Source organism: Vitis vinifera, chromosome 18, assembly GCF_030704535.1.
Source record: "Vitis vinifera cultivar Pinot Noir 40024 chromosome 18, ASM3070453v1".
In the NCBI taxonomy this organism is placed as follows: Eukaryota; Viridiplantae; Streptophyta; class Magnoliopsida; order Vitales; family Vitaceae; genus Vitis; species Vitis vinifera.
This window is the reverse complement of record NC_081822.1, coordinates 19,265,752-19,337,840: the sequence shown is the minus strand read 5'-3', so window position 1 is coordinate 19,337,840 and position 72,089 is coordinate 19,265,752. Positions and strand designations below refer to the sequence as shown.

General features: G+C 30.6%; 1 protein-coding gene across 1 annotated transcript; it reads right to left on the bottom strand.

Moving 5' to 3' along the window:
* Positions 1–52,432: 52,432 nt before the first annotated feature.
* Positions 52,433–52,849, bottom strand: LOC132253132 (secreted RxLR effector protein 161-like). The gene has a single exon (XM_059734534.1). The coding sequence runs from the start codon at positions 52,847–52,849 to the stop codon at positions 52,433–52,435; it is 417 nt and encodes a 138-aa protein (XP_059590517.1).
* Between the last annotated feature and the right edge of the window lie 19,240 nt (positions 52,850–72,089).

Sequence of the window (72,089 nt, the reverse complement as noted above, 5' to 3'; positions counted from 1 at the left end):
GTAGTGGGTATGATAGATGGGGATATGAATGTTTAGGATGGGAAATCGGTGAATAAGAAAAAGAGAATAAGTTGAAGATGGTGGGAAAATAAGAAGTGGACGATGACTCGAATGTATAGAGAGCTTGGCGGCAAGCTAGAAAATTGGAAATCAATTGGCCACGTGTTCATACATGATGACCACATGCACATGGAGTTCAAGGGTGGACAGAGATTTGAGACTTTGATGGAGGATCGACTTCACTATTTCTTCTACTTTAGGCTCACTTCCCATAGAATAGGCAAGTCTACCATCATAAAGGTGTTGGGTAAGTGCTTGTCTCAAATTCTCTGCATGGCCTACTTCAACTATAACATGAACCACATGCAATCTTCCTGAAGCAGTTCACTTTATTCATGACTTTTGAGTTGGAAGGCTATATGAGGGTGAGTCTTCAAGGCATGATACATCTTGAAGTAAAAACTCTATTCCCACTGGACGCTTTATGGATTTCAACCCTATATTGAAGTTCGCGTGTGATGCATGCATAGCAAGCCATTTATGCTCCATCAACTTGAAGACGATGCGATGAAAGAGATCAAATACAAACTTGCTTGTTGAAAGAAACTTTAAGAAAATTGCTACTACCATTGCTCGTGATTTGACTGCTTCCAAACCAAATATCTTAATAAGCATGAACGTGACATTAACACTAGCTCCAGCAAAAGGATATGTTCCTATAACTCAGATGACTTCCAGAGAACAAAACAAAACCCATAAGTCGATATTCGAAAGCTGTGTTCAGGGAACGAAGGCCCCAAGGTGTTTTCACATGATCGATAATGCCTACGAGCACCATATGAGTTTCAATAATTGTTACTACCTTAATCTTCATGCATGATCAAAGAATGCTCACTGATTAAATTGTTGGGAAGCTTGGATTTTACCCTAAGTGACAGTAAGTGGTTACGCATCTCAACTCTGTCCCATAGGCAATCCTTTGGGCTCAATTCCTTGCTTTCTTATTTGATTTTAGACTCTCTAATTCCATATTACAGGATTCAAGTTGGTTTGTAAGCTTGACAAAATTCCCACTCTATAACTTCTAAGTTCCACTTGATCCTATGATTAATATCCACAAGTTTGGACCACACTTTTGTATAAACTGTAAGTCATCGAATTAATTGCATGTGCAAACCAGTAGGGCAATCAACTTTGGGGTTCCGGTTAAGTTGTTGAGAGCCATCATCTCCAACTCCAACTATTATGCCACTAAACCTTCTTTCTGGAGCCTCATCACCATTAAATCCTCTAAGTCGTCTGTCAGTCGCGGTTACCATGGTTTGGGTTTGACTAAAGTGGAGTTGAATCAATAACAACTAGGGCAGGCTCACAGGGTTTTATAGCAACATAAAGCTCCTTCAAGTATACCCACTCAGGTTGACTTAGAAGACTATAGTCATCGATGACATCGGCCATGAATATAACCTCATGACCCTCTTATTTGATGAGTGGAACCCAACGAAGAAAGGAGTAGAAGGCATGTGCTAGTAGAGCTGAGTGATGTTGAATCTCGAAGACCATGGTGCATTACAAATGCCTTCCACAACTAAATCTATTGAATTAACCTGACATTAATGGCCATCATCTTTTCCACCTTCCAAATCTATCTCCATTGTAGTGGTTCACATAGTTTTACAAGCATCCTGAAATTTCCAACTATATGCAAAGTGGCTCGCATGGGGCTCTCTCAAAAGCACTCCAAACAAGATGGTAATCCCAAATGAGATACTCAACACCCCCAAGAACGCCAAAACAAAAATAGAGAAGAGAGTAAAAATAGAAACAGAGCATGTACAAATGAAAAAAAAAAGGTTAAACTTATCTCTATTTCATAAGTGTCAATGGGCTAGATACAGGTGGAATCAAAAGGAAGTAAGAACATGATCTTTAATAATCAGATTCACTGATGGATCCCTATTCAAGTTGTTTGTGAATAGAGAAATGCACAAGTTATTCATAAACAGAGCTAAAAAAACCAGACTAGAATCATACATAAATGCATAAAAATAGGTCTTAGATTTTACAAATATGCACAATATCTGATGTCCACATTCAAGCATCAAGATGAACCTAGAATCAGCAAGAAGCAAGAAAGAATAGTTTGAAATGGGAAAATGTAAAATATGTTGTAATCATACCTGGATAAGAAAAAGAATGGTGAGTTACTTCTCTACTTCTTCTCTCTTGCTACTCTCTTTCTCTTCTCATCTTTGCTGCTCCAGACGCCTCATTTTTTATCTCTAGCTTTATCTAAAATAGCCCTCACTAAAGCTGAAATCGTCTCTCTACCGATTCACTCTTTCTATTCCACATATTTTCTCAGCTCTCACTCAAACCCCTCAATCTCATAAAAATCCCCTCAACTCCTCTATAAAACAACTTTCTTTCTCTTCCTCCCTCACCTACAACCCTTCCTTCTCTTGCAAGCCTTCACCAGTGCTATTGCTCCCTGTTCAGCAAAAAAAGTCTCTCTCTTAACCACCACCGTGGCAAGGTGGTCATCTCTTTGCCACACATCCCATGCAGCTCTAAACACTTGTGGAGGTCATCCCCCACTCCTCCAAATGAAAAAAAAAAAAACCAACTCCTCCTAGTCCAAAGTGGGGTCTACACTAATAAAGTGTAATTAATGATAATAAAAAAGGAACATCGAAATAATACAAGTAAATACTAAAAATTCATTCCAAGCAATAACAAAAGGAAAAAAAATTCAAGCCAAATACTCACTTAAACTCATAATCATGTAATCACAACTCAAAAAACAAACCTAAGTGCACCAAGCCTAAAGAATCTATCTAAGCGAACCTAAGTAGGTTTTAGTGAATCTAATTGGGCCTAGGTGAAGTGAAAAGTGACCTAAGGTGATAAAAAAGTGTCTAAGTGACCTAGGGTGAGTTTGTGTAAGCTTAAAAGTGCCTAGGTAAACCTAAACGGGCCTATGTGAACTAGAGTGGGTCTAGGTGAACCTAAGTGAGATCTAACCTAAGGACGAAGGGCAGGCAATATCATAATATGGTCTGAATGAGTCCTTCAACAAAGGGTTCCTAAAGGTGACTCATAAAAGGAAGCTATATAAGTGTCAATGAGCCACTAAGAGATGACTACGAGTCAAGAGAGGTGTATAAGAAGACACCTAGTGTCACATGTGCTAAGAGGATAAAATCGATGTGAATCCTTGATCTCTTTACTTTTCATATATATATTATTAGTTATTAAAATATGAATTTTTTATTTTCTTAAAAAATTTTGAGGCAAAAGACTCTTGAAAAAATGATTTGGGTAAGCAAACTTCAAGAAGAAAATATTTTTTCAAAGGATGATTTTAGGTAAGAAAACGTTTCTTTGTAAAATTTATTTTTTAAATTGTCTTGTTTTAAATTATTTGAATAAGACACCATATCGAAGTAAAAATTATGCGACCAAAACTAGGGTAGTATTATAATTTTTTTTAAAAGGGTATTTTACCAATTATTTTTTTCAACACCTGTACAAGTATAAAGAACTAGTAAAAAGGGGGTTGAATAAGATCTGAATAAGTTGCCCAGTATTCATCCTCTTTAAATTCTAACCTATCTATTACTTTCTCTCAAGAGACGTTTGCATCTTAATTTCCTATCAATATTAATATGTGTTAGTCAAGACTTTTTTATTAGGTTGCGGTATGTTTTCTACTTCAAGACTTTTTCTTCTTGTCCTTACTAATTGGATAAAAATTCACTATCATTCTAACAATGATAAAGTAGTAGTTAAGAAACAACAAAGTGGGAATCAATTTTCATGTCAACATTGACAGGTCTGTTTTAAAGCACCATGAAATTAAATATAGATATAAAGCAAACTAGTGGAAATTTTGGGTGGGATTTTGTATGAACTAATCTTAATTTTTCCCTAAATAAAAGACTAATAGATGAAAAAGGTAACTCTAGTGATATATAAATAAATAATCATTGTCAATCTTGCCATTATGAAGGAATTGCCCCTAGGTAATCAAAATTCCAAATCAAGGAGTTGGTCAAGTGAAATTAAAATTCTTTAAAGTTAGTCAAGGTTAACTTTATTAAGTGATCACTTGGTTAACTTTTAAAAGCCTCTAAACTTTGTTTCTGTAATAGTTACAATTTTAGATAAGAAGTTTGTCTTTAATTAATGTCTAATTAATATTCTCTATCAAATATATATTTAGTGCAAAACTTTTATATTTTTAACTTCATAAAATTATTTATTAGATTGATGATATGTTGTAGAATAAATTGTTCTCATTATTGTTTTGGCAGATCTCAAAAAAGAAGGCATTAAAATTTCGGGTTGCTAAAGCAAGTGAAATTAGTGAAATGGAAAGGTATTATGTCCTAGTGAAAGCAACAATTATTTTTGTGTGATCCTATATTATATTTTAATTATAAATTGAATGTTAAATCTTAGTATGCTATGTAAATTTTTTCTTTCTTTTTAATTTTTATTTTTTTATTTACACAAAATTCTAGTTGATTGTATCTTAGTGAAGGCATGTCAAATGGTTATGGCTAATTTTAATTATACACTGTAACTAATATCTTCAAAAATAACATCTTATCTTCAAACTATTCAATCATTTTTTTCTATTTTTATGGTGTCAAGACTTTTTTTTTTATTATTATTATTACCCATAGGAAAGAAACAACAAACTCAAATTTGTAAGTATTATGCTAAATTAGCTAAATTATTAGTCTTCATACTTTGTTTTAGTATTTATGAATACATACTAAATGAAGTTATGCATCTATTTAATTCATGCTGAATAAAGTAATATATAGTGTTTAAGATTAAAAATATGCAATTGGTTGCATATGATATAATATAGATACATGATGTTATTTTATTTTTTAATACTTTATTTACTAGTTGTGTATCTCAATTTATATCTTTTTTTGTTTAAGAATTAAGAATTAATAAATTATGCAACTTGTGTTATATAGGAATTAAGTTGAATCAACCTAGAAATGGATTGATCTTAGATGTCTAAAGATAAAAGATCTCAAGAGTATGAACAAGGGGTTGAAAGCTTTATTCAATTTATAACTCTAAATGCTAGAGATTTGAACTATATTAGATGTCCATGCCTATAATGTGACAACTTAGTGAACCATACTCCTCAAGTGATTAGAGAATACTTATATTTCAATGGGATTGATCAAAGTTATTGCACATGGTATTGCCATGGAGAGGTAGTTTCTACTAAGGAAGTAACAATATCGTTATGATCAACTTAATTGTGAAGATTTAAACAATACCATTAAGATAGTCCATGCTACACAAGATGACTATATGAAGGATCCCCAATCATTTGGAGGACTACTTGAAGATGTTGAAAAACCTTTTTATCTTGGTAGCTTAAAGTTTACAAAGTTATTTGCATTGATAAAATTATAAAACTTGAAAGCAAGATATGGGGACAAATTTTTTTTCAAATTTACCTCAAATGTTAGGTAATGTGCTCCTAATGAACAATGAAATGTTCTCGTCCATGTATGAGGCAAAAAAAACTTCAAACACATTGGGAATGAAATATGAGAAAATGCATGCTTGTCTTATGTATATTTTTGTATATAAGTAATTTATATATCATATATGAATGTTATTTTATAAACATTTTTATTTTTATTTTTTTAACCATAAATTTAATTTATAATAAATAAATAAAATTATTTTACAAAATGAGTATATAAAAAAATTTTAAATTTGATAAAAATAAATTTATGATACATGAGATATGCTTATCTCATATGTTAGTATTAGATTAACACGTCCAATGTAGAAAGGATAAATAAATAAATAAATAAGGTGAATAATATATCCAACCATTTATCATGTCCCATGTTTGGTTGAATATAGAATAAGATAAGTGATGAGATGAATTATCCTATATCATCACCAAACAAATATAGGATAAAATATAACATCATCTCTCTTATCCTATCCCATATTATATATTGTCAACCAAACATGGCCTATTGCCAAAAACCATAAGAGTTGGATAAGGTTTTCTTGTGACCATATTGGTCTTTTGCAACTGATCATAAATGTATTTATATTGAGTAAGATAAAGTCATTCTTCATTTTGAAAAGCTTGAAAACCAAGAAAATAATTGAGAGAACCTAGAATTTTCAAAGCAAACTTTTTTTGTTACTACTTTATCAATTTGACATCATCATCATCGGTTACTAATCTATCATCAATATATACAAACATAAAAATAGACTTTCCATTTACTTTATGGATGATTGTAGATGAATAAACTTGCATCTGAAATGGGATGTTAAACCATAAAAACAATTTCTTACAGTCACCATTTAGAAAAGCATTATTCATATTCAAACAAATTTTATAATATATAGATTTGGGGATTATGTTGTCCTCTTAAACCAAACATTAGATAGAAAATTATATAGGCTAAAGATGATTCCATAAAATAGTACATTAATATGATGTTTAACAAGGATAACTTGGCTAATCATTAGTTTATAATATTACCCTTTTTTTGGCAAACATTTTGTAACTTTAAATTGATTTCTTTGATTTTAATCCAATAGATTTTTGAGAATGAGAATATTCAAATGAAGAAAAAGAGAGTGACAATAGTGTGTTTCCACATATCATATAAATAATAATAAAAAAACTTGAACAAAAAACATTACTCAAAGATTAATATAATCATAGTTATTATTCATAAAATTAATTGATATTATAGATCGATATTATTCTTATTATACCCATATAGAGCATATGATCAACAATAACAATGACAAACATGACGACCGCTAGATAATTTTTTACACCGGCCACCCTTTGGACAATTTGTGATACAGTATGTCCAACATTTTCCACCATTTGGATCATCATCTTTGCCGGGAATACAATGTCCAAGTTCTAAGTGATCTTTGCAACACCTTCCATCTTGTTGACTAACCACTTCCATGCAAACTGAAAACATGAATAGCCAAACTCATCAATATGACATGCATTATAATCAATTAGCTTATTAGTATCTATCCTAAAGTTTGTTACATAATTTCTAGAACCCCTTTTCTACAAATGCACATATATATGTATATATTATGTCATGATCAAAGATTGAAAAATGTTTATTTCAATACAATTTTGTTTACTACATGTTTTCTAGGTAAAATTAATATGAAATATATCTTCATTGAATAACTATATCTAATGAAAATCATATGAAAATTATTCAATAAATAGATTCTACAATTTTGAAATCAAATATTTAAAAAATTATTCTATTATAATATGCTTTGTACAATTTGTAATAAAAAAGAAAATATTAACAAGCCTAAACCTACAATTAAAATAATGGATGTTTGAAAGATGGACAAATGGACAATTATTAATATAAGTGGTATAGATAAAACCAACCTATGGACAATATGACAACCATAACAAGGACAAATGACCCAAAACTCTTGATTTGGCCATTTCTTTCGATTCAAAATTTTGGTTGTAGTTTTTCAATAAAATTGGAGTGTGAAATCACTGAGAGAAGTTTCTTGAAAATTATTCTTATATCTCTTTTTGTATGAGAGGTGATTCTCTATCTATATGTATTGAAATGGTACAACCTTTTAATAATATCAAAACTATCTAATAATTAATTACAGTTGTATATGGCTTAATATGGTGAAAAATCTCAATTATAACGAGATTTCATGGGTATAGGAAGATTTCCAATAAGTAAAGAATACCAACAAAAGGAAATAGAAAACTAACTAAAATAAATTCAATCCTAATAAATATTAATTACAATTAGCTTTGTAAAGTCAATGTATCTCATAAAAATAAAAAATAAAAATAAAATAAAAAAATTCAAAAGAGAATTAATTTCAATATTGAAAAAGGAAATTGTGGACCCCTTTTGGCTGGCCACCCTAGGGAGTAAAACATCTTTATTTTTTAGAGAAGTAGGGGATGGCTTCCATGCTCAGCTACTTGAGAAGCGTAGCCTTGGACGCGACGACCTCACCATGATGGTGGTTGGAGTTTTAGAGAAAATGATGATCTGAGCAAGTAGAGAAGCTGGTAGTAACTGGTGAGAGAAGAAAAACTGGATGGAAAAGACATGAAGGAAAAAAGGAGGATGGGTCGGCTGATTTAGGGGGACTGAGATGTGAGAAAGTAGGAAGGCAGGTGAGGTTGGACTCAAAAGAGGATTTAGGAGAATGGAGACGTAGTGGATTTTTTTTTTTTTTTTAGAGTAGGGAGGATGGAGAGCTAAAGGAGAGGAGTCAAGAAGGAGCTTCACTGGAGGAGCTCAAGTATGGTCGTTATAGGTACCTTAGCTTTAGGATTTCTTTATTTTCCTTCCTTGTTATTGTTAATCTTGAACACCATTTGTTGTGGATTGGATCTTGTTAAATCTAAGCTCGCTTCACACTTGCTCTATTTTGTTTTGTTTTTTTTTTTAATTTCTTTGATTTCTCTTATAAATGAATGAGATATTAGATTGTTTTCTCAGAATTTGATATTGGTTTAATCGCATAAGTGCTCACTGTTCATCCCACCCTCTTATATCCATTTGGCACAGCATGAAAATGAGTTTAGCATAATTTTAGAGGATGCTCTATTTCTTAAAATTCCTCCAAAGCTTCCATCAAAATACCAAATTCATGCCTACCCGTGAACCCCATGTGCATGTGATCTACATGCATGGGTGCGACCAATCCCTTCCTAGTTGAATGATAAATCTCTTCATACCCACCATGTCCCTGACTTTCACGCTTACCTAGCTCACCACCCTCTAATCTTTCATACCCATTGAAATTGTCTTCATACCCACATTTCCGTCCTTCTCACTCCTCAAACTCATCCCCACGCCCTCTATCCTCGGCTTATTCCCAAGACCGACCTCCTCCTCCACATCGTTGCCGCCCATTCCATGCTAGTCACCCTCGTTCATTTCAACCGTAACAGATCTATTCTAGGTCCAAAGATATCTTGACTTATATGATAACCAAGTCCATCACCACCTCCAACCCATCTTCCATTATCGAGCCACCTAAGGTTGTTAGGGTTGTTGCTACAATGCACCGAATGCATCACCATGGACAATCTAAATGACACGAGTGATCTTTTACCAGAGATTCTAGCAATGTCACCGCTGTTCAGGACATCACCTGAGCGAGTTGCAACGTACTTCGTGGACGTGCTTCAGGTACTTATAACCAGCTCGTGCCTTGGTACCTACTCACTTCTCACCACCTCTAGTTGGCTTTCACAGCACCCCCACGTTCTTGGACAGTAGGTGAAATACATCACCATTATTGACATAAAAGAAACTCTGCCAAGAATCTCATGTTAAACCATACAAAGAAATCATGCCTTGAAGGTTTTGCGGAATGCTACCATATAGAATCCGAACTAACCTAAGTCCATTATGCGTTTGATGAAGACGGTATGGATCTTCTAAGAGCAACGGAGGGCACCACCTCTTTCACTGTATTCTCTCAGGCAATGGGAGTGGGAGAGAGAGGTTCTGTTCTTTTCAAAAAGGATGTGATAGATTCAAAAGACACAAGCCTAAGCCTTTTATACCCTCCTGCCTTAGGGACCATACCCATTGGTTATTAGGCCTCACGGGCCTTAGGTCCATCATCTAAAGCCCATGATGGCATTGGGCTCTACACATTAGGTGGCCCATACTCAAGATTAAATCAGAAATTACATGTTAAAAGATAGCTTAATCCTGGACAATGTTTAATATATTGTCGGTCCACATTCATTCTATCAATCTCCCACTTGGACCACATATATATTACAAACAATGTTCATGATAGTACTTTATTGAGCTCATCTTTGCTATCTTATTCAAAATATCCTTAAACAATCTGGTCTACTAATTATGTTAACATAGGATCAAAGCGACTTTCGTTAATCAAAATTTAACTAGACCCATCAATGATCACAACATTAACAAAATTAGCAACATGGATCAAGTATGGATGTGTAGCATGGAAATTATATAGAATGTGAACTTTAATATGTCTATTTCCAATTGGTCCTACTTTATGACTAAAAATAGTCAAATTCCACTTTCAACACTTGATGCTAAACTGCTTTTGAAAGTCATCATTTTAATTCAGAGAATTCAAATACAATAGTCTTTAAAATCAAGATCTGTACAGATAACACAACATAATATCACATCAAGAAAATAAACACAAAGTCTGAATACAAACTCCCACTATACTGGCACATCATCAATGTGTACAACACCCATATGTGTGATGTGCTCATGATATACTTTGGGTGGCAAACCCTTAGTGAGCGGATCCGCAATCATGGAGTTTGTGCTTATGTGTTCAATCGATACTTGAAGACTCTAAACTCTTTCTTTCACAACCAAGAACTTGATGTCAATGTGTTTGGACTTTGACGAACTTCGGTTGTTCTTAGAATATAATTCTGCGGCCTTATTATCATAGTTGATTCTCAATGGTTTCTCAATCTCATCAATGATTCGTAACTGAGTGACAAAATTCCGCAGCCATATCCCATGGTTTGATACTTCGTAGCAGGCTATGAATTCTGCCTCCATGGTGGAAGAAGCAATAAGTGTTTGTTTAACACTTTTCCATGAAATTGCTCCTCTAGCTAACATGAAGATGTAGCCTGAAGTGGATCTCCTACTGTCAAGACATCCTGCGAAATCGGAGTCCAAATATCCCACGATCTCTAAGTGACTTGATCTACGGTATGTGAGCATGTAATCTTTAGTTCTTTGTAAATACCGCATAACCCGTTTTACCTTTTTCCAATGATCCATACCTGGGTTACTTAAATATCTGCCTAACATTCCAACAATGTACGCAATATCCGGACGCGTACAAACTTGTGCATACATGAGACTTCCTACTACCGAGGCATAGGGAAATCTCTCCATATCTTTCTTCTCAAGTTCATTTTTCGGACATTGGTGCAAACTAAACTTATCACCTTTTGCTACAAGCGTGTCTCCTGGTGCATAATTGCTCATGCCAAATCTACTCAACACCTTATCGATGTAGGCCTTTTGTGATAATCCAAGTATACCTCTTGAACGATCCCTATGGATCTATATACCTAGCACAAAAGATGCATTACCAAGATCCTTCATGTCAAATTTACTAGACAGAAATCGCTTGGTTTCATGCAAAAGTCCCACATCACTACTTGCAAGTAGAATATCATCAACATATAACACCAAGATAATAAATTTGCTCCCACTGAACTTGAGGTATATGCATTGATCAACGGTGTTCTCCTTAAAACCAAATGAAGTAATCACCTGATCAAACTTTCGGTACCATTGTCGGGATACTTGCTTTAAACCAGATATGGACATTTTTAATCTGCATACAAGTTGCTTTGAATCATTAGACTCAAAGTTCTCCGGTTGCACCATGTATATTGTTTCATCAATGTTGCCATTAAGAAACGCAGTCTTAACGTCCATTTGATGTAGCTCTAAATCATAATGAGCTACAAGTGCCATGATGATTCTAAAGGAGTCCTTTGATGAAACTGGTGAAAAGGTCTCCTTATAATCAATGCCTTCCTTTTGAGTGAAACCTTTTGCAACTAGGCGTGCCTTATACCTAACAATATTGCCTTTTGAATCCCGTTTGGTCTTAAAAATCCATTTACAACCAATCGGTTTTACACCTTCAGGCAACTCTACTAGGTCCCAAACACCATTGTCTTTCATTGATTTCATCTCATATTTCATGGCTTCTATCCACTTTTCAGAATCAGAACTTTGTTTTACTTGACTTACTGAAATTGGATCGTCTTCCAAACCCATGTCAAACTCATGTTCTTAGAGATATACAACATAATCATCTGAAATTGTACTTCTCCTTTCTCTAGTGGATCTCCTTAGTGGCACTTGTACTTGAGGTTCTTGAGGTTGTTGAGTTACCTCTTGATGAACTTGAATCGGTTCCATAACTTGAGCAGGAGGAATATCAGGTGTGTCTTGAATCCCTGTTATCGACTGTACATTCTGAATAGTGTCATCAACCATAATATGACCATGTCCAGTCGTAATAATAGGAATATTAACAGATTCCTCTTCAAAGACCACCTTTCTTAATGACTCTCTCCCACTTAACTCAACATCCTCAATAAACTTAGCATTGCCCGTTTCAAAGAAGGATCTAGTTAAGGGATCATAAAATTTGAAACCTCTCGACCTTTCAAAATACCTTACAAAGTAGCAGCTGACCATTCTGGAGTCCAATTTCTTTTCATTTGGCTTGTAAGGCCTAGCTTTAGCTGGACAACCCTAGACATGCAAGTGCCTAATACTAGGTTTCTTGCTAGTCCATAACTCATATGGGGTTTTGGCTACTGCTTTGCTTGGTACTCTATTCAAAATGTAAACTGCAGTTTTTATGGCTTCGCCCCAAAGTGATTCTGGTAAGGTAGAATGACTAATCATACTTCTTACCATATCCTTAAGAGTACGGTTTCGTCTCTCTACTACACCATTTTGGCTTGGAGTCCCTGGCATGGTGTACTGAGGAACGATACCACACTCCATAAAATATTTGGCGAATGGCCTTGGACGTTGTTCACCTGATCCGTCATATCTACCATAGTATTCACCTCCACGGTCAGATCTGACAGCTTTTATTTTCTTACTTAGTTGGTTCTCAACTTCAGCTTTGAAATTCTTGAAAACATCCAATGACTGAGACTTTTCATGAATCAAATAAAGATAGCCATAACACGAGTAATCGTCAATGAAAGTGATAAAATATTGTTGTCCATTCCAAGAAGGGGTAGGAAATGGACCACAAATGTCTGTATGTATCAATTCCAAGACGTCACTACACCTATTGGCATTCTTTTTCCTCATATTTGTTTGTTTTCCCTTAATGCACTCTATACAGACTTGAAAGTCTGAGAAATCAAGTGGATCAAGAATTCCTTCTGACACAAGCCTTTGAATTCGTTGATTTGAAATATGACCCAAACGCTTGTGCCATAACATTGATGAATTCTCATACATTAATTTTCGCTTAATGCCATAATTACTTGAATGCAACGTTTCATTTCCATTAGTGGCCTTTATGTTTAATTTATATAGTTTGTCTGTTAGACTACTTGTACCAATAATATTTGAATTTAGATAAAGACTAACCATTCCATTTCCAAATGAACAACAATATCCAAATTTGTCCAAACATGAAACAGAAATTAAATTCCGTCTAAATGACGGTACTACAAAAGTCTCTTCCAAATCCAATGTACATCCAGAGTCTAATTGTAATCTGAAAAGACCAATAGCCTTGACTGTAGCCTTGTTTCCATTTCCCACATAGATGTATCTTTCACCATCAATTGGCATTCAGCTTCTTAGGCAACCCTGCATAGTGACACTTATGTGAGTAGTTGCACCCGTATCTATCCACCAAGTGTCAGTAGGCACTACAACTAAATTAATTTCTGAACAAACAAAGTTGAGAAGTGTACCTTTCTTTTCACGCCAAGCAGCGTATTTGGTACATGTCTTCTTCATATGACCAGCCTTTTTGCAAAAGAAACAAGTGATCTCCTTATCTTGTTTCTTTTGCTCTTTTTGCTTTGATGTCCCAGAAACTGCAGTTTGTTTTCCTTTATTGTCCCTCTTTCTTTTCTTGTTGGTATCAAATCCCTGAGATGTGGAAGCCAAGTGAGCACTTTCTATCTTTTCTTGCTTCAATCTCTCCTCCTCTTGCACACATTGAGCAATAAGCTCATTCAAAGTCCATTTTTCCTTTTGTGTATTATAACTGATTTTGAATGGACTGAATTGTGTAGGCAGAGAGATCAAGACCAAGCGTAAGAGTATGTCTTCCGACAACTCTAACTTTAGTGCCTTGAGTCTCGTCACAAGATTAGACATTTCCATAATGTACTCCCTGATATTCTCTTTCCCTTTGTACCGCATAGAGACAAGCTTACTAAGAATAGTGCTTGTCTCAACCTTTTCGTTTGCAGCGAATCGGTTTGCTATCTGGTCCAAGAATGCCTTGGCTTGGGTTTCCTCAAGTATTGCACCCCTTATTGCTTCTGGAATTGAGTGCTTCATAATCATTAGACTCATGCGATTGGATCGCTCCCATTTTTCCATAGTAGATCTTTGTTCAGTAGTGCTGGTACTAGTAAGATCTGAAGGGTGATCCTCCCTTAATGCAAAGTCTAAATCCATGCACCCAAGCACAATTATAACATGCTCTTTCCATTTCTTGAAATTTGTGCCGTTAAGCACAGGAATGTTATTAACATTTGCAGATATAGAAGATGTTGAATTCATAATAATAAAGCTCACAATCAGTCACATAAGCATCATACATACATGAGTAAATAAACATCACATAAGATACCTAGCACAAACATTAATATTCAGTCTTTGGACAAAAATATTAACTTGTAATTGGCATCCTTATACAAAATTAATTCATAAATATTGACAAAAAAATGAAAACAATATGTCTATCTTTGGACTAACATATCGAATGCAAAATAAACATTATATGTCACATATTTATGACTACTTTATATCTTTGGACTAACATATGTATATATCCATACCAATTGAAGTATAAAAGCATGTATATATATATCAATTAAAGCATAAATACAAGAATATATATATATATATATATATGCATATATACCCATTAATGCATAAAAATAGAGACTTAGTGTGGTGGTTCAACTGTGGCCTTGAAAATAAAGGGGAGCAACCCATGTCATGGGTTCAAGCTCCCTTGGTGGCCTTTCCTCCACTTTCCACCTTTTTCTTTTTTTTTTTTTTAAAAAAAAATGTCATTCATGGCATTGGCAGCCTGCAATAGCACGACGCCTAAAGTGCGCCCTAAACGGTGTTGCAAATGGCACCGAAAGTGGCGCCTAGAAGCCCGCCTCAACGACGCTGTAGATGGCGCCTCAAAGGCACCTAGAAGCAGACCTGAAGGCGCTGCAGTGGCACGCCTCAACGGTGCTGCAGTGGCGCCATTAACGCGCCCTAATGACGCCCGGAGATGTTGCCTCACAGCGCCTGGAGAGGCGTCTTAAAGGCGCCCCAACGGCGCACCAACACCGCACGGAAGGCGCACCAATGCCTCACAGACAGTGCACCAGCGCCGCACGGAAGGCGCACCGGCGCACCAGCGCCGCACGGACGCCTGAAACTCTCCTGAACCGCACCTCAATTCCATACTCTCCGAAAACCCAAATCACCACCCTCCCTAATGCCCTCCATGGTGTTTCAAGGGCACGAAAGGAGGCCAACTGAGGGTTTTGGTGAAGGAAAGTGAGAGCATTTCGATATTTTTATTTTAAAAATGGTAATTTCTAAATGATTTAAAATGTTGCTCTGATACCAATTGAAATACATCACCATTATTGACATAAAAGAAACTCTGCCAAGAATCTCATGTTAAACCATACAAAGAAATCATGCCTTGAAGGTTTTGCGGAATGCTACCATATAGAATCCGAACTAACCTAAGTCTATTGTGCGTTTGATGAAGACGGTATGGATCTTCTAAGAGCAACGGAGGGCACCACCTCTTTCACTGTATTCTCTCAGGCAATGGGAGCGGGAGAGAGAGGTTCTGTTCTTTTCAAAAGGATGTGATAGATCCAAAAGACACAAGCCTAAGCCTTTTATACCCTCCTGCCTTAGGGACCATACCCATTGGTTATTGGGCCTCATGGGCCTTAGGCCCATCATCTAAAGCCCGTGATGGCATTGGGCTCTACACATTAGGTGGCCCATACTCAAGATTAAATCAGAAATTGCATGTTAAAAGATAGCTTAATCCTGGACAATGTTTAATATATTGTCGGTCCACATTCATTCTATCAGTACGACGAATTGGTTCATTTTTAAATAGAAGAAGAAATGGCCGACTACAATGGCGACTTCAAGTTTGTCAGTAGGGAAAGTGCCACCGGGTGGAGGCGAAACCTATAGCCGAGATGACCAAGAGAACAAGCCCCATTCCTATCGACAGCCTCTCCAACATCAGGATCCATGCCGACACCAGCACCTATTGGTGTAACTAGGCCAAGTTCGAAAACAAAGAAGAAGAGATAGAAGTGGTGACCATGGGCATCTTCACCGCTTAGCAAAAATGAGAATTCCTCGTGATTCCATGCACGAGAGACACGTCACTGGTGGTGAGAGGAAGGCTTAGAGGAAACAGAAGGTAGGGAGTTAGAGATATGAAAGAGCACAAGGGAATGACCTGCAAAATGCATTTGGTGAGTTTGGAGAGGTTAAGGATTTGCATTTAAATTTTTGAGTGTTGTATTGGGCTTGTAAAAAGGAATACATTGTTTGAATATGTGAATCTTGAGGGAGCATGGGCTGTGATGAATGGGACTAAATTTCTCACGCAAACAATTAGTGTTGACTGGCCTTCAACAATGGGTCGTTCCAAAAGAGAGGATACTAATGTGGACGAGTTGTGAATCCTATATTAAGAGTGTCCTTTTCGTTTTGATATGCTGCCTCGGGCCCATACTTTGCATGGCCACCTTTGGGCTTGCAATGCAAACCACTGCACCTTATTTATTTATTTATTTGTTTATTTATTTATTCTATTTATCATTCCTTCATATTTTGATATCCAAATTCAATTTCTAAAATTCCAATTTTCACATTTATTCATTTAATCTTTATTATTTTTGTTATTATTATTATTTTATTTACTTATTTATTTGTTTATTGTTAAAATTCTATCTTTAAACATTTCTTCAAAATTCCGATTTCCAAATTTAATTCCTCGTTTCCAAAATTCCAATTTTCACATTTATTTATTTAATCATTACATTTTCGTTATTATTAATACTCTTTTTATTTATTTATTTATTTCTTTTCAAAATTCCTTCTTTAAATGATTTTCAAAATTCCAAATTTCAAATTTAATTTCCAATTTCTAAAACCCCAATTTTCATATTTGTTTATTATTATTATTATTATTATTATTATTATTTTATTTATTTTTAAAATTTCATCTTTAAATAATTTCCAAGATTCCAATTTTCATAATTTAATTTTCAAAACTCCAATTTCTTTCAAATTTAATTTCCAAAACTCCAATTCATAATTTAATTTTCAAAACTCCAATTCTTAAATGATTTTCAAAATTCCAAATTCTTTCAAATTTAATTCCCAAAATTCCAATTCTTGAATTTAATTTTCAAATAATTTTCGAGCTATCAATTTTTAAATAAATTTCAAAACTTTAGTTTTCTTTCAAATAATTTTAATTTCACTCCAGTTTTCAAATATTTCTTTAATTCTACCACTTTTCATATTTTCTTAAGGCATAGGGTCACCAAAAATCCCGTTTTTAATAAACCTGTTGCCTTTTTCTTTCAGCCAAGCACCTTCATACATTTTTCTTTGATTTCAAAATAATTTTTCTATTTCTCTTTATTTTAAATAAGCAAGAATGAATTTTTCATGATTCCAAAATGATGGAATTTGTGAGACTAATTCATGCAAGATAAATTGAGCTTTGGTGGGGGCTCCACATATGAGAGTTTTCTCTTCTAATTATCAATTGTTATACTTAATGAATATTGTTGGATCTTTGTCTTGCTCTTTGATATGCATGTGATAATTTTATACTTGAGCTAACCTTGTTTCTATGATAGCACACTATTACTTGCTGCTAAGGTACGTTCTCACTCCTACTTCATTTATTTATTCATTCTCATGCTCGATTTGTTTTATTATTCTATCTTTTCATTGGTATCCATTGATTTCCTTATTAGTTGCCATACTTACCTCACCTTATTTAGTAGAGACCCATTTTTAGGGGCTTAGAGGGGTGCTAGGGTCTTTATCGTACCTTCTCAATAAGTAACCTGACCCTCAAACCCAGACTCGATTTTTCATAGACCTATCTTTTCCCAATAAGTCACACTTAGGGTTTTCTTTCTTATTTTGTTTTCCACTTAAAAAAAATAATAAAACAAAAATAGTGGCAACTCAAAGTCTTTTTCTAAAAATCATATTTTTCAACAAAATAAATAAAAAGTGAGTTGTGCCATCGAGTGGGAACGCATCGAGCAAAATACCGGGTCCACAAAAATACTTTATGTGTCAATATTCAAATGGTTACAACCTTCTATTAATATCAAAACTAACTATCTAATAATTAATTACAATAGTATATGGCTTAATATGATGAAAATTTTCAATTATAACGAGATTTCACCGATATAGGAAGACTTACAATAAGTAAAGAATACCAACAAAAGAAATAGAAAACCAACTAAAAAATTCAATATTTAAAAATATTAATTACAATCAACTTTGTAAAGTCAACGTATCTCGTAAAAAAAAAATTTCCATAAGAAGATAATCGATTTCAATATTGAAAAAAAAAATACTTTAGGTGTCAATATTGACAACCTTCTATTAATATCTAAACTAACTATCTAATAATTAATTAGATATATGGCTTAATATGATGAAAAATCTCACTTAAAGGAAGATTTCACTAGGAAGACTTACAATAAGTAAAGAATACCAATAGAAGGAAATAGAAAGCTAACTAAAAGAAATTCAATCCTAATAAATATTTTTGTAAAGTCAATGTATCTCATAATAAAATATTTCAATAAGAAGATAATTCATTTCAATATTGAAAAAGGAAATACTTTGTGTTAAACAACACTTCCCTCCCTTGAGTTGATGTGAAAATATGCTTTTCATTACCTAGGGACAATCCATCCAATAAAGTCTCTAGGTTTGTATTTATTTATTTTTTGTGAACCTTGTATCAATATAGAAAGTAAGTGTATGGAGAAATAAGTGATAGAGTATATTACAAACTCATTTACATACTAAATACACCCATTAATTTTTTTGTTTTAACATTTCACATAATATTTCTATAATGGTAATTTTAAATAAATATCAAAATCATTTTTTTTTTCTTTGGTAAAAATCAATGGTAATATTAGAATATTTTAATAACAAAATATAATATTTAAAAATTGACATAAACCTTAATTTATTTTAAATAAATATTAAATTATTGGTTAGAGACACACAATGTGTAACACCCCAAAATAAACTTTAAGGGCAAAAAAGTAAATTAAAAATTAATTAATTAATTAATTAAACTCATTAAAGGTAAAAGAGTCCTTTTACAATTAATAACCCTTGGTATAAATTAGATTTTCCTTATCTTTTTTATTCAGAAAACTCTATTAACCAAAAATCAGAGAATTGGAGAATGTAGCCTAAAGGTTTGAAGGTCTAAAGTTTGAAATTCAAATTTTTCCAAGTAAGATTCTAAACCTAAATTAATATATTATATTTGTTAGCTAGTTTTGAACACATTACATATTCTTTAGAAAATTTTAATATAGATTAGGGTTAGTTTAGTTAATTTATTTTAAGATCAAAAAATTGAAATTATGAATATAGGTTGTTTCATTGATGAAAATAGGGAAATTCGAAATTTTTTTAGATGAATAGATCTAAACAATGAAATTTTAAAAATTAAACGAGCAAATAAATATATGATTATATGTGGCTTAATGGATTGGAAAATAATAAGAAGAAGAATTGCATGTTTTTTCGATTTTAGATTTGAGGCATTGTGTTGGGGTGGAAAAAAAAATAATATGTAAATCATGAGAGGCAAAGGGTGGTAGTGGAATAAATTAAAATAATAATAATGAGTAGAGTTGGTAGGGTTGTTGGAGTTATTAAAAGTACATGGGGCATTTTGTTAAGTAAGAGGGACATTGGGATTAATAAGAATAATGATAATAATAATTATAATTATAGTTATTATAATAATAATAATAATAGTAAGAATTATGTGATTTGGATGCTTGTAAGTGATGTAAGAATAATAATAATAATAATAATAATAATAATAATAATAATGATGATGATGATGGTTGTTTGGATGTTGCGGGGTATCGAAAAAAATATAGTAATAATAATAGTAATTATTTAGTTTAAGTATACAAAAGAAATAAATGGTTAGAATAAGATTTAGAAGAAATACGAGTTTATAAAAAATTTGAAAATTCATTAAATTATATTATTATTGTTTAAGAAGTTGAGAATAATATTGGGTGGTAATAATATTAGCATGAGAAATTAATTAGGATCCCTAATACTAAATAAAACATTTTTAGGATTGTCAAATTTTTACCTTTAGATAATTGTGTATGATATTATGTTAGCTGAGGAGTAAATTCGTCAAGCTAAATACTTCAAGTTTTTGAGTGCTACTTCAAGGTAAGGGAAATTAATGTAGATTTTTATAAAAGAAAATAATTTCCCTTTTTATTGTATTTTGAAATGTGTAGAAATATTATTTTTATCTTTTCGCATAGATCAAATATGTGTTTTGTATGGAAAGTATATTTGAGAATTTTCTTTGTTTATGAAAAATGAAAAATTTTGGAGATATGATATTTTTTTTGCAAGTTTGAATGAATGAAATAAAGTGTTTGATTTTAGTTTTCAAGACCCTAGTCAACGGGTTATAATAGTTGATATTATATGGCCCTAGTCAACGAGTTATAATAGTTGACCTTATGGCCCTAGTCAACGGGTTATAATAATTGACCTTATGGTCTTAGTCAACGGGTTATAATTGTTAACATTTGGTTTTGTTCACCTTTAATGGAACAAATTTGAAACTAGCCACTCATTTGTAAAGTCCCACTTAATTGGGCACCATTTGTTATTTGATTACCAGAGTAAAGATATTTTGAATGAATTTGATTTGGTTTTGATGAGAAATTGTTTTGAAATGGATATGAGAAAGTTTTGTTGAAAAGTTTGAATGTATTAGTATTTTGAACTCAAAAGTTTTTATAAAAATAAATATATGTTATATCTCCTATTTGAATTGAAAATGTTTGATCCATGAAACTATATTAATATTCCTTATTGAGCTTTGAGCTTATCCCATTTGTTGATAATCTTTCAAGTAACCTCAGTTCAAGCGAGGAGTGACTGTTAGGAGGGAAATTTGGCTTTATTAGGACATTTGTTTAAACTCTTTTTATTTTGGAGATTGTTTAAATGTTAAAACTTAATTCTAGTAGGAATTATTTTTGAGTTTGAAGTTATTTGGACAATAACACTTTGGTTGATGTATTAGTTTCTTTTAAAGTTGATACTTTGAGATTTTAGAATTTTGTCCTACTACTCTATATAGGAATTTGGTAATTGGTAAATTTTCAGTTACAATACGAATGTTTGTATCATTTCCACTTTGAGCCTTTGAACTTGAGGTGTGAAATAATCATCATGTCTTGGAGTGGGCTTTGGGACGTGACATAATGCGTGTGCATTACACGAAAATTCAAAATTATTAGTATGATAGTTAAATGTCAACTAATATGAATATTAAATTAAAATATATATTTAATATCATAAAATCATAATCTTTACTAGTTTAAAGAAATAAATAAATTTTAGGTAGAGAAAAGAATCATATGATTACCATCAAGAAACACAACAACAAATATGCACTAGTTAAGATCCAAGATGTTAGACAACTGAGAAGTCTCAAATTGAAAAGTTGTTAGTAGAAGAAACTGTTACCATAAGCTGTTAGGAACTATCAGCAACTTCATCTGTATATAAACCTAAAAGATCAATAACAGAAAGTAATGTGGATTTTCTTGTTCAAACTACTCCATCAAGATTTCTCCCATCATAGAAGAAACAAGAACTTTTTTTATTATTCTTAACTAATAGGAGTTTTTCATGAAAAAGTTATAATATTTTAATTAACATTTTTAAAACTTATAAGACTATCATTAATTCCAACTCAAAATATATTCAATAAAAAAGCTAAATTTTAAAAATAAGGGAAAAGAAAAAAAATGAAAAATAAGGACAAATAGAAACTAAGTTAAAACGTTATTAATTTTTAATCCAATAAAACTTTACATTTCTTTTTTTAAAAAAAGAAAAAATTGAAACCCATTTTCAAGGAGGTAACATTTTTTCTTTTAAAATTCTGAAATATTAGTTCAAATATCACAATTTGTTTATTATAACAATGTTTGAATATAAGAAACATAAAAATAAAAATAAAAGAAATAAAAGTGGTGTTATAGAGAAATACATAAATTAGAAAAGAAAATTCTCTTTTTAATAAAACAGATAGATATAGAAATATCAATTTTTTTACTCTCTAAATTGTGTACATTCATACATCTTTTCATTTTTCTATTGGGCATAACTCTCAACATTCCTGAAAAGAAATTAAGAGTTAAAAAAAAATGTATAAATAAGTTTCTAATTTGAAGAATAATTACACATAAATATTTAAGATTATGAGGATTTAAAGAAAAGCAAAATAAATTATTAAAAAATTCAATAAATAAATTAACAAATAAAATTTTAAATAATGAAAATTTAATGTGAATTGAGAAGAAAAATTATTAGTCTCTCAAACAAAACTATTTAAATTTTTTTTAAAAAAAAATAGGTTTAATTGAAGAAAGTTGGGATGAGGAAAGTTATTTTTTTTCTAATTTGAAATTTAAACATGTACCATACCCATATCTATATCTATGCTACTCCATATCTATTACCAATAATCTAAACTTGATAGAAAATTTTGAAAAATCAAGTGTGTGTAGGATTTTTCTTCTCTAAAATAACTTTATCAAATATTAAAAATTGTTGGTATGTCCTATATATAAAAAATATTTTTGTAAATTTTTCCTTCCTTAACATACTCTTTCTCATATTAAAAAATATTTTCATGCATTATATATTTCTTTGATATTTTTAATATATATATATATATATATTTTTCCTTATTAATTATCCTAAACTCTAAACCATCTATTTTTCTCTCAACATTCCTTTTCCATATTTCTTTAATATATAACATTCTTTATATATATATAAAGAATTCTAAATAATTTATTTATTTATTAATTACTTTGGAACTTTATTTACCTTTTTTAAAATCTAAACTTTCTCTTTTCATATTTCATTAATACATTATTCTTTTTAATTCTAATAAAATTTCAATTCAATGTAAATTTTATAATATTATAAAAAAAGTTAGAATTCTTTTAGTGGTGATTCCGAGAAATGTTTTTAACCTAAAAAGTTTTTTGGAAAAAAAAATCAAGGCCTATTTGGCAACTATTTTCGAAAATGGTTTTTAAAAAACAGTTTTTAAGAATGTTTTTGGAGAAAAAAAATTTGTTTGAAAACCTGAAATATTTTTAATCTACTTTTAATATTATTAATATGTTTTAAAAATAATTTTATATCTAATATTTTATTTTAAATCATTCAACATATTTCTATAGTTATTTTTTAAAACAACCCCCATAAAATAGGTGAAAACTAACATAAAACAACTAGAAGATGTTATCTGACAACACCTTATTCTATATTATTCTAAAAGAACACAAAATAAAAAATCTCAAAACAAAGTGTTTATAATATATAGATTTGTGCATTATGTTGTCCTCTTAAACGAAACATTAGATAGAAAATTGTAAAGGTCGAAGTTGAATAGGTAAAATAGTACATCAATAAGATGTTTAGTAATAATAACTTGGTTAATTATTAGTTTATAATGTACTATTCTTTTTCTTTCTTTCTTTCGTTTTTTTTTTTTTTTTGGCAAACAATTTGTAACTTTGAATTGAATTTCTTAAATTTTAATCCAATAGACTTTGGAGAATGAAAAGATTTAAATGAAGAAGAAGAGGGTAACAATAGTGTGTTTTCATATATTAATAATAACAACAACAAAATTAAACAAAAGACATCCACTAAAAGAATAATATAATCAAAGTTATTATTTATAAACTTTATTGATATTATAGATCGATATTATTAATATTATACTCATATGCAGCATATGATCAACAATAACAATGACAAACATGACGACCACCAGATAATTTTTTGCACAAGCCACCCTTTGAACATTCTGTGATACAGTATGTCCAACATTTTCCACCATTTGGATCATCATCTTTGCCAGGAGCACAGTGTCCAAGTTTTGGGTGATCTTTGCAACACCTTCCATCTTGTTGACTAACCACTTCCTTGCAAACTGAAAACATGAATAGCAAAACTCATTAATATGACATGCATTATGATCAATTGACTTATTAGTGTCATTATTAAAATTTGTTACATAATTTCTAGAACTTCTTTTCTACAAATGCGTATACATATATACATCATCAATTATTAAAAAATATTTATTTTAATAAAATTTTGTTTTCTACATGTTTTCTAGGTAAAATTAATATGAAATATATCTTCATTGAATAATCATATCTAATGGAAATCATATGAAAAATATTCAATAAACAGAATCTACAATTTTGAAATCAAAGACTTAAAAATCATTATATTATAATATTAAAAAGTCTAAACTTACAATTAAAATAATGGAAGTTTGAAAGATGGATAAAAGAAAAATTATTTATATAAGTGGTATATATAAAAACCAACCTAGGGACAATATGACAACCATTGCAAGGAAAAATGACCCGAAACTCCTTGATTTGGCCATCTCTTTCTCCTCAAAAATTTGGTTGTAGTTTTTCACTAAAATTTGAGTGTGAAACCACTGAAAAACTTGAAAGAAAAATGAAGAGAAAGCAACCGAAAAGAAAAGTTTAAAAAAAAAAAAAATTATTCTCACATCTATTTTTTTCTTATAGGTGATTCTCTATTTATATGTATTGAACGTTAGCTAATAATATCAAAACTAACTATAATTAATTACAACTGTATATGGTTTAATATGTTGAAAAATCTCTATTATAGGAAGACTTAACGGGAACGGGTGGAAGCTTATAGGGGAAGAAAGAAAAGCTGGAAAGGGGGGAAGGAACAGACGAGACTTTTTGGGGAGAGCTTGAGAAAGGGAGTTGGAAGCTGGGCTCGAGGGGATACTTGTCAGGTATGGCCACATCGTTTTTCTTGTTTCCGATTCTCTTCACTAATTTGCTCCATTTTCTATTGATTGTTTTTTTTAGCATTTTCGTGTTGACTGAGAGTGGGCGTTGAGGATTACATGTTTGTTCCGACTGATCTCTAAGTTGTTTTGATTGTGTTACAGTGTGTTCACTCTTTTTATTTGGTTTGGTTGGGATTGGTTTGGCTTTGTATTGGTTTCTCTGTAAGATGCTTGCAACTATGTTTTCGGTTTATATTTAAATTCCATTTTTGCTTAATCCCACCATCACTAGTTTATCACCCATCACCATACCCATCCTATATCCATTTGGAGATCATTTCAGCTAGACGCGCAAGAATCCGAGGAAGTCCAGTTGTCTCAGGCAATAAAATGGCTCTCCATCTGCCGGTCCCATGCATGGCTTGATATAAAATTTGAAAATCCGGATTATCATTTACAGAGGTAGTTTGCAGGATCTATTGGGATGGTATTATGAAATATATGAAAGAGGATGAGCCCAACTATGATCGGGTTGTTGAACTCATGCTGGAAGTGAGGGATAAAATCTGCAATGTAGCTCCTCGGAGCTGGAAACCAGAGATTGTTGAAGCTAGTAAGCGGGATATCTGGTATAGCACTGGAATCTTTACCTGAAACACTTAAGCTTAACCTCAATAGGCTGAGAGCTGTTCAAGCCCAGATTCAGAAGATCCTTGTGATTTCCACCAGCATTCTTGTTTGTCGACAAATCCTCATGAGTGAGGTAGCACTAGCCAACCTTGTGGAGATCGAAAACATGGTAGTTAGGTGTGGAGAAGAAGCCTCAGAGTTGTTGGGCCATTCCAAAGAGGCCCAACGTCTGAACCACTCTGTCAAGTAATGTTTCGTGTAGGTGATCTGGAAAGGTCTATCAAGTTCTATGAAGAGGCCTCGGGGATGAATAAAATAAATTAGTAAATATGATTATAAGGAAATATATATGAAAAACCAAATAAATAAAAAATTCTCACATCAAGGTCCACAAAAAGATTTGCAAATTTTCAAAATTGAAACCAAATAGCACCTACTTAAGAAAATTATTTAACAAAATTTCAAATATAAAATAAAAATTCCGTTCTATTAGAAACATTTCATACTAAAACAAAAACTTTTACATATATTGAGATAATGAAAAATAAATTAGGATAATAATTATATGAAAAAAAATGAAGGGAAAAAAGTAAGAAAAAAGGAAAAAGGAAGTTCAAATATTAAATAGGTCTCAACGAAGATTTTATTTTATTTTTCTATTTTATGGAAATATTAATATATTATAATATAGTTTTCCTTTATTATAATAAATATATATATTATAATAATTTAATTCAACGTTAATATTTCTTATATTAAAATAAAAATATGGTAAATTCAATTTGATGGTAATTTTTTATTTTTCCCAGATTTTATGTTAACACGTCCTAGTAACAAAGACAAATAGGATAAGAATAGAATGACTTTGTGTCTTTTTTGTCTGCCACCTAATGATTTTTTCTATTCAAATTGAAGATTTCTTTACTTGAAATTATTATTTTTAAAATAACACATAATTTTAAAATAGAATAATAAATATATTCTTTAGTGAATAAAGATTTTAAGGTGAATCGTCCAATTAAGGAATTTTAGGTCAAATTAATCATTTGAGCAAATAAAATATAAGTTATTAAAATTATTGTTTAAACCAAACTATTTTATTTTTAAAAATCAATTTAAAATTATATTTTAAAAAATAAAAAATAAAAACCTTAGTTTTAAATTTAAATTAGAACCAAAACTCCTTATTGAGACTTTTTCCAAACTAAATAATTTTTCATTTATATTTACATTTTGAGTTTGATAGTATTTGTTATATCTTATATTAGATAGAGGAAAATATCCAAATTCATATACATGTATAAGCTCCTTAACTATGTAGACATATTTTAAAATTGTGAGGGTATAAACTTTAGTTTCCATATTTGCTAACAAAATTAGATATTACATTTTTTTTAGTAAGTTTTTTTATATCTTCCTTATAGTTACTAAATATAAGGAAAAACAAAATTGAAAATAAAATTATGAATATTGTTAAATAAAAATAATTATGCATAAATTATATGGATCATCACTTTATGATTAAATATGTTTGAAAAATTTTACAAATTATTATGAAAGGTAAAAAATATTATCATGCATATCAATTTTCATCCCATTGTTTTTTTTTTTTCCTCAAATTTCCATATTAGGTAGGTGAAAAACTCTAGAACAATTACGTTTATGGCATACAGAAATATTTTTCCCATCACCCATTTTACCCAAAATCCTTTTATACCACACTCAACATCAAACATTGAGTTTGTTGACAAATCCATAAAATCATGTGAGATTTGATCCATTGAATTAGTCTAGTAACTTGTAAAAATAATTTAGAATTCAAAATTTTCTTGGAATGCATTTGTTTCTCCTTTGCATATAATTATTTTTAAAAAACAATTAATTTAATTCACCTCACAAAGATAAATAAATAATAAAATTGAGAGAAAGTAGGATGGCAACTTTACATGGATGAATTTTATAAAACAAAAAATTATAGGGATTAAATGAATGAGAGAGAAAAGAAAATTCCATGGATTTGAGAATTCTGTTGTCCTTTTAAACCAAACATGCAAAGATAAGTCAAGTTAACCAATGCTTAATTATATTTTATTTATTATTTTCTACAAACAACTCATATCTTTGAATTAAATTCCTAATACTTTAGTTCGATAGATAATAATATCTAAATAAAAAAGAGACTAAATAATAATGATAACAACAATACCAACTAGAACAAAAAACATCCTTCAATACAAAGAAGGTGGTAATTATTAATTAATCATAAATTTTATTGATATTATAGATGTATTATTGATATTATTTAAAGATAGAGCATATGCATCATCAATAATAACAATGATAAATAGGACCTTATATAATTTTTTGCAAATGCCTCCTTTTGAACATTTCGTTGTACAAAATGTCCAACATTTTTCACCATTTGAATCATCATTTTTTCCAATAACACAATGACCAAGTTCAGGATGATCTTTGCAATATCTTTCATCTTGTTAGCTAACAACTTCCTTACAAACTAAAAACATGAATAACGAAACCCATCAATATGTTAATGTGTATAGGAACCAATTTATAATTGCATTTGTGTTGAAGTTTGTTTTCTTGTATTTTAGGCAAAAGATTTTAGAAATTATGAAACATTACAAAACTAACTTCATCATATACATATATATATATAATCTTGTTCTTTTATGGTATCAGTCATAAAAAGCTTCAATAAGCAAACACAAAATCTAGTATTATTCTTTTTATATTTTTTTTCAATAATGGTTGAACCTCAAAACAACCCTATTATCATCAATGTTTTTCCACTCACTCAAAACCTGATCACCATTGTAATAATAGAGTCAAATTAGAATTTATTCGAGTCATTATGTTTAACTTTTTAACCTGACTTGTTTATGATTTAATTGGTCTTTTAAACAAGTCAAATATGATTCAACAAATTATGCTTATAAACAAGTTAATCAACATGATTATTATATAGGTCAATTTGTGTTATATAAGTCGATTGGAAAAGAATTTATTTATTAAATAGGTTATATAAATACAAATTTAATTCAAATATGATTAATCAATCAATGAAAAATGTGTTGAATTCTAATTATATCAATCTTTTCCTGCCCTAATAATTTCCAAAATCAATCCCTTTAATCTAGCATTAATGTGTAGATTTGTGTGGAAGTTGGAGAGAAGAGGGAAGAAAAAACACATGAAGAATGGGTGGAATGTTTGGTTGCTTAAGGCTAGATGTGATAGGACTTTGGGGGAGAGGAGAACCAAGTAGGTCATATGTGACCCCCCATTTGGGTTTTCTACTAACAAAAGGGCACCACTACAATGACCACTTTCCTACCCTAATTTGTGTTCCATACTTAGGTACGTTATTAATTCTCCATTAGGCTTACGGCTTTATTATCAATAATTTCATTTTTTTCTTCAATTTTCTTAGGAAACCACATGGACCATAAATTACCATGTGGGCCTAAACCATGACTATAAATGGGTTGACTTGGTGGTAGCAAAGTTGGGCCCTACCAACATTGTATTATTATAATCTGTGTGGCCTATTACATGGTGAAAAAATATGGGTATTGCTATGAATACCCCTTGAATAATTGAAAGTCCAATAAAGAACATCGAGAAGGGGTAAATGAGTGATTTAAAATTTTTTTAAAAAAAAAATATTTGTAAATTATGATCACTTTTTTATCCAAAATGTTATAAGGAGAACTCAGATATTCAAATATGATTTACCCCAATAAAAAACTTCTTTTTATGGTAATTGATATCCAAAATTAATAATATATGTTGAAATACGTTAGAAATAATAATGATAACCACCATAATAACCAAACTAACAAACTCAACAACAATCCCAACAAATCTATCAAAGATATCCTAAGAGAAGTTAAGGATAACAATACTTGGTTATAGTTATAACAACCATAACCACCAATATAACCAACCCAATAACCTCAATAATAAATTAACCAACCAATTCAATATCTTCCAATTTTGAATGCATTTGATTTGGTTTTGATGAGAAATTGTTTTGAAATGGATATGAGAAAGTTTTGTTGAAAAGTTTGAATATATTAGTATTTTGAACTCAAAAGTTTTTATGAAAATAAGTATATGTTATATCTCCTATTTGAACGCATGATTGAAAATGTTTGATCGATGAAACTATATTAATATTCCTTATTGGGCTTTGAGCTTATCCCATTTGTTGATGATCTTTCAAGTAACCTCAGTTCAAGCGAGGAGTGACTGTTAGGAGGGAAATTTGGCTTTATTAGGACATTTGTTTAAGCTCTTTTTATTTTGGAGATTGTTTAAATGTTAAAACTTAATTCAAAGATTTAAAAATCATTCTATTATAATATTAAAAAACCTAAACTTACAATTAAAAATTATGGAAGTTTGAAACATGGATAATAGAAAAATTATTTATATAAGTGGTACAAATAAAAACCAACCTAGGGACAATATGACAACCATTGCAAGGAAAAATGACCCGAAACTCCTTGATTTGGCCATCTCTTTCGCCTTAAAATTTTGGTTGTAGTTTTTCACTAAAATTTGAGTGTGAAACCACTGAAAAACTTGAAAGAAAGATGAAGAGAAAGCAATCGAAAAGAGAGAACTTTTTTTTAAAAAAATTATTCTCACATCTCTTTTTTTTCTTATAGGTGATTCTCTATTTATATGTATTGAACGTTAGCTAATAATATCCAAACTAACTATAATTAATTATTATATGGTTTAATATGGTGAAAAATCTCAATTATAGGAAGACTTACAATAAGTAAAGAATATCAATAAAAGGAAAGAGAAGACTAACCAAAAGAAATTCAATCTTGAAAAAAATATTAATTCCAATCAACTTTGTAAAGTCAATCTATCTCCTAATAAAATATTTGAATAAAAAGAGAATTAATTTTAATATTGAAAAAGGAAATACTTTACATGCTTAGACGTGGTTTCTCTTAATTGCCTATTTTAAATTCTAAAGTTTCTCTTTTTATGTTTCATTAATACATTATATTTTAAAATATAATATAATTTTAATTCAATTTAAATTTTATAATATTGTCAAAATTTATAATAAGTCAGCTTAAATAATAAAGTCTCTCAACGTAAATAGTTAGAGAAAACTATATTTTATCCAAAAAAAAATATTAAACAATATATAATTTGGTATAAAGATAAAAGGTTTTCAAATTTTCAAAATTGAAACCAAAGAGAACCTACTTAAGAAAATTATTTAACAAAAGTTCAAATATAAAATTATAAAAATTCGGTTCTATTAGAAACATTTCATACTAAAACAAAAAAACTTTTACATATATTGAGATAAAATAAATTAGGATAATAATTATATAAAAAAAATGAAGAGAAAAAAAAATAAAAAGAAGGGAAAAGTAAGTTCCAATATTAAATAGGTCTTAACAAAGATTTGATTTTATTTGATTTGATTTTTTCTATTTTATAGAAATATTATTATTTAATATAGTTTTCCTTTATTATAATAAAAAATATATATTATAATAATTTAATTCAACTTTAATATATTATAATAAAAATATGGTAAATTCGATTTGATGGTAATTTTTTATTTTTCCCATATTTTGTGTTAACATGTTTTAGTAACAAAGACAAATAGGATAAGAATAAATGACTTTGTGTCTTTTTTGTCCGCCACCCTAAGGTTTGAAATATTTGTAAACAATATTTGGATTTTATAGATATATCAAAAATTTTGGAAATATCCATGGATATTTTGACAAAAATATCAAATATTTGAAAAAACTATAAATAATTATAAAAAATAAAAAAAAAATCACATTTTAACATGGTTTTAAAAACCAGCCGAACCGGCCGGTTTGACCATCAGCCGGTCACAATTCTAGTTCGATCTAACCAATTGGATCATAAAGCAATTGAACCAGAATTGGACTACTTGAACTAGCGGTCCAACTGGCAAATCAGACGAACTGGTCAGTTCCCTTCGGACCTAGCAACTCATTTTCCTTGCCCTTTCCCTGTGCGGTTGGCATCTCTGTTGTCGCCTGGAGCGTCGTCCTGCTGGTAGCACCCCCTCAGCGCTAGGAACCCCGCCCCAAACCCCACCCCCCGCGCCCCACTGAAAAGCCCCCCCACTCGGCCCCCAACATGCTGCAAATTCAATCATCCTGCCAACAGCACCCCCATCGCATCATAAATTAATTTTGATGTTTTATATTTAATTTATTGTAGTGATATGTTTAATATTTAATTTTTTTATTTTTGTTTTATTTATTGCACCTTGAAATTTTAATTTATTGAAATTATTAAAAATATTTGATTGATTGACATCTACAAGTAAAAATTTTTGTGAAAAAACTTAACAAACATAATAGCTACTGTCAAAATTTAGATAAAATTTATTCCAGTTGGTCCGACCAAACCGGTAACTTTTCCAATTCAATGACCGGTCCGGTTTTGAAAATATTACATTTTAAAATTATTTTGTAAATGTAATTGACATAAATATTATTATGAAAATAAATATTTATATGCATATATTGGTCTTAATATATAATTTATTATTTATCTTATCAAATTATTTTTAATTTATAAAATATTAGAACTTTATTATTATCATTATTATTTATATTTTAATTTTTTTAAATAAATTTATATTTTAAATATTTTAAAATAAAAACATTCAAAATTAAAAAGATAAATATAAAAAATTTAAAAGTGAAGTTAATTTTTTAGAATAAGATTAATAAGATAAATTATGATATATTTAATATTAAAATTATAATTTATTTAATTCAAATACATTTAATAGTGTGAAATAAATGATGATATATATATGATTTTTTTTAATATTTATATTTAATTATCATATAAATAATATAAAAAAAGACTTATTAAAAAAATTATAATATTGATTTTTATATTTTTATTAATCAATTAAATATAATTTAAAACAAAATAATTAGAATTAGTCAATGCTAGCCACGGTTTTGATTTAATAAAAATTAAGATGGATAATTAATAATTAATAATTATTTATATGGAGGAAAATTGTTCTCATGATTTGTTTCCTTTTAGAATTAGTCAATGCCACCACTTCTCTCACTCGAGGCATCAAGAAGCCCTTTTCTGAAGTTGCCCTCCAGACGAGAGAATCCCTAAAAAGGCCCTATTTTTCAACCCCATTTGATTCCAAAGAAAATCCATCCCCCGTTTGATCATCCTCGTTTGATTTCCGAGAAAATCTTCCTCTGCCACTCTCAATCCTCGCAGGTACTAATCTAATCATGTTATTGTTATTATTATTATTTTTACAACCCCCATTTGATTCCCATGAAAATCCATCACCCATTTGATTTCCGGGAAAATTCATCCTCGTTTGATTTCCGAGAAAATCTTCCTCTGCCACTCTCAATCCTCGCAGTTACTAATCTAATCATGTTGTTATTATTATTATTATTATTTTTGCACCCCCCATTTGATTTCCGGGAAAATTCATCCTCGTTCGATTTCCAAGAAAATCTTCCTTTGCCACTCTCAAATCCTCGCAGGTACTAATCTAATCATGTTATTATTATTATTATTTTGCAACCCCCATTCGATTCCCATGAAAATCCGTCCCCCATTTGATTTCCGGGAAAATTCATCCTCGTTTGATTTCCGAGAAAATCCATGCAAAACCCCCAAGGAAAACAAAAAAAAATTGCTTTTTATTTTGCTCCCTGTGTTTTCTGGATCTGTTCTAGGGGTCTCTTTGCTTTTATGCCACTGGATTTAAATTTCACAACCCTAAATCCACGATTTTTGAGCTAGGCTGAAGAACACAACCTTTGCCTGCAAATCATGATCAGATTACCAAATAGCATCTTATTGTGCCTGGACTGGACGTGTAGGAAATATCGGGAAATTTCCCGACTAAAACTACCGATAAATACGGAAATATCACTGATATTTCCGAAAAATTACCGAAATTTCCACCGATAATGGTTACGAAGGAGCCAGTCGATAATCATGGCCGAAATTTTTTGATATTTCTTTACTTAAAATTATTATTTTTAAAATAACACATACTTTTAAAATAGAATAATAAATATATTCTTTAGTGAAGAAAGATTTTAAGGTGCATTGTCCGATTAAGGAACTTTAGGTCAAATTAATCATTTTGAGCAAATAAAATATAAGTTATTAAAATTGTTGTTGTTTAAACCAAACTATTTTATTTTTAAAAATTAATTTAAAATTATATTTTAAAAAAATGATTTTAAAAAATAAAAAATAAAAACCCTAGTTTTAAATTTAAATTAGAACCAAAACTCCTTGGGACTTATACCAAACTAAATAATTTTTCATTTATATTTACATTTGAGTTTGATAGATATTTGTTATATCTCATATTAGATAGAGGACAAAATTTAAATTTATAACGTTTTATATGTATGAATTTCTTAATTATATAGACATGTTTTAAAACTTAGGGTACAACTTTACTCTCTATATTTGTTTAAAAAAATTAGATATTACATTTTTTTTAATAAGTTTTTTTATATCTTCCTTACTTATGATTATTAAATATAAGGAAAAAAATTTGAAAATAAAATTATGAATATTTTGAAAGAAAAATAATTGTACATAAATGATATGGATCATCACTTTATGATTAAATATGTTTGAAAATTTTACACATTATTATGAAAGGTTAAAAATATTATCATGCATATCAATTTTTATCCCATTGTTTTTTTTTTTTTTTTTTGCTCAAATTTCCATATTAAATAGGTGACAAACTCTAGAACAATTATGTTTATGGCATACTAAAATATTTTTCCCATCACCCATTTTACCCAAAATCCTTTTATACCACACTCAACATCAAACATTGAGTTTGTTGACAAGTCCTTAAAATAATGTGAGATTTGATTCATTGAATTAGTCTAGTAACTTCTAAAACTAATTTAGAATTCAAAATTGTTTTGGAATGCATTTGTTTCTCCTTTGCATACAATTATCTAAAAAAAAATTAATTTAATTACCCTCACTAAGATAAATAAATAATAAAAATGAGAGAAATAAGGATGACAACTTTACATGAATGAATTTTATAAAACAAAAAATTATAGGGATTAAATGAATGAGAGAGAAAGGAAGATTCCATGGATTTGAGAATTCATAACTCATATCTTTGAATTAAATTCCTAATATTTTAATTGGATGGATAATAATATCTAAATAAAAAAGAGACTAAATAATAATGATAACGATAATATCGAAGAAGGTGGTAATTATTAATTAATCATAAATTTTATTGATATTATAGAGGTATTATTGATGTTATTTAAAGATAGAGTATATAGATCATCAATAATAACAATGATAAATAGGACCTTATATAACTTTTTGCAAATGCCTCATTTTGAACATTCCATTGTACAAAATGTCCAACATTTTTCACCATTTGAATCATCATTTTTGCCAAGAACACAATGACCAAGATCATAATGATCTTTGTAATACCTTCCCTCTTGTTAGCTAACAAATTTCTTACAAACTAAAAACATGAATAACAAAACCCATCAGTATGTTAATGTATAGGAACCAATTTATAATTGCATTTGTGTTGAAGTTTATTTTCGTGCATTTTAGGCAAAAGATTTTAGAAATTACAAAACATTACAAAACTAACTTCAACATATATATATATATATATATATATATATATATATATATATATATATATCAAATCTTGTTATTTTATGGTGTCAGAGCCATAAAAAGCTTCAATAAGCAAACACAAAAAATCTAGCATTACTCCTATATATATATATGGAAAATACAACACGTTATTCATTCAAATCTTATTCTTTTATGGTGTCAGAGTCATAAAAAGCTTCAACAAGCAAACACAAAATCTAGTATTATTTTTTTCTTTCTTTTTTCTTTTTCAATAATGGTTGAACCTCAAAACAACCCTATATATATATATATATATCAAATCTTGTTATTTTATGGTGTCAGAGCCATAAAAAGCTTCAATAAGCAAACACAAAAAATCTAGCATTATTCCTATATATATATATGGAAAATACAACACGTTATTCATTCAAATCTTATTCTTTTATGGTGTCAGAGTCATAAAAAGCTTCAACAAGCAAACACAAAATCTAGTATTATTTTTTTCTTTCTTTTTTCTTTTTCAATAATGGTTGAACCTCAAAACAACCCTATTATCATCAACGTTTTTCCACTCACTCAAAACCTGATCGCCATTGTAATAATAGAGTCGAATTAGAATTTATTCGAGTCAATATGTTTAAATTTTTAACCTAACTTGTTTATAATTTAATTGGTCTTTTAAACAAGTCAAATACGATTCAACAGATTATGCTTATAAACAAGTTAATCAACATGATTATTATATAGGTCAATTTGTGTTATATAAGTTGATTGGAAAAGAATTTATTTATTAAATGGGTTATATAAATACAAATTTAATTCAAACATGATTAATCAATCAATGAAAAATGTGTTGAATTCTAATTATATCAATCTTTGTCAGCCTTAATAATTTCCAAAATCAATCCCTTTAATTTAGCATTAATCTGTAGATTTGTGTGGAAGTTGGAGAGGAGAAGAGGGAAGAAAAAACACATGAAGAATGGGTGGAATGTTTTGTTGCTTAAGGTTAGATGTGATAGGAGTTTGGGGAAGAGAAGACCTGAGTAGGTCATATGTGGCCTCCCATTTGGGTTTTCTACTAACAAAAGGGCACCACTACAACGACCACTTTTCTTCCCTAATTTATGTTCCATACTTAGGTACGTTATTAATTCTCCATCAGGCTTGTGGCTTTATTGTTAGTAATTTCATTTTTTTTTTCAATTTTCTTAGGAATCCACATGGACTAGAAATTACCATGTGGGCCTAAACCATGACTATAAATGGGTTAACTTGGTGGTAGCAAAGTTGGGCCCTACCAACATGGTATTATTATAATCTGCGTGGCCTATTACATGGTGAAAAATATATGGGTATTGCTTTGAATACCCCTTGAATAATTGAAGTCCAATAAAGAACATCGAGAGGGGGTAAATGAGTGATTTTAAAATTTAAAAAAAAAATATTTGTAAATTATGATCACTTTTTTTTATCCAAAATATTATAAGGATAACTTGGATATTCAAATAGGATTTTACCCCAATAAAAATCTTATTTTTATGGTTAATTGATATCCAAAATTAATAACATATGTTGAAATATGTTAGGAATAATAATGATAACCACCATAATAACCAAACTAACAAACTCAACAACAATCCCAATAACCTTAATAACAAATTAACCAACCAATTCAATATCTTCAATCCGAATATAAGCATGAATAAATATAAATATGAATCTTTTAGGATTGTCTTGTAAGATATTAGGTTAAAACAAATTAACCTATTCTAAGCAATTCAAACGTAACATCAAATATAAAGAAAAAGATAATGAGGCACATGATTTTTATGTAAGAAACCCCTACAAACTATGGAGATAAAAAACCACGAGGTCTAAAACCTATAAATTGAAATCCACTATTTGAAATCAAGTCACATAGATTTACTTGATTGCTTTACCTTAAAGGCTTACTCTCTAGTACCTACAACTTGATACATGTCTAGGACATAGCAACTACTTATTGCTCCCTAGTAGATCCTTTGATCCTTTCAAAAGGATAACGGTTTTCAACCAACAATTCAAATAATAGAATTCTTGAATAAAAGAACAGGAATGGTGTGGCAAATTAGGTTTTCCTCTCAAAGAGTACCTATAAAGAATGAGAGGTCTTTAACAATTAGATCTCTACCATCTCTAATCTCTTAACCCAATTCTCTAACCCTCAAAGGATTATAAAAGAGGTATTTATAGGAAAAAGCTAGAAGGATTTCAGTATCAAGTTTCCAAATTAGAGTTGGTTTGAAATTCATTCAAAATATGTTTCTAAACTCGATAGGACTATCATGACTACTTGAGCGGACTTAGGCTACTAGCTTGAGTGCTCTAACTGCTTGAGTGGGATTAACCACTTGAGCACTCTAACCGATAAAGTGGTCCTTACTTTTTGAAAAAAACATTTTTTTAAAATCCTTTTAAGCTCTAAAACGATACTGAACCTTTTATACCTCAAATAAGCCTTTATATGCCACTGGATTTCTGAGAAAATCCATGCAAAACCACTAAGGAAAACAAAAAAAATTGTTGGTTTTTTTTTTTTGCTCCCTGTGTTTTTTGGATCTGTTCTAGGGGTCTCTTTGCTTTTATGCCACTAGATTTAAATTTCACGAAACTAAAATCCACGATTTTTGAGCTAGGCTGAAGAACACAACCTTTGGCTGCAAATCATGATCAGATTACCAAATAGCCTCTTATTTATTTTATTTTTTTAAAAGAAAAAAGAATTGGACAGATTTTAAAAAGCATCTTATTGTGTGTGGGCTAGACTGGTAGGAAATATCGGGAAATTTCCCAAAAAAGCAGTAAAAATACCTTTAAATACCAAAATATAGGTGATATTTCCGAAAAATTACCGAAATTTCTGTCGACCGATAATCGGTGATGAATAACGTGTCGGGGCTAACCGACAAGCGAAATTTCTGAGAAGTATCGTCGAAATTTTTTGATATTCCTTTACTTAAAATTATTATTTATAAAATAACACATACTTTTAAAATAGAATAATAAATATATTCTTTAGTGAAGAAAGATTTTAAGGTGCATTGTCTAATTAAGGAACTTTAGGTCAAATTAATCATTTGAGCAAATAAAATATAAGTTATTAAAATTGTTGTTGTTTAAACCAAACTATTTTATTTTTAAAAATCAATTTAAAATTATATTTAAAAAAAATGATTTTAAAAAATAAAAAATAAAAACCCTAGTTTAAATTTAAATTAGAACCAAAACTCCTTATCTAGACTTATTCCAAATTAAATAATTTTCCATTTATATTTACATTTTGAATTTGATAGTATTTGTTATATCTTATATTACATAAAGGAAAAAATTTAAATTCATAACACTATATATGTATGAGTTTCTTAATTATGTCGACATGTTTTAAAATTGAGGGTACAAACTTTAGTCTCTATATTTGCTAACAAAATTAGATATTACATTTTTTTAATAAGTTTTTTTATATATTTTCCTTACTTATAGTTATTAAATCTAAGGAAAAAAATTGAAAATAAAATTATGAATATTATTAAATAAAAATAATTATACATAAATGATATGGATCATCACTTTATGATTAAATATGTTTGAAAATTTTACAAATTATTATGAAAGGTTAAAAATATTATCATGCATATCAATTTTTATCCCATTGTTTTTTTTTGCTCAAATTTCCATATTACGTAGGTGACAAACTCTAGAACAATTATGTTTATGGCATACTGAAATATTTTTCCCATCACCCATTTTACCCAAAATCCTTTTATACCACACTCAACATCAAACATTGAGTTTGTTGACAAGTCCTTAAAATAATGTGAGATTTGATTCATTGAATTAGTCTAGTAACTTCTAAAAATAATTTAGAATTCAAAATTGTCTTGGAATGCATTTGTTACTCCTTTGCATACAATTATTTTAAAAAATTAATTTAATTAACCTCACTAAGATAAATAAATAATAAAAATGAGAGAAAGAAGGATGGCAACTTTACATGGATGAATTTTATAAAACAAAAAATTATAGGGATTAAATGAATGAGAGAGAGGAAAATTCCATGGATTTGAGAATTCATAACTCATATCTTGGAATGAAATTCCTAATATTTTAATTGGATGGATAATAATATCTAAATAAAAAAAGAGACTAAATAATAATGATAACGATAATACCAAGTAGGACAAAAACCATCCTTAAATACGAAGAAGGTGGTAATTGTTAATTAATCATAAAGTTTATTGATAATATAGAGGTATTATTAATGTTATTTAAAGATAGAGTATATAGATCATCAATAATAACAATGATAAATGAGGACCTTATATAATTTTTTAGAAATGCCTCCTTTTGAATATTCCATTGTACAAAATGTCCAATATTTTTCATCATTTGAATCATCATTTTTGCCAAGAACACAATGACCAAGTTCAGGATGATCTTTGCAATATCTTCCATCTTGTTAGCTAACGACTTTCTTTCAAACTAAAAACATGAATAATAAAACCCATCAATATGTTAATGTGTATAGGAACCAATTTATAATTTCATTTGTGTTGAAGTTTGTTTTCGTGCATTTTAGGCAAAAGATTTTAGAAATTACGAAACATTACAAAACTAACTTCAGCATATATATATATATATATATCAAATCTTGTTCTTTTATGGTGTCAAAGCCATAAAAAGCTTCAATAAGAAAACACAAAAAATGTAGCATTATTCCTATATATATATATATATATATATATATATATGAAAAATACAACATGTTATTCATTCAAATCTTATTCTTTTATGGTGTTAGAGCCATGAAAAGCTTCAACAAACAAACACAAAATCTAGTATTGTTCTTTTTTTTTTTCAATAATGGTTGAACCTCAAAACAACCCTATTATCATCAATGTTTTTCCACTCACTCATTTGGGTTTTCTACTAACAAAAAGGCACCACTACAACGACCACTTTTCTGTCTTAATTTATGTTCCAAACTTAGGTACGTTATTAATTCTCCATCAGGATTGCGGCTTTATTGTCAGTATTTCATTTTTTTCTTCAATTTTCTTAGGAATCCACATGGACCAGAAATTACCATGTGGGCCTAAACCATTTGACTATAAATGGGTTGACTTGGTGGTAGCAAAGTTGGGCCCTGCTAGCATGGTATTATTATAATCTGTGTGGCCTATTACATGGTGAAAAAAATATGGGTATTGCTCTAAATACCCCTTGAATAATTGAAAGTCCAATAAAGAACATCGAGAGGGGGTAAATGAGTGATTTTAAAATCTTATTTTTATGGTTAATTGATATCCAAAATTAATAATATATATGCTGAAATATGTTAGGAATAATAATGATAACCGCCATAATAACCAAACTAACAAACTCAACAACAATCCCAATAACCTCAATAACAAATTAACCAACCAATTCAATATCTTCAATCAGAATATAAGCATGAATAAATATAAATATGAATCTTTTAGGATTGTTTTGTAAGATATTAGGTTAAAACAAATTAACCTATTCTAAGCAATTCAAACATAACATCAAATACAAAGAAATAGATTATGAGACACAAGATTTTTACGTAAGAAACCCCCACAAACTATGGAGATAAAGGTCTAAAACCTATCGATCAAAATCCACTATTTGAAATCAAGTCACATAGATTTACTTGACTGGTTTACCCTAAAGACTTACTCTCTAGTACCTACAACTTGATACATGTCTAGGACATAGTAACTACTTATTGCTCCCTATTAGATCCTTCGATCCTTTCAAAGGGATTATGGTCTTCAACCAACAATTCAAATAATTGAATTCTTGAATAAAAGAATGGGAATGGTGTGGCAAATTAGGTTTTCCTCTCAAAGAGTACCTATAAAGAATGAAAGGTCTTTAACAATTAGATCTCTACCATCTCTAATCTCTTAACCTAATTCTCTAACCCTCAAAGGATTATAAAAGAGGTATTTATAGGAAAAAGCTAGAAGGATTTCAGTATCACAAGTTTCCAAATTAGAGTTGGATTGAAATTCATTCAAAATACATTTCTAAACTCGATAGGACTATCATGATTACTTGAGCAGACTTAGACTACTAGCTTGAGTACTCCAACCGCTTGAGTGGGATTAATAGCTTGAGCACTCTAACCACTTAAGTGGTCCTTACTTTTTGAAAAAACATTTTTTAAAAACCTTTTAAGCTCTAAAATGATACTGAACCTTTTATACCTCAAATAAGCCTTTATATGCCATAAGCTAAACCTTTTTAGACATATGTGACTTCTTGGTTGGACAAACAATAACCCTTGATCTTCAATGGAAAGTAAGTCTAAAAAGACTTCTAAGTCCAAACATATATTGAAACAAAATTGCCAACATATAAACAAGAATCAATGTCCTAACACATAGTTAACATCAATTGATTACTTCACATGGGAAAATACTTTTTAGTTTTTTCATGAATAAAAAGAAATTAAAGAGAAAATTTTAATAGGTAGAGTTCCAAAATACAAACCTAACAAAAACAAATACCATGTCTCATTGACACATATATATCTTAGGTTTTATTGTTTTATATCAATTTTTTTATTTTAAAAAAATAAAGATAAAATTTAAAAGGTAGAGTTCCAAAATACAAACCTAACAAAAAATAATACCACATCTTGTTGACACGTATATATTTTAGGTTTTATTGTTTTATATCAAAATTTAAAGGCATGATGTGTAGCTAGTTGCTTTAAAGTCATGATGCTTTGAGGGCTAGTGGAAGATTGTTAGGACAAAGCCCTTGAAAGCATGACATGATGTAATAAACTTGTGGATTTTATCATTTATTAATTTCCAATTCACTTTTATCTATCCTAATTCCATGCATTACATTTTTTAAAGTATTTTGGTTTGCATCTCTTATATTGTACATGACTTGAGTGCACTACGAGTTGCATAGAAGATACAAATCATGGGTTCCTTGTAAGTAGATGATTTGTTCATTTTCAGTTCATAGGACTCATTAGAGGTTGTAATGCACTACTTCTTAATTGGAGGGATGACTAGTCTTTACCATTAGGATGATTTTCCCATGGTGAATGCACTAGTGTATATGGTTACACATTAAACAAGACCTACAGTCAATCATAACATAAGATTATCAAATAGTCATAACTTCATCAAGCTACTTCATTATGTTGTCTCTCAACCTTGAGAGAATATTGAGTTTATGCTAAAGTTAGCAATGGCTTTGACCTATAGGCGAGATCGTATGTTGATCATATATTATTCTGTATTGATGAAGGGAAAAACCCGGATCTCTCCATTTCCCAAGTCTAGATCAGGTTAGGAACATACATAACTATCCTAGCCTTTTTCTAAATCTTATGCCCAATGGAAAAATAGAATTTTTATACTTTAAAAGGATTCAAAAAGTGTTAACGAAAACCATACCTTAGATTCGAATGTTCTCAAATCAAATCCTCATGGTGAAAATGAATATCGAAATAGCAAAAGTCTTGTAAACCTGAAGTCTTCCACTCGATGACTCAAACCTTGATCTTGTCACACTTTTGGTGGGGAGAAAAAGAGGGTAGAGGCTATGGCTCTCAATCTCTTTGGATGGTGGAAGACAATAGCTATGGAAACCCTAACCCTTAGGGGGTATTTATAGGGTTCCTAAGTGGGCTTAAGTGACCCAAGCCCATATGGGCTTGGGTCACTTAATCTAACCCAAAATGCGTTCTAATTGATTAATTAACCCAACAGGGCCTACAAATTAATTAATTAGCCCAATTTAGAGACCTTGTTTACTTGCTCTTATACAACCTTGTGTAATTACCAAAACGCTTTTATGCACAAAAGTGAACCTAGAGCCAATCTGACCCTCATAACCCATGCCAATAAGGTATATGACTTCTTAGTAGGGACCACTAGAACCCATAGGAATACTAGCTCCCTCATAATCCAATTCTAAAGTTGATTCAACATGTCACTATAGAGAATCAATTGAACTCTAGTATCCTATGTAAATAACAACGAGACACCAAGTGTTCGAGTCTGTGACCTGCTATCCATTGTGTTTTGTCTACCCATGAACTAGTGTCCATAGTCTACCAAGGTGAAAGCTATCAGCCTTTCAAGACTACCTCTACCATCCTTAAGTTACAAATCATCCTATTGTATATTCAATTGACATATCATACCTCTACCACTTAAGGAACTACTATGACCATAATTTCCATGAACACACCTCCTTAGGATCACCCAAGGGGACATACTATTGTTAGGATATAGTCCTTAAAAGTATGACATGATGTAATAGATTTGGAATTCATTATTTATTTAATGATGTTCCAATTTCACTTTTATCTATCCTTATTCCATGTATTATACTTTATGAGCATTCTTGTTTGCATTTTTTGCATTATACATGACTTAGGTGCATTAAGAGTTGCACAGAAAATCTAAGTCATAGGTTCCTTACAAATAGATGACTTGTTCACAATCGGTTCATGGGTCTAGGCAACCCATGAGAGGTTGTAGAGCACTACCTCCTAATTGGAGGGATGACTAGTCTTGGCTATCGGGATGAGTTTCCCATGGTGAGTACACTAGTGTATGTATGGTTACACATTGGACAAGACCTACGATAAGTCATGACTTAAGACTATCAAGTAGTCATGACCTCACTAAGATGCTTTATTATATTGTCTCTCAACCTTGAGAGAATATCGAGCTTATGCTAAAGTTAGTAATGACTTTGACCTACAGTGAGATTGTAAGCTGATCATATATTCCCTATGAATTAGGTCATTGTTGATGGAAGTTAATAGCAATAGGTATTCTCTATAGAGGCACCATGATATCTCTTGGAATTAAGACAGTGTGTCCCCTTGGGTGATCCTAAGGAGGCGTGTTCATGAAAATTATGGCCATAGTAGTTCCTTAAGTGAAACTTGACATAGTCTCTTTGAGAGCTAAGATATGTCAATTGAACACACAATATGAGGATTTGTAACTCAAAGATGGTAGAGGTAGTCTTGAAAGTCTGACAACTTTCACTTTGTTAGATTATGGACACCAGTTCATGGAGAGACTAACCACAATGGATAGTAGGTCATGGACCCAAGCACTTGGTGTATCATTGTTATTTACATAGGATATTGAAGTTCAGTTGATTTTCTGTAGTGGGATGTTGAATCAACTTTAGAATTGGATTATGAGGGAGCCAGTGTTCCTATGGGTCCCAATGGTCTTTGCTCTGAGCTCATATATCTTGTTGGCACAGATTATGAGGATCGGATTAGCTTTAGGTTCACTTTTGTGCATAAGGGTATTTTGGTAATTATGCAAGATTGCATAGGGGTAAGTGAACAAGGTCTCTGGATTGAGCTAATTGATTAATTACTAAGCCCTATTAGGTTAATAAATAAATTAAGATCCGTTTTAAGCTAGATTAAGTGACCCAAACCTATGTGAGCTCAAGTCACTTAAGCCCACTTAGGAACCCTATAAATACCCCTTAGAGGTTACGGTTTCTATAGTTTTTGTTTTCCACCATCTAGAGAGATTGAGAGCCATAACTTCCACCATTTTTCATCCTCATCAGAAGTGTGCCAAAATCAAGGTTCGAGTTATCGGGAGGAAGATTGTGGGTTTACGAGATCTACTACGACTTTGGAGTTATCTACCTTGATTAGAATCAATCTAGGAGCATTCAGATCAAAGGTATGGGGCTTTATTCTCTAAATCTATGTTTTCTTTGGTATTCTTCTTATTTTTTATTACCTGTTTATTTGTTGCAATAGATTTAGAGAACCTAGGATAGAGTTGCATGCACCCTACATGATCCAAGGCATGGGAATAGAGTAATCCGGGGTTCCCAAAAACTGTCTCAATCCCAAGACATATCGTGGTGCCTCTATTAAGAATACCTATTGTTACTGGCTTCCATAAAAAATGACCCAATCCACATGGAATATATGATCAGATTACGATCTCGCTCGTAGGTCAAAGTTATTGCTAACTTTAGCACAAGCTCAATATTCTCTCAAGGTTGAGAGACAACATAATGAAACAACTTGGTAAGGTCATGACTAATAGCCTTAAATCATAACTCACTGTAGGTCCTGTTCAATGTGTAACCATACACACTAGTGCACTCACCATAGGAAACCCATCTCGATAACCAAGACTAACCATCCCTCCAATTAGGAGGTGGTGCACTACAACCTCTAATGGGTTGCCTAGACCCATGAACTGGTTCTGAACAAGTCATCTATTTTCAAGGAACCCACCACTTAGATCTTCTATAGAACTCCTAATGTACCTAAGTCATGTATAATGCAAAAGATGCAAGCAACAATGCTCATAAAGTATAATACATGGAATGAGGATAGATAAAAGTGAAATTGGAACATCATTAAATAAATAATGAATTCCAATTTTATTATATCATGTCATGCTTTTAAGGGCTCAATCCCAACAATTGATTGGGTCATTATTGGTGGAATTCAATAGCAATAAGTATCCTTAATAGAGACATTTGGATTAAAATAAAGTGTTCTCTTAGGTGATCCTAAAGAGGTGTATTCATGTAAACAATGGTTATAATAGTTCCTTAAGTTGAAACTTAACATAAACTCTTAAAAAGTTAAGATATGTTAGTTGAACACATAATGATTGATTTGTAACTCAAGGATAGTTAAGATAGTCTTGAAAGGTTAATAGTTTTCACCTTGTTAAACCATGGACATAAATTCATAGGGAGACTAAACCAAATGGATAATAAATTATGGACCTCAGCATATAGTGTCTCATTGTTATTTACATAGAGTACTAGAGTGCAATTGATATTATATAGTGGGATGTTGAATCAATTTCAAAATTGGATTTTAAGGGAGTTAGTACTATTTTATAGGTTTCAATGATTCCCGTTGGAGCTCATATACCTTGATGACATGGTTTATAAGGGTTGAATTTGCTTTAGGTTCACTTTTGTGCATAAAAGCATTTTTGTAACTATACAAGGTTATACCAGGGTTAGTGAACAAAGTCTTTGGATTGGGCTAATTGATTAATTAGATGACTTTATTAGGTTAATTAATCAATTATAACTCAATTTGGGCTAGATTAAGTGACCTAAGCCCATGTGGGCTCAAGTCACTTAAGCCTATTTAGCATCCCTATAAATATCCCCTAAGGGTTAGGATTTCCGTCACTTTTTTGTCTTCCACCTCCACAGAAAGAAAGAGACATAGCCTTCATCCTCTTTTCTTCCCCACTAGTTGAGTGTCAAGATCAAGGAAGAGTCATCGAGTGGAAGATCTTGGGTATTCAAGACCTTTGATGACAACGATCTTCATCTTCACCATGTGGAATAGATTTGAGAACATCTAAATCTCAAATATTGTTTTCTATAACAATTTTTAAATTTTTTTATGATTAAAAATGTAATTTTCCACTATGCATAGGATTTAGAAAAACTTAGGAAGTTTTTGCCTGTGTCTAACCTAACTATGGGATAAAAAACGAAGAGACCTAGGTTTCCCTACAAATAGACACTCAACAAAAAGGTTATCAAGCTTGAATTTATATAAACCATCATAAAGAGTATCAAAACAAATGAAATGATTAAGTTTAAACAAATTGAAACATTCATTCCCAAATTTAAAAGAATATCTATTTGAATCAAATCTCAATAAGGAAACTAAATTTCGGGAAACATAAGGGACATAAAGAGTATGAAAGAGGTCTAAATGATTTATAGCGTCAAAAATCAAATGATAGGTTCAATAAGAGCTTTGACTCGGTTCCCAATGAAAATAAACTTTTCATTTGGATTTGTGGTTGGGTCATAAGGAATCCCTGCATCATATTTGAAACATGAGTAGTACAACCAAAATCAATCCACCAAGTATTATAAGGAACTTCAACCAAATTTGATTGGAAACTAAAGCACTAGGCTTACCTTTCTTTTCAAACCATGCCTTATATTTTAAACAATCTTTATTGTGGATTTGGGAAAATTACACTTTTATCTTTAATGCTCCTTGTTTGCCCTTTCCATTCTTCTTTTCAAGTTTCTTTCCAACTCCTTGTTGACCTATGAGATTACTAAAGTGAATTCCTTGTTTTTTAAGCCTTGCTTCCTCTTGAATAATCATACTTAAGTTGCAACTCATTTGCATTTCACTTATCCTTAATAGTGTTGTAATTTATTTGGAATGGACCATATTCAAGAGGTAATGAGTTAATGATAAATTGCACAAGGAAACTCTCACTCACTTCCAATCCCATGGGCCTTAGTTTTGTTACTATGTTTATCATCTCAATGACATGTTGATGCATGGTACATGAACCATCAAACTTAATGGTGGTCAAAGTACCCATTAATATACAAAAAAGCGACATATCGGAAAAATCAAGCTGAGAGCGCTCTTCGACAAACTTCATATATTCCTTAGTTTAGTTTTAGGAATTATGAACTTGATGTTGTTTGTTGTAGTCATTTGCATGAACATTAGGTTTAGTCTATTTGATCTTTCCCAAGCTTTATGGAAAGATCTATGTTTATCACTATTGGAATCAATAATAGCAATTGGTTTCTTAATTTGAAGTGTTAAATCAAGATTCAGAACATTTAGGTGAAACTAAACTTGTTCACACCAACCAAGAAAATTAGGCCCATTAAACATTACAACAGACAAAACTTGCAAATGAAGAGAAGCAAGCATAGATACTACAAATTGACTTTGCCCGTCAGCATCAAACCAAATTCATGCATGGAACACGGAATATATTATAAACATATGATAGTGTAATGCATGCAGTAACATCTTTAGGGTATGATCTCCCCTGATTAGAAGTTAGCCATGATTGTGGTGAAGACCATGAATAATAATATGCTTATAGGCATTACAAAATAAATGATTCATGCTATCAATTACTAAAATTGACAAAATTCATCGTCTTAGGCTTAGGCTTAGGCTTGATTTGTAAAATTACAAAATAAACAGAAAGCATCCCACGAATTACTGAAATGGACGGGAATCACATTATTAAGATCTATGTAATTGGTTCTCATTAATGGAAAAGATAAGATATTATTATGAACTAATAAGTTTTTTATTCATCCATCTATTTGTAATGCTTTTCTTAATATAAAAACATGAAAAACAAAAAAATTTGGACTTGTTTGTTTGATAACTATTTTTGAGAACAGTCTTATATTTTCTAGAAAAAAAAAAACATGTTTGATAACAAAAAATGGTTTTTTGTTTTCTATTCTTAAAAACAAAAAACAAAATATTTTTAGAAAACATCTTTTAATTATAATTTGTTTTTTGAATAACGTTTTAAAAAATAATTATACAAACATGTAATAGATTAAAAATAAAACACTATATATAAAAATTATTTTTAAAACATATTTAAAAATATTAAAAATAGGTTAAAAAAATATTTCTAAATAGACTTTTGTTTTACCAAACAATCGTTTTCAAAAACTATTTTTTAAAATTATTTTCTAAAATAGTAACAACACATATTATGTTTGGATACATTTTTTGTTTTTTATTTTTAAATAAAAACTTTTCAAAAAAAGTAAAATATTTTGTACAAAAATAGAGATTTATTTTATATTTTTTAAAATTAATCTAAGAAATTTTAAAATTTGGAATTGTAAAAAAAATTTTGATTCCTTATTTTTTTTAAAATAGTTTTTCAAAACTACTATATATATATATATTAACATAAGCCTCTCCAAGTTTTTGTGTCTTATATAAACATCGAATCGAGACTAAATTATTAGTTTATTTTTCAGCTAATAATAATAATAATAATAAATAAATAAATAAATCAATCAATCATTCTATGAATAACCTAAATAAAGATTGCAAAAAAAGAAAAGATTAGGAAGTGATTTAGGGAAGGGCAAATAAGAGAGGAACCACTCAAGTGCAAGAACCCATCCATAATTTTCTCTTCAATCTAGCATATAATCTCTTTCAATTTTGCCATGTGGTAGTCATTTTATGACAAAATAAATAAATTTAATCTAATTTTTTTTAAATTGTTAAAATTATGAGAATAAATTATAATTGATTAATTTTTTAAAAAAACATGTCAAATATTTATTGCATTTTAGATATTTCTAAGTTACCATAATGATCTAATTAGTTATGCATGTAGAAAGACCTTAACAATCAAAGAGTAGTCTTTGTATAGTTGCACGTGAAAAAGTAATGAGTTGCAAAATATATTAATTTGATTTTCTTTTATTTAATTTCACTTAAATTATACCACGTCTATTTAAAATATGATAAGAATTGAAAATTAAGAAATAATTTTAAGATTCCATTGATCATGTTTAAAATCAAGCATTGTTGCATTCTCTATTTCTTCTTTTATTTTATTTTATTTTATTTATTTATTTTCGTGTAAGCAGTTTTCTAACTTTATTTATTTCAAAATTATTTTCAATCATTTGTTTTTGCGAATATTAATTATCTCATGAATGAAAGTAACAAATTTTATATTTTACAAATAAACTAAAATTAATTTTAAAAATTATAAACATAAATGAAGAAAAAAATAATATCTACTAAAATAAACAAACATAAAAAAATGTTATATATTTGTAAATAATGTTGAAAGAATTTCTCAAAGCATTGTGTTAGTAAGTTAGACTCGATAACTTAGTTTGATAATTTTTTTTCTAAACATTCTTCAATTCAATTCTATGTACTTTATGAGATTTATATTAGCATTGAAGACTTGAGATTGTTGTCCATACTTAAGGCCATTCAAGTTAGTAGAGTAAATAATGATTAAATAAAATTTTAAATAACTATATGAAACAAATGCATATGTTAGTTTTAGGTTTTTTTTTTTTTTTAAGATGACTATAGGTACATGATATTAAAAAATAATAATAATTTAATTATAAAAACAACATCATCCACATGCAACCTCACGTGCATAGGATGTGTTCACCTAATAGTTTACCAAAAAATTTTAAAATACTATCAAAGCTCACAAAAGATCTTTTGCAAAATGAAACTCTAAAAATAAGAAAAGATTTGAAACTAAACAAAAGGAACCAAGAAAAAAAAGAAAAAAAGAAAATAAAAAGGTTCATCTAAAAATGAGAAAATAAAATGTTTTAATTATGAGAAAGTAAGACACATGTTGATTGTCTAAATCACAAAAATATAAAAAAGACTACGGAAACAACTTGGGATGATTGTCAGTCCAATAATTATAAGCTTGAGGATTCTTATAAGAGTAAAGATGATATTACTTTGTGTATATGAGAAAAGTCCCTCTTTAAAAATTGAAAAACCTTTAAGACCACTTTATTGAAAACTTAATTCTTGAAGGTAAAATAAATTTCTTTAAAAAAATCATAATTAGAAAACTATTAAGAATAATTTATAAGGAGACTTGGCTCTTAAAGATTTCAAGAAACTTTATTATTTCTATAAAAAATAAAAAATAAAAAATCTTTATCTTACACTATTCTAATTTAATAGATATCCTTAATTTGGAATATGGATATCAAATTATCCATGCTAAGTGTATTCCAACCAAGGATATACTTATTTCTATTATCATGCATCCAATAAGAGGAAACAAGATAATGTTTCCAACTTTCCATAAAATGGCAATCCTTTGTAGGTCAAAACTCTCTACATATGTTTCCAACTTGCATATACGAACAATCCTTTGTGGATGAAAACTCTCTAACAGGAGCCATTAATTGCACTAATTTGGAATAAAAAAATCAAGTAAAAACTCCCTCAAAGTTGTCCAAAAGAAAACTTCAAATTTGAATTTTTTTTAATCCTTAAGGTATCAGAGCTTGGTTGATGTTTGAGATGGGATCGATTAAATGTGAGATCGAAAGATTCACTGGGAAAAACGATTTCAATGTCTGGAGAATGAGGATGATGTAAGACATAAATTATCTAAACATACTCATAACAATCCTTAAATAACAATTAGATCATAAGGGGAATTGAAAACAAATCGAAAACGTACCTCCCATCATTGCCATTCTCACAAACTCACAGGTTAAAATGAGTGTCTTTTTTTTTTTTTCGGGTTTTAGGTGCTTCTAAACCTTTCTCAACTTCTTTTTAGATGGTGTTTTTTAGACTAAAAGAGATTGAAGGCTTAGGGCACCATAACCCATTAGTGGTCTGCCTTTTTAAAGACTCTTTCCATCACAGAGTCTACTTTGAGTGTGCACAAAACATTGGCCAGTGATGCGAACGTGGTTCCGAACATTAATCTCCATTCCTAAATTGATGGAATGAATGTGAACCACATTCTGAATCACATCTTCGGTAATCTTCGGTTTGTTATCGAAGATATAGGAGAAACAAAATTCCAACATTCTCACACTTGGTCCATATATTTCATCATTCACCATAGCAAGAAACAAAATACATGAATCATGGCGATAGTCCTCTAAAACCAAGTATTATCTTACATGTATCACAATGCATCATGTCTCTTAAACACTAGCCCATATAACTTAATGAATAAACACTATGTTTATTCTAAGTCCAAACATTAATGATATTTCTCAACAAATAAATAAAAGTGTACACAAAGAAAATCAAATATGAGAAAACATCACAAATAAAGTTTCATTGAAAATAACATTCATTCTTACAATGAAAATCACACAAAGGAACCTAGTCTCAATATATCTACATGATCCTTAATTTCAACAGTGGCATGTTTTTAGTCAAAAGATCATAAATTATTGATTTAGTGCTAACGTGTTCAATAACCACTGTTTTCTCTTTAACACATTCTCTTATGGCTAAATACTTGATGTCAATGTGTTTGTTTTGACTACTGTATTTGTTGTTCTTAGCCATAAAAACTGTAGTTGAATTATCACAATATATCCTCAATGACCTAAAAATTGAATCCACAACTCTAAGCCCAAAAATGAAATTCTTTAACCATACATCATGTGAGGTAGCCTTGAAACAAGACGCGAACTCAGCCTCCATGGTGGGAGTTGTAATCAAAGTCTACTTTGCGCTTCTCCAAGAAACATCACCACTAGTTAGCATAAAGACATATCCTGAAGTTGATGTTCGCGAATCAATATAGCCAACATAGTCCGAATCAGAATAGCTAATCACTTCCAAGTTATCAGTGCATCTATACATAAGCATGTAGTCTTTGGTCCCCTGATGGTACTTCATCACCTTTTTTGCAACTTTCCAGTGGTTTATACCTGGATTACTCTGATATCTTCCTAACATCACAACAACAAATGCAATGACAGGTCTTGTGCAAACCTGAGCATACATCAAGCTTCCAATAGTAGAAACGTAAGGAATGTTCTTAATTTGTTCCCACTCAAGATCATTCTTTGGGCACTGGTCCAAATTAAACCTATTGCCCATCACAATGGGGGCTATACTTGGTGAACAATCCTTCATCTGCAAAATCTCTCTAAAACCTTATTGATATAGGTCTCTTGAGATAGGCCCAAAAAACCTCAAAATCTATCTCTATATATCTTAATGCCAATGACATAAGTTGCATCGCCCATATCCTTCATGTAGCAAACCCTTATCATTGGTTGCAAGTAAGATGTCATCCACATACAAAACAAGGAAACAAATCTTACTCTCATTGACCTTATGGTATATGCATTGATCCATAATGTTCTTCACGAAACCAAATGAAGAGATAACATCATGAAACTTCAAATACCACTAACGAGATGCTTGTTTCAATCCATATATGGATTTCTTAAGCTTGCATACCAGATGCTCACCACTACTAGAGGAAAATCCTTTTAGTTGTTTCATGTAAACCTCTTCCTCTATATTTCCATTGAAAAAGGCTATTTTCACATCAATTTGTTGTAACCCTAAGTCAAAATGTGTAACTAATGTCATAATGATACAAAAAGAATCTTTCTTAAGTACAGGAAAAAAAAGTCTCCTTGTAATCGATTCATTCCTTTTGAGTGAATCCTTTAACAACAAGTCTTGCTTTATACCTTTCAATGTTGCCCAATGAATCCTTCTTTGTCTTGAAGACCCATTTACATCCAATGGATTTGGCACCATTAGGCAACTCAACAAGATTCCAGATTCCTTTAGATGCCATAGAATTCATCTCATCTTTCATAGCATCATACCATAAATTTGACTATTTGCAACTTATGGCTTGTGAAAATGTTTCAAGATCATTTTTTACTCTAATGTTGTAGTCTGATTCTTGTAGATACACAACATAATCACTAGGTATTGTTGCTTTTTCTTGCCTTGGTAAATCTCCTTAATGTTGTATCAATATTTTCTTGAGAATCATGTTGCTCAACTGGTTGTTCAACAATTTTTGGTGGATCTTGAAAACTTGATCTACTGGATTGTCATCAGTAGTTTGTGGAACTTCAATGATTGGTTATCCATCATTTGTTTGAACTTGAGGGACATTGTGAATGACAATCAATATATCACTTAAAGTGGAAGGTTGAGCATCAATATGATCTCTTTCACAAACAACGTCTTGAAATCGATCACTCCCACTAATCAAGTCATTCTTAAGGAACTTAGCATTTCTTGACTCCACAATCCTAGTGTTGTGAGATGGACAGTAGAATCTATACCCTTTAGACCTTTTGAAATATCAAATGAAATACAAACTAATGGTCCTTAGGTCTAGTTTCTTCTCTTGTGGGTTGTAAACTCTTACTTCAGACGGGCATCCCCAAACACGTATATGTTGCAAACTCAGTTTTCAACATTTTCATAATTCAATTGGTGTCTTGGGAACAACCTTTGTTGGAACTCAGTTCAATATGTACAATGTCATTTTAAGAGCTTTAGTCCACTAGGATTCAGGAAGCTTGGAGTTGCTACTCATACTCTTAATCATGTCCATTAATGTTCAGTTTCTTTTTTCTGCCACACCATTCTGGTTTGAGGAACCAGGCTTGGTGTATTGAGAAATTGTTCCATGCTCTTGAAGAAACTTCACAAGCAGACCAGGTGTTTGTCCATCCTCGGTGTATCTACCATAATATTCTCCACTTTTATATGTTCTCACGATCTTTATTTGCTTTCTGCATTGTTTCTCTACTTCAGCCTTAAAAACTTTAAAGGCATCCAGTGTTTCATTCTTGTTATGAAGTAAGTAGATATACATGTATCGTGAGTAATCGCCTATGAAGGAGATGAAGTATTTAAGACCATACATGTCTATGTTTAGACAACAAATATCTAAATGTATGATCTCTAATATGTCTGTGCTCCTCTTGGCACCCTTCTTAGACTTATTGGTCTGCTTTTCCTTAATGTAGTCCACACAAGTGTCAAAATCAGTAAAATCTAAAGTATTGAGTACTCTATCATTTACTAATCTCTTAATTCTCTACATGGAGATATGTCCTAATCTTCGATGCCATAACATAAAGGAATCTTCATTCATAACACATTGTTTTGTACCAGTGTGAACATGCATAACGTTATTAGATGTATCTTTTTGCAAACTGATAGAGAAATGACCATATGACAATGTACCATTTCCAACAAAAATAGATTTATAAAACAAACTGAAAGATGTCTCATAAAAACTAAAGGAATAACCCAAAGGTACAACTCTTGACATTGAAATCAAACTCTTAGAATATAAAATGTCTTTTCTAAATTCAAAATAAAACCACTACCTAAAACCAAACTACATGTTCCAACAACCTCCACATGTGAACGTATCTTGTTTCCTGAATAAATGCATTACTCACTTGGCATTGGCTTCCTTAGGTTTCACATACCCTGTAACGTATTTGAAACATGAATTATAGAATCAAAATCAATCTAGCATGTGTTATAAATAACATCAACCATATTAGATTCATAACAAACAAATGAGATTGGTTTACCTTTCTTCTCAAGCCATTTCTGGAATTTAGTGCAACCCTTCTTCATGCACCCCTTCTTTTTGTGCACTCTCACCCAATTCCATTTTTAGCCTTCTCTCCTCCTGAACACACATGCTTAGAAGCTCTTTAATCAACCACTTATCCTTGTGTGTGTTGTAGGATATTTTGAAGGGTCCATATTGCTATGGAAAAGTGTTCAAAATATAGTGCACAAGGAAGAAGTTAAACATTTTAACCTCAAGTGTCTTCAATTGTGTTGCAATGTCCCTCATCTGCATTATGTGCTCTCGCACACCACTCATATCAGTGAGCCTTAAGGATGAAAACTTCATTATCAGGGTGTTGACACGTGCTTTATCTGAAGTCACAAATTGCTTATCAATAGGCTTCAATAATGCCTTGACATTGTCGTGCTAATTGATAGAACCACAAATACTAGCAGAGATTTTGGTCTTTATGAACATCACACTAAGGCGATTTGATTGCTCCCATTGTTCATAAAGAGCCTTTTCAACTATAGCGCTAGTGTCAATAATGGTTGGCTTGTCTTTCCTGATAGCATAATCAATGTCCATGCAACCCAAATGAAGGAGAATTCTCTCATTCCAAACCTTATATTTATCACATTTCAATTGGGGAATGTCACATTTTATATTAGAGAAATTCGTAGGTTACACGATTTCACAAAAATTAAACATACATGCTTATAATTCAAAATTGAGACTAATAACCATATATCATGTTTTACCAATGTAAATCATGTTCCAAAATTATGAATCTAGTGACATTAACTTGTCTGTGGACTAAAGTTCTAATTTAATTAGATCCATGTAAAACCTTATGATAAAACTATCAAATTATGTTCCCTTTCCTAATTCATGTGGGTAATAAAGAAATATAATTTGATATTCCATCCTAACTAATCATAAAAATATAATAAAAATTCTTGTGGGATAAAATTTTATTACATCAAAATGATTAATTACCCGTAATGTCATTTTTCTATATATGATCCTAAAATACTTAATATATAATTTTGCATAATTAAAGATGTTGTGGCTACTCCCTAATTAATTAAAATTATGTGGATCACTTGACATTTAATTAATTCACAAGGAAACTCATATAAATTGCATGAAACCATAAGAAATATGTACACAAAGTCAATATCAATGTACTAATATTATTCAACTCAATATTGCATGTATAATAAAACAATAACTCATACACACAAAATTATGAAATAAATATCATAAGCACATAAATATCTAAAATTAAATCCATAAAGATCCTTTAAGAATTAATTTAATGTGCAAAATTATTTAACTTAATGTTGTATGCATAACAAACCATAAAAAAAATATACATACAAATAACAAAAATAAATAATTTAGCACATAAAATATCCATAAAGAAATCCGTTAATTAAAATATCTTAAAACACTAAATTTTATGAATTTCCATAAAAAATAAAAATAATAAAAAATTTAAGATTGTTGTTGGGAGGAGTCGAACTTGGGTAACAGTTGGGGAAAAGTAAGGTTGAGACCAACTAGACAGCTTTTTTTCTAATTTCTTTTTACTTATTTCTTCATTCTTTATAGTCAAAACGATATGCCCCATGTAGTCATTTTCTACCTTCAACTAGGTCTGTTTGACTCGTTTGCTACCTGAAATGAAACCTGATGGTTTTCGTGTATTCCAGACACTAGATTGATCATTTGAATCACAAAAATATTAGAAATTTAATTTCCTAATGATTTCTAAACATATTTTTCATTAAAAACTCCAAAAAACCATAAACTCCAAAATACAAAAATTCACTATATTTTTTTTTTTATTAAAAAACACAAATTGTAAAAACGAATAAGGCAAAGGCATACAAGTCTCTAATACCAACTGTGAGCTTTGTTGATCAACTTCGTTCCTTCATCTCCCATTTTAGCTCAGTTTTTGCTCTCCAATACATTGGTCCTATCAACTATTTTCTCAGAATTGAAGTCCAGCAGTGTTCCACCTATCTACACATCTCTCAACAAAAATACATTCATAACTTGTTAACAAGAACAACCATGATTGAAGGCAAGGCTACACTCACACCTAGTGCATTAGGAAAACCACTTTCCTTCTCTGATGGTGAACCACTACCTGATCCATCTCTTTACTGAAGTATAGTAGGAGCATTACAATATGTTACTATTACTAGACCAGATATATCTTTTGCTGTCAATAATGCTTGCCAATTTATGGCTCATTCGACCTCAACCCATTGGTTATCTATTAAAAGGATACTTCGGTATCTCGAGGGCGCTTCGACACATAGCCTCTTATTACACTCATCCTCCTCACTTGCTCTTCAAGGATACACAGATGCTGATTGGGCATCCTATTCAGATGACAGGAAGAACACCAGTGGATCTTGTCTTTTTCTTATACCTAACTTAATCTCCTGGTCATTTTCCAAGCAAGAGATTGTTTCTTGAAGTAATGCAAAGTCAGAATACAAAAGTCTCGCGTCCTTAACAACTGAAATTGTCTAGGTTCATTCTCTTTTAAAAGAGTTATGTATTGCTCAAACTTAACTTCCACTAGTTTGGTGTGACAACAAGAGTGCCACAGACCTTGCAGTAAATCCTGTCTTCCATGCACGCACCAAGCATATTGAACTTTATCTTCATTTCATTAGAGATAAAGTACTTCAACGTGATCTTGTCATACAATACATTCCATCCTCTGAGCAAGTAGCAGACATCTTCACAAAGCATATTCCAAGTGCCTAGTTCTTCATGTTTCGTACCAAGCTCTCTGTTGTTCCCAAACCTGTGCACTTGCGAGGGGATGATAACTATCAAGAAACATAGCAACAAATATGCACTAGTTAAGCTCCAAGATGGTTAGACGGTTGAGAAGTCTCAAACTGAAAAGTTTATAGTTAAAGAAAAGTTTATAGTTAAAGAAATTGTTATCATAAGTTGTTAGGAACTGTTAGCAACTTTATTTGTATATAAACCTAAAAGATCACTAACAAAAAGCAATGTGGATTTTCTCTTTCAAATTGCTCCATCAAGATTTCTCTCATCATGGAAGAAACAAAAACTTTTTTTTATTCTTAATTGATAGGAATTTTTCATGAAAAAGTTATAATATTTTAATTAACATTTTTAAAACTTTTAAGACTATCATTAATTCCAACTCAAAATATATACAATAAAAAAGCTAAATTTTAAAACTAGGGAAAAGAAAAAAAAATGAAAAATAAGGACAAATAGAAACTAAGTTAAAACGTCATTATTTTTTTAATCCAATAAAACTTTACATTTCTATTTTTTTTTTATTTTTTTTTATTTTTTAATTTGAAACCCATTTTTAAGGACATAACACTTTTTCTTTTAAAATTCCGAAATATTGGTTCAAATATCACAATTCATTTATTATAACAATGTTTGAATATAAGAAACATAAAAATAAAAATAAATAAATAAAAGTGGTGTTATAGAGAAATGCATAAATTAGAAAAGAAAATTCTCTTTTTGATAAAAAAGATAGATATAGAAATATCAATTTTTTACTCTCTAACATTCATACATCCTTTCATTTTTCTATTAGGCATAACTCTCAACATTCCTAAAAAGAAATTAAGAGTTAAAAAAAATATGTATAAATAAGTTTCTAATTTGAAGAATAACCACACATAAATATTTAAGATTATGAGGATTTAAAGAGAAGTAAAATAAATTATTAAAAAAAATCAATAAATAAATTAACAAATAAAATTTTGAATAATAATAATTTAATGTGAATTGAGAAGAAAAATTATTAGTCTCTCAAACAAAACTATTGAAAATTAAAAAAAGATAGAAAATAAATTAGGTTTAATTGATGAAAGTTGGGATAAGGAAAGTTATTTGTAATAAATACTAACTACATTTAGTGAGAAATAAAAAATTAATAATGGAAACCATTTTTTACTTCTATGCACTTTCTTTCTCTTTCTAATTTTTTTTTTTCTAATTTGAAATTTAAGCACGTACCATACCTATATATATCTATATCTATGTTATTCCATATCTATTACCAATAATTTGATAGAAAATTTTGAAAAACCAAGTGTGAGTAGGATTTTTCTTCTCTAAAATACCTTTTTTACATATTAAAAGTTGCTCATATGTCCTATATATTAAAAAATAGTTTTGTAAATTTTTCCTTCTTTAACATACTCTTTCTCATATTAAAAAATATTTTCATGCATTATATATTTCTTTGATATTTTTAATAAATATAATTTTTTCCTTATTAATTATCCTAAACTCTAAACCATCTATTTTTCTCTCAACATTCTTTTTCTATATTTCTTTAATATATAACATTCTTTATATATATATATATATATATATATATATATATATATATATATATATATATATGTATGTATATAAAGAATTCTAAATAATTTATTTATTTATTAATTTCTTTATAACTTTATTTACCTTTTTTAAAATCTAAACTTTGTCTTTTCATATTTCATTAATACATTATTCTTTTTAATTCTAATAAAATTTCAATTCAATGTAAATTTTATAATATTATAAAAAAAAAAATTAGAATTCTTTTAGCAGTGATTCTTAGAAATGTTTTTAACCTAAAAAGTGGTTTTGAAAAAAAAAAAATCAAGGCCCTATTTGGTAACTATTTTCGAAAATAGTTTTTAAAAAAATAGTTTTTGAGAATGTTTTTGTAGAAAAAAAAAATTTTTGGAAACCTGAAATGTTTTTAACCTACTTTTAATATTATTAATATGTTTTAAAAATAATTTTTATATCTAATGTTTTATTTTAAATCATTCTACATGTTTCTATAGTTCTTTTTTAAAACAACCCCTATAAAATAGGTGAAAACTAACATAAAACAACTAAAAAATGTTATCTAAAAACACATCTTTCTCTATTATTCTAAAAGAACACGAAATAAAAATCTCAAAACAAAGTGTTTATAATATATAGATTTGGGCATTATGTTGTCCTCTTAAACCAAACATTAGATAGAAAATTGTAAAGGTTGAAGTTGAATAGGTAAAATAGTATGTTAATAATATGTTTAGTAATAATAACTCGGTTAATTATTAGTTTATAATATACTATTCTCTTTCTTTCTTTCGTTTTTTTGGTTTTTTTTTTTTTTTTTTGGCAAACAATTTGTAACTTTGAATTGAATTTCTTAAATTTTAATCCAATAGACTTTGGAGACTGAAAAGATTTAAATGAAGATGAAGAGGGTAACAATAGTGTGTTTTCATATATTAATAATAACAACAACAAAAAAATTAAACAAAAAACATCCACCAAAAGAATAATATAATCAAAGTTATTATTTATAAACTTTATTGATATTATAGATCGATATTATTCATATTATACTCATATACAACATATGATCAACTATAACAATGACAAACATGACGACCACCAGATAATTTTTTGCACAAGCCGCCCTTTGAACATTCTATGATACAATATGTCCAACATTTTCCACCATTTGGATCATCATCTTTGCCATGAGCACAATGTCCAAGTTCTGGGTGATCTTTGCAACACCTTCCATCTTGTTGACTAACCACTTCCTTGCAAACTAAAAACATGAATAGCAAAACTCATCAATATGACATGCATTATAATCAATTGACTTATTAGCGCCATTCCTAAAATTTGTTACATATTTTCTAGAACTTCTTTTCTACAAATGCGCATACATATATACATCATCAATTATTAAAAATTATTTATTTTAATACAATTTTGTTTTCTACATGTTTTCTAGGTAAAATTAATATGAAATATAACTTCATTGAATAATCATATCTAATGGAAATCATATGAAAATTATTCAATAAATGGAATCTACAATTTTGAAATCAAAGATTTAAAAATCATTCTATTATAATATTAAAAAGCCCAAACTTACAATTAAAATAATGGAAGTTTGACAGATGGATAAAAGAAAAATTATTTATATAAGTGGTATATATAAAAACCAACCTAGGGACAATATGACAACCATTGCAAGGAAAAATGACCCGAAACTCCTTGATTTGGCCATCTCTTTTGCCTTAAAAATTTGGTTGTAGTTTTTCACTAAAATTTGAATGTGAAACCACTGAAAAACTTGAAAGAAAGATGAAGAGAAAGCACCTGAAAAGAGAGAAGTTTTTTGAAAATTATTCTCACATTTTTTTTTTCTTATAGGTGATTCTCTATTTATATGTATTGAATGTTACAACCTTATATCAAAACTAACTATAATTAGTTACAACTGTATATGGTTTAATATGGTGAAAAATCTCAATTATAGGAAGACTTACAATAAGTAAAGAATATCAATAAAAGAAAAGAGAAGACTAACCAAAAGAAATTCAATCTTAAAAAAAATATTAATTTCAATCAACTTTGTAAAGTCAATCTATCTACTAATAAAACATTTGAATAAAAAGAGAATTAATTTTAATATTGAAAAAGGAAATACTTTACTTGCTTAGACGTGGTTACTCTTAATTGCCTATTTTAAATTCTAAAGTTTCTCTTTTTATGTTTCATTAATAAATTATATTTTTAAATATAATATAATTTTAATTCAATTTAAATTTTATAATATTATCAAAATTTATAATAAGTCACCGTAAATAATAAAGTCTGTTAATGTAAATAGTTAGATAAAACTATATTTTATATTAAAAAAAAATTAAACAATGTATAATTTAGTACAAAGATAAAAGTGTAGACCCTCTTGTGGACCAAAGTTTTTTCTTACCACTTGCTGGCCACCCGGGAAGAGTTGGGCATCTCTATAGAAGGGAGTGGGGGACGACTTCCACAAGGTGAGCTACATGCATGGGACGTGTGGCAAGGATGTGACCACCTTGCCATGGTGGTGGTATAAGCAGTGGAGCTAGTGGAAACTGAGCGGTAAGCAGTGGAACGGGAACCCGTAGAAGCTTATAGGGGAAGAAAGAAAAGCTGGAAGTGGGGGGGGGGGAATTTACAAAAAGAAACAAAGGAGTACCAGTGAGAGGAACGGATGAGACTTTTTGGGGAGAGCTTAAGAAAGGGAGTTGGAAGTTGGGCTCAATGGGAGACCTATAGCTACAACATTTTTCTTGTTTCCGATTCTCTTCACTATTTTGCTCCATTTTCTATTTATTTATTTTTAGCATTATCGTGTTGACTGAGAGTGGGCGTTGAGGATTACATGTTTGTTCTGACTGATCTCTAAGTTGTCTTGATTGTGTTATAGTGTGTTCACTTTTTTTTATTTGGTTTGGTTGGGACTATGGCCATAGTAGTTCCTTAAGTGAAACTTGACATAGGCTCTTTGAGAGCTAAGATATGTCAATTGAACACACAATAGGAGGATCTGTAACTCAAGGATGGTAGAGGTAGTCTTGAAAGGTTGACAACTTTCACCTTGTTAGACTATGGACACCAATTCATGGGGGTCTCTAAACACAATGGATAGCAGGTCACGAACCCGAGTACTTGGTGTATCATTGTTATTTACATAGGATATTGAAGTTCAATTGATTCTCTATAGTAGGATGTTGAATCAACTTTAGAATTGGATTCTAAGGGAGCCAGTATTCCTATGGGTCCCAATGGTCTTTCCTCTAAGCTCATATATCTTGTTGGCATGGATTATGAGGGTCAGATTGGCTCTAGGTTCACTTTTGTGCATAAGGGCATTTTGGTAATTATGCAAGATTGCACAGGGGTAAGTGAACAAGGTCTTTGGATTGAGCTAATTGATTAATTGGTAGACCCTATTGGGTTAATTAATAAATTAAGACCCATTTTAGGCTAGATTAAGTGACCCAAACCCATGTGAGGTTGTCTTCCTCCTTGCCTAGAGTTTCTATGCCCTTTAAATATAGTTTTCAAGACTTCCTCTCCAAGAAACCCCATGGGCCCACAACTTAATAAAGCCCAAAATGAGGACTAATAACCCAGGCCCAATTAAAAAAAAAAAAACAATTCTAAGCTCACAACTTAAAACTAAATACCCATAACCCAATTAAAATAAAATAACCCAAGCCCGATTAAAATGAAACTAACCTAGGTCCACAATTTAAAATTTAAATACCATAACCCAATTAAAATAAAATAACTCAAACCCAATTATAAGGAAATTTGAATATCAATTCATGCAAATTTTGGAAAAAAAAAATAAATTCAACCTCATACAATTTTCTAACAAATAAATAAATAAATATTTAAAAATAGACAAAAATAAATAACTAATACAAAATAATAATAATAATGATATAGACACTAAACATTGCAATCAAAAATCAAATGCTAATTGTGGATCCCGCATTTTGCATGATGTGTTCCCACTCGATGGCAAACTTGTTTTTTATTTATTGAAAAATATGATTTTTAGAAAAGACTTGGAGTCGCCACTTATTTTTGTTTTATTATTTTTTTAAGGGAAAAAAAAATAAGAAAGAAAAATCCTAAGTGTGACTTCTAAAGGAAAAGCAAATCTGTGAAAAACCAAAGTCGGGTTCGAGGATCAGGTTACCTATTAGGAAGGTATGGTAAAAGACCGTAGCACCCTTCTAAGTCCTTAAAAACGAGTCTCTACTAAATAAGGTAAGGCATGTAAGACAATTGATAAGGAAATCAAAAGATATCAATGAAATGATCAAATAATAAAACGAATCATGCATGAAAATAAGCAAAGTATGAGTGAGATTGTACCTTAGCAGCAAATGCGCTATCATGAAACGGGATTAGTGCACAATAAATAATATAAAACATATCGCAGGTGTCACAAAACAAAGCGAGAAATCATCAATGGTAATTATGCACTTCACTCAAATCATTTTTAAAGAAAAACATCATGGATGTTGGGCCCCACCAAAGCCCAATTTAATTTGCATGAATTAATCCCATAAATTCCATTATTTTAGAATTATGAAAATCATATTCATGGTTAATTAAAATCAAGAGAAATATAAAATTATTTGAAAATCAAAGAAAATTTGTACAAGTGCATGCCAGAATGAGAATGGTAGCAAGCTTATTAAAATTGAGATTTTTGGTAACCTAAAACCCTAATGAATGACGAAAATTGAGGACTTAAAATTATTTGAAAAAAAACTGAAGTAGCATGAAAAATATTTTGAAAATCTAGAGTTTCGAAAATTATTTGAAAATCTAGAGTTTCGAAAATTATTTGAAAATTGAAGTTTTGACAATTAAATTTGAAAAATTGGAATTTTGAAAATTAAATTTGAAAATTATTAAAAAATTAGAGATTACTTGGAAATTGGAGTTCTTCAAAAATTAAATTTAAAAATTGGAATTTTGAAAATTGGAGTTTTGAAAATTATTTCAAAATTGGAGTTTTGAAAATTATTTCAAAATTGAAGTTTTAAGAATTAAATTTAAAGATTGGAGTTTTGAAAATTGGAGTTTTGAAAGATTAAATTTTGACATCAAAAGCTGAAGAATTAAGAGGATGATAGGCACATGTACTTCAGGGTGGTACATCGGAGGGTGGCCATGCATTTATGGGGCCTTAATGGAGAGACAGTTGACGTGCAATTGTGATTGCTTTGCTGGTGATGAGTTAACATTCTCAAGTTCACTTCCGAATTCTACAATTGATTGTTTTTTATCCCGCCCAGTTTGCCCATACACCTTAATCATGAAATCATTAACACAATCCTTTGTCTCATGGAGCATTACCCCTAACTCACTCACCCAAATATGACAGAATGCCCTAATTCTCTCCATATCTCCTGCAACTCTAGTAACCTCATTTACTGACCTAATAAGTGACACCATTTGATCATTTCTTTTCTTTTTCAGCTTTGGTTAAGATAATTTCAAAAAAGACTTGTCCATTTCATGAGCATGCAACATCCAAAAAGCAAGATGTACCACAAAGCTTTCAACCTCATCAAGTTTACTAACAAATGACAGGATTTGATCCCTCACAACCAAAAGAATTTTATTTTCTTATAGTAGAATAGAGTCTGACCTCCATTGGAATAATGTCACAAAAGACCTGACCATTTCATGCATGTAGCAGCCAATCGAAAGGAAAGATTAGTTTAGCTTCCCCTCTTCTACTAATTCAAAAATTGCTTATCCTCAGTCTTAAGTCAAAATTCACCCTTGCGTGTACGAGGTTTCTATTGCTTTGTTGATTCGATTCCCAACCTACTGGAGCGGATTGAAAAGAAAGCATTAAGCACCAACTTTCCTGGTGTGCATGATCTTGAGCCTGGCGCTTGGTTCTTTTGCCAATGGTGGTCACCTTGCCAGCAGTCATCAATGAGATTACCAATTCCCTGTGAAAAATAACTCAATTTCTTTCTCTCTATGTTGTTTTGAATGCTCATGTCCACTATTGAAGCCATTGCATTGGGTCATCGACTATAGGAGGTCGAAGTGGCTACACACCAAAGGATTGAAGATTATGAGTCATTCTAGTGCATATGCAAGCTTCTTTAAAGTCTTCCATTTCAATGGCATCCTCTACTTGAAACTTAAGAGTAGAAGCAAAGCTTCTAGCTTGCTCAATTTATGAGAGATGTCGACTCCAATGATATACCACTGCATGAATAGGATTCAAATATGGCTTGTTCCATGTCAAAACCAACAATGACATATGCCACATGTATGAGTAGTGAAAAGAAGCAATGCATTGCATGTAAACTATAGTAGAGCTGCTCAGAACACATTCCATAATAGTTCTCTGCACATTCTTAACATACAAGTCTTTCTTGCCATTGACGGAAACCTTCATGTAGTTGTAGGCTTGCAAAATGAGGAATCCAAAGGAGCCATGCATGCGCTGAAGTGGTCATGCATGCGGGTTGCATGAACATGGGAAAGAATGGGAAAGAAGTTTATTGGGAGCGAATGGTGGAATGAGTGGAGGAGATAGTGAGAGAAGTGGGTTTGGTGGTGGAATGAATGGAGAAGGTAGTAAGAGAAGTGGGTTTGGTGGGTATGAAAAACAGGTATGAAGGGTTTGTGTGGGATTAACTGCTAGTAGAAGTTATGATACATGGGGATATGAATGTTTAGGATGGGAAATCGGTGAATATGAAGAAGGGAATAAGTTGAAAGTGGTGGGCAAATAAGAAGTGGACGATGACTCAAATTTAGAGAGAGCTTGGCGGCAAGCTAGAAAATTGGAAATGAATTGGCCATGTGTTCATGCATGATGACCACATGCGCATGGAGTTCAAGGGTGGACAGAGATTTTAGACTTTGATGGAGGATCGACTTCACTATTTCTTCTACTTTAGGCTCACTTCCCACAGAATAGGCAAGTCTACCATCATAAAGGTGTTGGGTAAGTGCTTGTCTCAAACTCTCCGTATGGCCTGCTTCAATTGTAATGCGAACCACATGCAATCTTCCTAAAGCAGTTCACTCTATTCATGACTATCGGGTTGGAAGGCTATATGAGGGTGAGTCTTCAAGGCATGATACATCCTAAAGTAAAAACTCTCTTCCCACCGGACGCTTTATGGATTTCATCATTGTATTGAAGTCCACATGTGATGCATGCATAGCAAGCCATTTATTATCCATCAACTTGAAGACGATGCGATGAAGGGAGTTCAAATACAAACTTGCTTGTTGAAAGAAACTTTAAGAAAATTGCTACTACCATTGCTTGTGATTTCATTGCTTCCAAACCAAATATCTTAATAAGCATGAACGTGACATTAACAATAGCTCCAGAAAAAGGATATGTTTCCGCAACTCAGATGACTTCCAGAGAACGAAACCAAACCCATAAGTCGATCTTCAGAAGTTGTGTTCAGGGAACAAAGGCCCCGAGGTGTTTTCACATGATCGATAACGCCTACGAGCACCATATGAGTTTCAATAATTGTCACTACCTTGATCTTCATGCATGATCAAAGAATGCTCATTGATTAAATTGTTGGGAAGCTTGGATTTTACCCTAAGTGACAGTAAGTGGTTATGCATCTCAACTCTGTCCCATAGGCAATCCTTTGGGCTCAGTTCCTTGCTTTCCTATTTGATTTTGGACTCTCTAATTCCATATTATAGGATTCAAGTTGGTTTGTAAGCTTGACAAATTCCCACTCTATAACTTGTAAGTTCCACTTGATCCTATGATTAATATCCACAAGTTTGGACCACACTTCTGTATAAATTGTAAGGCATCGAACTAATTGCATGTGCAAACCAGTAGGACAATCAACTTTGGGGTTCCAGTTAAGTTGTTGAGAGTCAGCATCTCCAACTATTGTGCCACTAAACCTTCTTTCTGGAGCCTCATCACTATTAAATCCTCTAAGTCGTCTATCAACAATGGTTTCCATGGTTTGGGTTTGATTAAAGTGGAGTTGAATCAACAACAACTAAGGCAAGCTCACAGGGTTTTATAGCAACATAAAGCTCCTTCAAGTATACCCACTCAGGTTGACTTAGAAAACTATAGTCATCGATGACATCGGCCATGAATAGAACCTCATGACCCTCTTATTTGATGAGTGGAACCCAACGAAGAGAGGAGTAGAAGGCATGTGCTAGTGGAGCTGAGTGATGTTGAATTCAAAGACCATGGTGCATTACAGATGCCTTCCGCAACTGAATCTATTGAATTGACCCAACACTAATGGTCATCATCTTTTCCACCTTCCAAATCTATCTCCATTGTAGTGGTTCACATAGTTTTACAAGCATCCTGAAATTTCCAACTATATGCAAAGTGGTTCGCATGGGGCTCTCTCAAAAGCACTCCAAACAAGATGGTCATCCCAAATGAGATACTCAACACCCCCAAGAACGCCAAAACAAAAATAGAGAAGAGAGTAAAAATAGAAACATAGCATGTACAAACGAAAAAAAAAAAAAAAAAAAAGGTTAAACCTATCTCTGTTTCATAAGTGGCAATGGGCTAGATACAAGTGGAATCAAAAGGAAGCAAGAACATGATCTTTAATAATCAGATTCAGTGATGGATCCCTATTCAAGTTGTTCGTGAATAGAGAAATGCACAAGTTATTCATAAACAGAGCTAAAAAAACCAGACTAGAATCAGACATAAAGGCATAAAAATAGGTCTTAGATTTTACAAATATGCACAATATCTGATGTCCACATCAAGCATCAAGATGAATCTAGAATTGGCAAGAAGCAAGAAAGAACAGTTTGAAATGGCAAAATTTAAAATATGTTGTAATCATACCTGGACAAGAAAAAGAACGACGAGCTACTTCTCTACTTCTTCTCTCTTGCTACTCTCTTTCTCTTCTCATCTTTGCTGCTCCAGACGCCTCATTTTTTCTCTCTAACTTTGTCTAAAATGGCCCTCACTAAAGCTGAAATCGTCTCTCTACTGATTCACTCTTTCTATTCCACACATTTTCTCAACTCTCACTCAAACCCCTCAATCTAAAAAAAAAAATCCCCTTAGCTCCTCTATAAAACAACTTTCTTTCTCTTCCTCCCTCACCTGCAGTCCTTCCTTCTCTTGCAAGCCTTCACTAGTGCTACTGCTCCTTGTTTAGCAAAAAAAGTCTCTCTCTCAACCACCACCATGGCAAGGTGGCCATGTCTTTGCCACACATCCCATGTAGCTTTGAACACTTGTGGAGGTCGTCCCCCACTCCTCCAAATGAAAAAAAAAAAACCAGCTCCTCCTAGTCCAAAGTAGGGTCTACACTAATATAGTGTAATTAATGATTAAAAAAAATGGAACATCAAAATAATACGAGTAAATGCTAAAAATTCATTCCAAGCAATAACAAAAGGAAAAAAATTCAAGCCAAATACTCACTTAAACTCATAATCATGTAATCACAACTCAAAAAACAAACCTAAGTGCACCCAAGCCTAAAGAATCTATCTAAGCGAACCTAAGTAGGTTCTAGTGAATCTAACTGGGCCTAGGTGAAGTGAAAAGTGACCTAAGGTGATAAAAAAGTGTCTAAGTGACCTAAGGTGAGTTTGTGTAAGCTTGAAAGTGCCTAGGTAAACCTAAACGGGCCTATGTGAACTAGAGTGGGTCTAGGTGAACCTAAGTGAGATCTAACCTAAGGACGAAGGGTAGGCAAGATCATAATATGGTCTGAATGAGTCATTCAACAAAGGGTTACTAAAGGTGACTCACAAAAGGAAGCTATATAAGTGTCGATGAGCCCCCAAGAGATGACTACGAGTTAAGAGAGGTGTATAGGAAGACACCTAATGTCACATGTGCTAAGAGGACAAAATCGATGTGAATCCTTGATCTCTTTACTTTTCATATATATATATTATTAGCTATTAAAATATGAATTTTTTTATTTTCTTAAAAAATTTTGAGGCAAAAGACTCTTGAAAAAATGATTTGGGTAAGCAAACTTCAAGAAGAAAATATGTTTTCAAAGGATGATTTTAGGTAAGAAAACGTTTCTTTGTAAAATTTCTTTTTTAAATTGTCTTATTTTAAATTATTTGAATAAGACACCGTATCTAAGTAAAAATTATGCGACCAAAACTAGGGTAGTATTATAATTTTTTTTTAAAAGGGTATTTTACCAATTATTTTTTTCAACACTTATACAAGTATAAAGAACCAGTAAAAAGGGGGTTGAATAGGATCTGAATAAGTTGCCTAGTATTCATCCTCTTTAAATTCTAACCTATCTATTACTTTCTCTCAAGATACGTTTGCATCTTAATTTCCTATCAATATTAATATATGTGTTAGTCAAGACGGGCACCACAACTTTTCATTTAGTAACCTAAGAAAATCTTGAATTTTGGATATGGTGGCACCTGGATTAGAAGATAAAGGTTCTATGTTAATGGTATTAAATTTATATTAGGTTGCGATATGTTCTTTACTTCAAGACTTTTTCTTCTTGTCCTTGCTAATTGGATCAAAATTCACCGTCATTCTAACAATGATTAAGTAGTAGTTAAGAAACAACAAAGTGGGAATCAATTTTCATGTCAACATTGACAGGTCTGTTTTAAAGCACCATGAAATTAAATATAGATATAGAGCAAACTAGTGGAAATTTTGGGTGGGATTTTGTATGAACTAATCTTAATCTTTCCCTAAATAAAAGACTAATAGATGAAAAATGTAACTCTAGTAATATATAAATAAATAATCATTGTCAATCTTCCCATTATGAAGGAATTGCCCCTAGGTAATCAAAATTACAAATCAAAGAGTTGTTCAAGTGAAATTAAAATTCTTTAAAGTTAGTCAAGGTTAACTTTATTAAGTGATCACTTGGTTAACTTTTAAAAGCCTCTAAACTTTGTTTATGTAATAGTTATAATTTTAGATAAGAAGTTTGTCTTTAATTGATGTCTAATTAATATTCTCTATCAAATATATATTTAGTGCAAAACTTTGATATTTTTTAATTTCATAAAATTATTTATTAGATTGATGATAGGTTGTAGAATAAATTGTTCTCATTATTGTTTTGGCAGATCTCAAAAAAGAAGGCATTGAAATTTTGGGTTGCTAAAGCAAGTGAAATTAGTGAAATGGAAAGGTATTATGTCCTAATGAAAGCAACAATTATTTTTGTGTGATCCTATATTATATTTTAATTATAAATTGAATGTTAAATCTTAGTATACTATGTAAATTTTTTCTTTCTTTTTGATCAATATATATATTTTTTTTTACACAAAATTCTAGTTGATTGTATCTTAGTGAAGGCATGTCAAATGGCTATGGCTAATTTTAATTACACACTGTAACTACTATCTTCAAAAATAACATCTTATCTTCAAACTATTCAATCATTTTTTTCTATTTTTATGGTGTCAAGACTTAATTTTTTTTATTACTATTACCCATAGGAAAGAAACAACAAACTCAAATTTGTAAGTATTATGCTAAATTAGCTAAATTATTAGTCTTCCTACTTTGTTTTAGTATTTATGCATAGATACTAAATGAAGTTATGCATCTATTTAATTCATGCTGAATAAAGTAATATATAGTGTTTAAGATTAAAAATATGCAATTGGTTGCATATGATATAATATAGATACAATTATGATGTTATTTCATTTTTTAATACTTTATTTACTAGTTGTGTATCTCAATTTTTATCTTTTTTTGGTTTAAGAATTAAGAATTAATAAATTATGCAACTTGTGTTATATAGGAATTAAGTTGAATCAACCTAGAAATGGATTGATCTTGGATGTCTAAAGATAAAAGATCTCAAGAGTATGAACAAGGGGTTGAAAGCTTTATTCAATTTATAACTCTAAATGCTAGAGATTTGAACTATATTAGATGTCCATGCCTATAATGTGACAACTTAGTGAACCATACTCCTCAAGTGATTAGAGAATACTTACATTTCAATGGGATTGATCAAAGTTATTGCACATGGTATTGCCATGGAGAGGTAGTTTCTACTAAGGAAGTAACAATATCGTTGTGATCAACTTAATTGTGAAGATTTAGACAATACCATTAAGATAGTCCATGCTACACAAGATGACTATATGAAGGATCCCCAATCATTTGGAGGACTACTTGAAGATGTTGAAAAACCTTTTTATCTTGGTAGCTTAAAGTTTACAAAGTTATTTGCATTGATAAAATTGTAAAACTTGAAAGCAAGATATGGGGACAAAAGTTTTTCAGATTTACTTCAAATGTTACGTAATGTGCTCCTAAAGAACAATGAAATGCTCTCTCGTCCATGTATGAGGCAAAAAAAAACTTCAAACGCATTGGGAATGAAATATGAGAAAATGCATGCTTGTCTT

What these genes read in the sequence shown, in the direction of transcription:
- LOC132253132 (XM_059734534.1), bottom strand. Translation starts at nt 52,849, where the DNA reads ATGAAGGATTGTTCACCAAGTATAGCCCCCATTGTGATGGGCAATAGG.